Here is a 72,089-nt window from a genome sequence, read left to right as displayed (position 1 = left end):
AATAGTGCCTTAGAGTCCACCTTTTCTCCAGGGGAACTAATCTCTGGCCCCTTCCAACTCTATGATTATATGCAGGGCTTTTTTTTTTGTAGCAGGAACTCCTTTGCATATTAGGCCACACTCCCCTGATGCAGCCAATCCTCCTGGAGCTTACAAGGCTCTTAGTACAGGCCCTACTGGAAGCTCCAGGAAGATTGGCTACGTTAGGGGTGTGAGGCCTGATATGCAAAGGAGTTCCTACTGCAAAAAAAAAAGGAAAGCCCTGCATCCATCCATTTGAATGAATCCAACCTGGTCAGATCTGTTGCTGCTGCTATTTATTTATTTGCTGCCTTTACACTTTGCATTTCTCTTCGTTGGGGACTCAAAGCACCTTACAGCATTCTCCCTTTCCTTGTTTTAGTCTCACATATAGTTTAACAGTTTATTAAGGTTTTGAAATGACAGAAACTGAAAAAAAAGAGAAACAAAATGAAACAACATAAAGGCAAACAAAAAACAGAAACAAAAACGCACATATAAAAATTGTAACTGTAGTCTTACACATTTCTCCATATGTTGCCTAGATTCCCCTTTACATTTTTCCATCTCCCAACAAGGCCTGAGTCTTTACGCAGCTCATCTTATAACAACTACATTACATTATTGTTGTGTTTTTCAACCCATACATAAAAAGGTGACCATATTTCTTTTTAAGGTTTTTTTTGGGTGCTCTCTTCTGTCAATAGGTCTGTGAGTACATCCATCTCTGCAGTCTCCAAAAACTTCATAATTGGTTCTGATTTCATTGGCATATCTGGCTTCTTCCAAGTCTTTGCGTATTGAATTCTTGCTACAGTTGTTAGATGTGAAATGTTTTAGTCCCACGACAACCCTGTGATGCAGGACACCCGGAAAGCATGCCCTTGGCTCAAGGCCACTCAGCCTGCTTCCAAAAACAGAGTTACGAGTCAAACCTGGTTCTACCAGATCCAAGTCTGAGCACCAGGGGTGGAATTCTAGCAGGAGCTCCTTTGCATATTAAGCCACACCTCCTGTTGTAGCCAATCCTCCAAGAGCTTACCAAAAAGAGCCTCGTAAGCTCTCGGAGGATTGGCTCCATCCGGGGTGTGTGGCCTAATATGCGAAGGAGCTCCTGCTAGAATCCCACCCCTTCTGAGCAATAATCTCTGCCTCCACACTGGGTGCTCCCTCCACGATTAAAACCAGAGGGACTTCTTTCTCCAAGTCCAGCCCTCGCACAGAAGGCAATTCTGGATGATTGGATGTGAAGTGGAAATTGAATTCTCCAAGCCAGCCTGATGCATGAGGGTGGAGGGAGGAGAACACCCCCCCCGTTCCCTTCTGTCTTCCAGCTCTATAAATCTCCGGAGGAGTCACGTCCTCCAAGGGTCCTACTAAATCATTTCTGCTTGAAATGATTAATCCCCTTCAGGCTTACACTCCCACGGAGCCGACGGTTGCCTCCAGTCTCTTGACAGAGCGGCAGCGTCTTACACGAAAGGGCAGGCCTTTTTTGCTAAACGTTCCCCAAGGGGGAAGGAGACCCACCGGCCACACCTGCTATGCCTTTCCCTGCCCCTCGCCATGTGTGGGGGCTTCCCTCCACGGATGCTCCAGCTGGGGCAGAATTCGGCAGCCCTCCCGCGACTGAGGCTTGAGCACTGGGCGTCCATTCGATCGCATCTGTTGCGGTTTCCTCTGGTACACGGAGAACAATTCGACACGATGGCTTTACGCGCTAAATGCATCAGAATTTGACCCTGCGGAATATTGAGGCAGACCACGGGTCCCTCTTGGTCAATAGGATACTCCAACAAGCATTGGCTCGTGGCTAGCCAGGCAATGAAAACCCTTCCCCTACACTTGCAACTGAAATCCTTTGGTTGGAGAGAGCCAGTTTGGTGTAGTGGTGAAGTGTGAGGACTCTTATCTGGGAGATAAGAGGCAAAAAATATATATATCTGGAGAGCTACCGCTGGCCTCCCCTGCACTATAAGGCAGCTTCTTATACTCACATGAAATTTATACAGGAGAATAATATATATATAAAAAATCTCTGCCAGCCACTGTGCTGATACCCAGAAGTGACAATGGGTAGCTCTAGGAACTGCAGCAATTTTACCAAAGAGTTTCTGATGATTCCTAGAGCTACCTATTGTCATTTCTGGGTTGTACCCAGAAATGATGTCGTGACATCAGTGTTGTCATTGTCATGTGCCCTCACATTTCCAAACCCTTGTCCTTCCAGTAGCCCCACTCAGCCTGGCAACCCGGAGAGCCAGTTTGGTGTAGTGGTTAAGTGTGCGGACTCATATCTGGGAGAATCGGGTTTGATTCCCCACTCCTCCACTCCTCCACTCACACCTGCTGGAATGGCCTTGGGTCAGCAATAGCTCTGGCAGAGGTTGTCCTTAAAAGGGCAGCTGCTGTGAGAGCCCTCTCCAGCCCCACCCACCTCACAGGGTGTCTGTTGTGGGGGAGGAAGGTAAAGGAGATTGTGAGCCGCTCTGAGACTCTTTGGAGTGGAGGGTGGGATATAAATCCAATATCATCTTCTTCTTCTTCTTCTGGGGATCTATAGCTCTCTCTCTCTTCATTCTCCAGCACGGCTGTAGTCTAGGCATCATGTCTAGCTTAAATCAGCCATTTTGGTGTAGTGGTGAAGTGTTCATCTCTTGCCCTGACTTGGGTGGCCCAGGCTAGCCCACTATTGTCAGATCTTGGAAGCTAAGCAGGGTCGGCCCTGGTTAGTACTTGGATGAGAGACCACCAAGGAAGTACATGGTCACTGCAGAGAGGCAGCTGATGGACAACCACCTTGTGTTCATCTCTTGCCCTGACCGGGATGGCCCAGGCTAGCCCACTGTCAGTTTGGTGCAGTGGTTAAGTGTGCGGACTCTAATCTGGGAGAACCGGGTTTGATTCCCCACTCCTCCACTCACACCAGCTGGAATGGCCTTGGGTCAGCCATAGCTCTGGCAGAGGTTGTCCTTGAAAGGGCAGCTGCTGTGAGAGCCCTCTCAGCCCCACCTACCTCACAGGGTGTCTGTTGTGGGGGGAGAAGATGTAGGAGATAGTAAGCCGCTCTGAGTCTCTGATTCAGAGAGATGGGCAGGGTATAAATCTGCAATTTTTCTTCTTGTTCCTGGAAGACTGTTCAGATTTGTATTCCCCCTCCCCCCCATTTCTTTTAACTTTCCTGGAAAAAGTTATTTTCACCCCGCCTATTTTCTTTGGCAAATTTCCCGTTTCTACATCTTTTTTTTAGGAGTTTCTTTTCTTTTTCTAACACCGCTGATGCAGAATGGACGCAAACCCAGGTGTCGATTTTAACACAGGTGTTTCAATCAAAAGTCCGTTATTTATTTATTCCCATACTTCTCTCCTGCTTTTCCTGGTGGCTCAAGGCAGTTTACAGACCGGAATGTAAAATATCCCCATTGAAAACGACGCAAAACAGTAGACTCCCCTCCCCAAAAAAGAGATGTGTATGTTAAGTGCTGTCAAGCTACTTCCAAGTCAACGTGACCCGATGAATTAATGTCTCCTACCCGCAGCAGCCTTGCTCAGGTCTTGCGAATGGAGGGGCTGCGGTGGCTTCCTTGACTGACATATGAACATATAAAGCTGCTTTCTACTGAATCAGACCCTCGGTCCATCAAAGTCAGTATTGTCTACCCAGACTGGCAGTGGCTCTCCAGGCTGAGGTGTTTCACGCCTACTTCCCTGGACCCTTTTTTATTGGAGATGCCGGGGATTGAACCTGGGACCTTCTGCCTACCAAGCAGATGCTCTACCACTGAGCCACCATTTCTCCCCAACACTGATTCCTCGTTAGCAGTTGCTCTGCCTCTGGGCTTCTGCTCATGCGATCGATTCCCCACCAGCTGCTGTGTGGGCAGGGCCTGCCCTAGATTGTCTGGCACCCCACGCGAGGCTAACTTCTGGCACCACCCCCTCCCCACACTGATAACCCTGTTGGGGGGGGGCTCGCCGGTTTGGTGTAGTGGTGAAGTGCGTGGGCTCTTATCTGGGGGAACCGGGTTTGATTCCCTCTCCTCCACTTGCAGCTGCTGGAATGGCCTGAGGTCAGCCATAGCTCTCGTAAGAGTTGTCCTTGAAAGGGCAGCTCCTGCAAGAGCTCTCTCAGCCCCACCCACCTCACAGGGTGTCTGCTGTGGGGGAAGGAGACAAAGGAGATTGTGACCGCCCTGAGATTCAGAGTATAGGGTGGGATATAAATCCAGTATCATTATCAATATCATCAATTCAGTGCCCCCAGAAGACCAGCGTAATAGGCAATCACCTGTGTGTGGGTGCATTTTGACCCCCGGCTCCCTCCAGTTTCCCTCGCAGGTCTTGGAGCTAGTGAGGAATCGGTTTGAGTCAATTTATCTCCAGCTGGGGCTTCCTCTTTTCATCTCGCTTTCAACTTGGATCGGTGTGGTCTGAATTATCTTGGTCTTGGTTGCCAATGACACATCCTTACTCGTAAGAAACTTTGCTAGTTTTTTCTTGGCTGCTCTCCCTAGTTTTAATCTCTTTCTGATTTCTTTGGCTGCCGTCTCCCTTTTGATTGATGACGGAACCGGGGAATAGAAAATCTTGAGCAATTTCACTGTCTTCATTGTCAGCCTTAAAGTCGCTTAGTTCCTAAGTCGTCACGGCTTTTGTCCTCTTGATGTTCGGAAGAAGAAGAGGAGGAGTAGATTGGATTTATACCTTCCCTTCACTCGGGGTCAGGGCCGGCCCTGCCATTAGGCACACTAGGCTATTGCCTAGGGCGCTGGACTTCTGAGGGCACTGAATTGTGTGTCCCTATGTGACTTGGTGATGTTACCAGTGCAGAGGGGGGTGCCAGAAGTTCGCCTTGCCTAGGACGTCAGACAATCAAGGGCCAGCTTTGCTTGGAGTCTCAGGGTGGTTTACAATCACCTTCCCCTCCCCCTCCAACAGACACCCTGTGAGGTAGATCGGGCTAAGAGAGCTCTCCAAGAACTGCTCTTGAGAGGAACAGCTCTATGACAGTTAGGACTGACCTGAGGTCACTCCAGCAGGTGCATGTGGGAGAGTGGGGAATCAAACCTGGTTCTCCCAGATAAGAGTCCGCGCACTTAACCACTTAACCAAACTAGGTCTCACAACCTGCTCACGACCCCTCCCCTCTAATATGCTCGACGCTACCTGAATACCTTTTCCTCAGTCACACTGGCAGTTAGGGTGACCATAATGTCTGAAGGCCAGCCAGGGACACCTTGGGGGAAAAGGGGGGAGGCAGGGGTGCGCGCGCGAAGCGCGTCTGCCGCCGGAAACAGGAAGTGACGTCACTTCCGGTGACGGCACTTCCGGTGATCTCACGCCACCGCCGGAAACAGGAAGTGACACCACTTCCTGTGACATCATTTCCCCGCGTCACCTGTCGGAAACGGGAAGTGACATCACTTCCTGTGACATCACTTCCCCCAAATGACATCATTTCCCCCAAATGCCACTGCCGGAAACAGGAAGTGACTTCACAGCACTTCCTGTGACGTCCCCAAAAATCCCCCAAATATCACCGCCGAAAACAATTTTGTTCTCAGATCCTGTATATACTTCATCAGTATATGGGATAAGGCACTTTCTCAACTGTGCTGCATAATGCAGCCTATTTATTTTGTCCTGTTTGCTCTGTTGGCTCTATCTGCGCCACCTTCATCACTTTCGGGGTGTGGATCCCCCAGTAGGGTGGTCTCCCGACTCCCTCCGCTGGCTGTTTCTGATAGCCCTGCGCCCCCTCTTTCATTTGATATGTGTCCCGTGCGGGTGCCACCCTCCCGCCGGGAGATGCCGCAAAATGAGCCCCCTTGAGGCTTATGGCGGCAGGGCTCGGGGGAAGCGAGCTAGACTGCTGTTCTTTTGAGGGGTTATAGAGTGTTTCGAGCCCGTCCCTGTGGCATCAGTCCCATCGTTGTAGGGCCCAGGGGGCCGGCACAGCGGCCCGCTGAAGCAGCCTGTCGGTCACTTCCGGGTTCCTGTCCTGCATCTCAACCTGTGTTATTAGTGACAGGCTGCTTCGGCGGGCCGCTGCGCCGGCCCCCTGGGTCCCACAATGATGGGACCGATGCCACAGGGACGGGCTCGAAACACTCTATAACGCCTCAAAAGAACAGCAGTCTAGCTCGCTTCCCCCGAGCCCTGCCGCCATAAGCCTCAAGGGGGCTCATTTTGCGGCATCTCCCGGCGGGAGGGTGGCACCCGCACGGGACACATATCAAATGAAAGAGGGGGCGCAGGGCTATCAGAAACAGCCGGCGGAGGGAGTCGGGAGACCACCCCACTGGGGGATCCACACCCCGAAAGTGATGAAGGTGGCGCAGATAGAGCCAACAGAGCAAACAGGACAAAATAAATAGGCTGCATTATGCAGCACAGTTGAGAAAGTGCCTTATCCCATATACTGATGAAGTAAATACAGGATCTGAGAACAAAATTGCACCAGAAGACACAAACACAAAGCTCCCTTACACTGAATCAGTGCTTGGGTCCACCAAAGTCAGTATTGTCACATAAGAACATAAGAGAAGCCATGTTGGATCAGGCCAATGGCCCATCCAGTCCAACACTCTGCGTCACATAAGAACATAAGAGAAGCCCTGTTGGATCAGGCCAGTGGCCCATCCAGTCCAACACTCTGCGTCACATAAGAACATAAGAGAAGCCCTGTTGGATCAGGCCAGTGGCCCATCCAGTCCAACACTCTGCGTCACATAAGAACATAAGAGAAGCCCTGTTGGATCAGGCCAGTGGCCCATCCAGTCCAACACTCTGCGTCACATAAGAACATAAGAGAAGCCCTGTTGGATCAGGCCAGTGGCCCATCCAGTCCAACACTCTGTGTCACATAAGAACATAAGAGAAGCCCTGTTGCCAGTGGCCCATTCAGTCCAACACTCTGTGTCACATAAGAACATAAGGAGGGAGGGAGCGAGGGAAGGAAGGAAGGAAGGAAGGAAGGAAGGAAGGAAGGAAGGAAGGAAGGAAGGAAGGAAGGAAGGAAGGAAGGAAGGAAGGAGGGAGGGAAGGGAGGGAGGGAGGGAGGGAGGGAGGGAAGGAAGGAAGGAAGAAAGAAAGGAAGGAAGAAAGGAAGGAAGGAAGGGAGGAGGGAGGGAGGGAAGGAAGGAGGAAGGAGGGAAGGGAAGAAGGAAGGAAGGAAGGAAGGGAGGGAGGGAGGGAGGGAGGGAGGGAGGGAAGGAAGGGAGGAGGGAGAGAAGGAAGGGAGGGAAGGAAGGAAGGAAGAAAGGAAGGGAGGAGGGAGGGAAGGAAGGAAGGAAGGAAGGAAGGGAGGAGGGAGGGAAGGAAGGAAGGAAGGAAGGGAGGGAAGGAAGGAAGAAAGGAAGGAAGAAAGGAAGGGAGGGGGGAGGGAAGGAAGACCGCCCCCTCCCGCCAGCCCCCCCCCGCTTTCGGCCCCCACCCTCCCTGCTTACCTTCTTCCAGGGCGGGTGACGGCCTCTCCTCCCGGCGGCTGGTGCTGCTGGCGAGGCTGGCGGCGGCTGCGGAGGCCGGGGAGGGCCTCCGCTGGTCTCTGGAGGACCTCCAGCGACCAGCGCCGGCCTCTCCGCGGGTCGGCGCTGGTCGCTGGAGGCCCTCCAGAGTCTCTGGAGGGCCTCCAGCGACCAGCGGAGGCCGCGGAGAGGCCTTCGCTGGTCGGCGCTGGTCCCGGAAGGCCCTCCAGAGTCTCTGGAAGGCCTTCCGGGACCAGCGCCGGCTGCTCCGCGGCCTCTCCGCGGCCTCCGCTGGTCGCTGGAGGCCCTCCAGAGTCTCTGGAGGGCTTCCAGCGACCAGCGGAGGCCGCGGAGAGGCCTCCGCCACTGCCGCCGGGCCCCGCGCGCAGGCGGGGAAGGCGGCGAGTGAGGGAGGGAGCATCCCTGCGCGTGTGCAGGGGCCCTGCGCACGCGCAGGGACGCTCCCTCCCTCACTCGCCGCCTTCCCCGCCGGCGCCCGCAGCCCACCGCCTCCGGGGCTGGCTAAACCGGGACCTCTAAATGGTCCCGGTATAGCCAGCCCGGGAGGCGGGAATAGGGGGCCAGAACCGGGACATTCCCGGGCACCCGGGACGGTCTGGCCACCCTACTGGCAGTGTGTGCAGCTGCCCGCACACTTGTCTCCACCGGTGCTGTGGCCCAGGTACCAAGAGCATGGGGAGGCAGAGCTGCCTTGTAATGAATCAGTCCCTCAGTCCATTGAGGTCAGCATTTCCCATTCAGATCGGTCATGGCTCTCCAGCGTCTCAGGCGGAGGTCTTTCTCATTGCATACGACCAGGGGTCTGTTTGTAGAAAAACAGGTGGTGGAGTTCATTAGCATAACTCATTGGCATATGCTACTCCTCCCCCAGCCAAAAGTAACCCAATACAAAAAAGGAGAGCCCCAGGCAAGCGAGACCTGCTTGGGCTGGCTTGAAATCCAGCCAGCCCAAGCAGGCCTCACTTGCCTGGGGTTCTCCGGGGCCACCCCCCCCCCCTCAGTCAAGAGGCCAGCAAACCACCTGCCACCCGAAATCACATAAAAAGGAGAGAAAGGGTGGCATGGGCTTCTCCAGGAGTTAATGAGGGCTGCTGGAGGTGTGGCAAAGCCCTTGGTGGCTGGCTGGCTGCCCGGTCTCCTAATTCAGGGATTGTTATGCAGCTGCACCTACTATTCAATTGGCAAGGTAGGTGTGGAGGAAGAGGGGGAACCCTCAGAAAGATTCAGGAGCTGCGCTCCTGTGAGCTCCTGCTGAATCTGAGACCTGCATACGACCAGGTGTTTTCAACTGAAGATGCCAGAGATTGAACTTGGGACCTCCTGCATGCCAAGCAGATGCTCTACCACTGAGCCATGCCCACCCGAGAAGGGCTGCCAAACTAGGAGAACCTCAAGATTCTGTTGGAGAGATGAGCTGTGCCTAGAGGAGTGTGGAAATCTGTCAAGCTAGAAGTAGAAAAGGAAGGGGACTCCAAGCCAGTGGGAGCAGAGCAGGGGGAAGGGGGGTTCTGGTACAAGGAAGACAAGCTGTATGTACCAGAGAGCATGCGCCAGGAGGTGTTGCAAAAGTGTCATGATAACAAAACGGCTGGTTATTTTGGCTACATGAAGACCTTGCATCTAGTGAACAGACAGTTTTGGTGGCCGTTTATGAAGAGAGACATTTCTGAATACGTAGCCTCATGCCCAATCTGTTTAATGGCCTCCTGGTCTCCTCCAGCCTTTAGAATCAACCACTCAACCGTGGTCAATGGTCTCTATGGACTTTATTGTAGAACTACCCCCTTCCCAAGGGAAAACCGCAATCCTTGTAATAGTGGACACCTTTTCCAAACAAGCGCACTTCATCCCCGGTTCAAAGCTCCCCACCACCAAGAAATTGGCACATTTATTTTTCCAGCACGTGGTACGAATACATTCATTCCCTTCTAAGGTGATTAGCGACAGGGGGCTCAGTTCATTGCCAACTTCTGGTGGGGTTTTTGTAAACTGGCTCACATTGAGCAAGGTCTCAGTTCTGCCTGCCACCCTCAGACGTACGGGCAGACGGAACGAACCAACGTGGTGCTAGAACAATATTTATGGTGCTTCATTAACCATCAGCAGTCAGACTGGGTCGAACTACTCCCCTTTGCGGAATATGGATATAATAACAGTGTGCATAGTTCTATTAAGGCCACCCCCTTTATGGTGGTAAATGGATATGAGGGGAAACCCTTCCCCTCCTTGCCAGGGGGGAAGGGGGAGGTGCCAGAATCTTTCTCTTCATTTGAACAGTGATGGACTGGGTTGGGGAAAGCGTGGGGAAATATCCAGAAAAACCTAGAATCGGCAAAAGAAACCTACAAAAAATTACGATAAATCCCATTCACCCACTTGGGATTTTAAAGCAGGGGACACTGTTCCTGACAACTAAGAACTTGCCCATTGCCCAGCCTTCAAAGAAACTGGCATACAAGTCCCTTCCGTATCAAGAGGATTATAAAGAAAGTGACTGTAGAGTTGGACTTGCCTAAAATTTTTAGTAAGATTCACCCTGTTTTCCATTCCAGTTTACTCAGGAAAGATCCTGGAGCGACGCACTGGCACCCTAGGCCGCCGGCCCCAGCCCTGATCCCCGTGGGGAATCAGAACCATCACGAAGTGGAATAAATTTTAGATGCTAAAATAAAAAGGGGTGTGTGTGTGGTATTTTCTCATTCGATGGAAACATTTCCCACAATCCCATGATGAGTGGGCCGCTCAAGCTGATGCAGAAGCCCCAACCATGATCAAACAGTTCTATGCTATAATGCCCCTGTATAAATCGATGGTGCGGTCTCATTTGGAGTACTGTGTGCAGTTCTGGTCGCCGCACCTCAAAAAGGATATTATAGCTTTAGAGAAGGTGCAGAGAAGGGCAACTAGAATGATTAAAGGGCTGGAACACTTTCCCTATGAAGAAAGGTTGAAACGCTTGGGACTCTTTAGCTTGGAGAAACGTCGACTGCGGGGTGACATGATAGAGGTTTACAAGATAATGCATGGAATGGAGAAAGTAGAGAAAGAATTACTTTTCTCCCTTTCTCACAATACAAGAACTCGTGGGCATTCGATGAAATTGCTGAGCAGACAGGTTAAAACGGATAAAAGGAAGTACTTCTTCACCCAAAGGGTGATTAACATGTGGAATTCACTGCCACAGGAGGTGGTGGCGGCCACAAGTATAGCCACCTTCAAGAGGGGTTTAGATAAAAATATGGAGCACAGGTCCATCAGTGGCTATTAGCCACCGTGTATGTGTGTATATAACATTTTTTGCCACTGTGGGACACAGAGTGTTGGACTTGATGGGCCGTTGGCCTGATCCAGCATGGCTTCTCTTATGTTCTTATGCTAAGTTTCCCCAAAAACGCCGAGGGAGGGCCTAAGGAAGGGCAGTATGTCAAGCACGGTGTTTTGTTCCCTAAAATGGCTGAAGCATTGTCAAGTAAGAGGCCTGGTTATTCTCCATTACATACAACCCCTTTCTCACGTCCTGAAGCCATCTGGCAAAGGATGTTTATCTAATGGAATTGGCTTGCTATGTCTCAGTGCCCAAACTTCCTCGTTTCATCTCAGGCCCTTTCCAAACCTTATCTCGGTCACAGGTTGGTATCAGAAGGCTATTGCTAGGTAGAGGAAAATTACTGCTTTGCTCTTTGAACCCTAGATTCCACTGTTGTGTGTTTGTAACTTTATGATACCCTATATAGTATCCTATAACCCTTGATAATTCAGTCTTCTCAAAGACAATGTCTTGTATGCCACCTGGAGTTAAATAAAGAAGCTCACTTTGATTCAAAACAAAGAACTCTATTATTGAACTACTCGTGCTTGACAAAATTGGGTTCCGTTTTTCATCCACGTCACTGATGAAGACTTGTTTTGAAATGTCTTGTATACCGGGAACGACATATTGGCTGTCAAAATATCTCCAGGATGTCCTCTGCCTTCTGTTTGGACTTTATTTTATTCTTTATTCTAGTCAATTTGTGTTCCACCCTTTCCCCAATAATGGGCTCAGGGCAGATAACATCATTTTAAAATAACAATTTAAACAATACAATTAAAAAGAGGCAAAAGAGCAATACAACAAGCCGTATATAAATGATAACAAAATTGTAGATGGTGGCACAGTTAATACATTTGCAACATGCTAAGGTCTGTAACTATAACTGATAAACGATGGTAACGCAGCAGAGATGGTGTCATAGCATAGAGGCCCGTCGAAGGTAGGAGGTCCGAAGGAAGGCTGTTCAGACAGGGTTCAATGTCAGTGGCTCTGTGTGAATTCCTGGGTCCTAGGAGACACCCCACCTCAACATATGCTGTGGGAGATTCTTTCCAGGGGTCCTCGTTCCTTCTGGTGCAGAGGGAGAATCACAGAAATCCTTGGGTTTCCCCCTCACAACGTGCAATGTACGGTATATATTTATGGCCCAGGCCACACCCCTTCCCTGGAATCTTGAAATCAGCCAATCAGACTCCCCGTAGGTGTGGCCAGAGAAGGTGGTCCTATAAAAGGACTCTCGGTGTCTGCTGGGTCTGTTCCTGAGCCAGGCACCCCCGGTAGCCTGCAGAGGCAGAATTCCCATTAGGGTCTAGTGCGCTACTTGTTGACGTCTCTCCCTTTCCCAACCCGCTTCCTCCCCCCCCTTCGGCTGCTGTGCCCACCATGCCTGTCTCCCCCCCCCCTCATCTCTTTGACAGCGCAGGGGGCTCTTGGCTTGGGACGGTCCCCGCATCTGTTTCCAATCTAATAAAATGGAACAGTGTGGCTTTTGTGAGGTTCCCTTTTGCAAACTGCTGGGAAAGGCCAGTGGCTTTTAAACAATTCATTTCAGGCTGGCAGTCCCTGGAGACCTGGGCCCTGACACAGCTGACTGCTCGAGAGGCAAAGCGCGTGGAGAATTCACAGGGATCCACACCTCCCCCCCTCCCCCCATGGCTTGGGGGAAATGCAATTATTTTGAGCTCCGGTAGGCTGGGCACCAGCTGGAAAACCTCCTCCCCCTCTCCATTTCTGCATCTTCTGCCCAGTCTGTAGTGAATCCCGCTTACCAAGTAAGCATTCCTTCAGACTGCACATTCCTTCTCCTTCCTGTTGCTCCAAAATGCCATTATCTCTGGGTTTGAGGAAGTAGCCACCTGTTTATAGTCACCTGGTCAAATATGAGTAGGGTTGTAAGCTGTCAGTTGGGGTCTGGCTAGACTTGCCAGCTCCAGGTTTAGAAATACCTGGAGATTTGAGGGTGGAGCTTGAGAGACTGGGATTTAGGGAGGGAAAGGAACTTGGTCGAGTATGAATGTCATGCAGGCCACCTTCCAAAGCCGCCACTGCCTCCAGTTGTAATGCCAAGACATCTTCAGCCCCCACTTGGAGGCAAGAGTTTTGGAAAATTGTCACTTAACTGTGTGCAAAGAATTGAAATCTTGCTGGGCTCTGATAAAGCTGTCGAAAGCGGGTCAAAGTTTCTAGTGAAATGTGGGAATATAAAGCACTACCCCGTCGCTGTGCGAAGCTGTGTGCTTAATACATTTGGAATCGAAACCATTCAGATACACTACGGGGGCACCTTTAAGACCAACAAAGGTGTATTCAAGGTAGGAGCTTTTATGTGCACGCACCCTTCTTCAGATACATAGAAATAGAGCCCCTTTTTTTTAAGCAGGAACGCATAGGAACACAGTTCCGGCTGGCTTGACATCAGGGGGTGTGGTCTAATATGCAAATATGTTCCTGCTTGGCTTTTTCTACCAAAAAAGCCCTGTGTGAAACAATGGTGATATCAGGGGTATGGCTTAATATGCAAATAGGTTCCTGCTGGGGTTTTTTCTACAAAAAGCCCTTTGTGAAACAATAGTGATGTCAGGGGGAGTGCACTAATATGCAAATGAGTTACTGCTGGGCTTCTACAAAAAGCCCTGTGTGAAACAACGGTGGTGTCAGGGGTGTGGCCTAATATGCAAATGAGTTCCTGCTGGGGGGTTTTCTGCAAAAAGCCCTGTGTGAAACAATGGTGATGTCAGCGGGTGTGGACTAATATGCAAATGAGTTACTGCTGGGCTTCTACAAAAAGCCCTGTGTGAAACAACGGTGGTGTCGGGGTGTGGCCTAATATGCAAATGAGTTCCCGCTGGGCTTTCTCTACAAAAAAGACCTGCGTGAAACAATGGTGGTGTCAGGGGTGTGGCCTAAAACACAAATTAATTCCTGCTGGGTTTTTTTCTACAAAAAGCCCTGTGTGAAACAATGGGGATGTCAGGGGGTGTGGTCTAATATGCAAATATGTTCCTGCTGGGCTTTTTCTACAAAAAGTCCTTGTGAAACAATGGTAATACCAAGAGGTGTTGCCTAATATGCAAATGAGTTCCTGCTGGGCTTTTTCTTCAAAAAAGCGCTAACGTTTCAATGACTGGTCTATTTTACTGCCAACTGAATGGCATCTCTTCATCCTGAGAAGGCTTCTATCCTGGCGGAGGAGGTGGTGTAGACAAAGGGATGGAGAGGGGATGGCGAAGAGGCCCCGAGCAGCCATTCGGAGCAAGGTGGCTGTTTGACATGTCAGAAGCTGGCTGCTGGAGAAACCCTCCGAGAGGGCTGACATAGAGCTGCTGCTTATCAGCTCCATTCTGCCTCGTAAAACTCCACGAAGCGGAGTTTCCTGAAATTTACGGACTTGTTCTTCACACCCTCTGAATGCATCCCTGAAAGCCGCTGGAATGAGTGCTGATGTCAGCAGCCGAGACCTCCGGCCACTAATGAGACTCCGGAGGAAGGAGAAATCGGTGAGTGACATAGACAAGCGGGGCCTTGGGAGCTCCTGCATTACCAGGGCGGAGGATCAGTGGGGAAACATATCCGGAGCAAATGTGATGCATGGATGCACAGATGTGCCAGCGGCACTAATGCGCCCCGGCCAGAAGATCGGTTGTGGCACTGAAACAACTCCTGCTCAGTTTTTGCTTTCAAGACCTCCCCCTCTCCTCCTTGACCCAAACAACGATGGCTTTCAGGAGTTCCAGAAACCTGCTTTTCAAGAATAGCAAAACCACTCTCTCTAGCGGGCATTAAAGCACAAGTGGTTGGCAACTTTTAGGTGGGATAAAGCCTAGAGTTTCACAGGATAGAACAACTTATACAACAACCGCAAACAACTGTGAAAAATAACGAATAGATCCTGAAAATGACTTCAAAAATATAACTGATTATTCTTCAAACACTACAAAATTACATAGCATTCCATATTATCAATAATTCATGAATATAAGGTATAAAGTGCAGAGAATAAATTTTCAAAAGTGCTTTCAGTTCATTGTGTCAATTTCCGACTTGGGACGCTTGAAGACTATTCACCCGACTCCGCGGGATGAATAAAGTGCCAGTGCCGACCGTATTCCGAATGCAGACGATTTTGATTTTCAAGAATATTTCTTCTGTTTCCAAGATGTTACTTTAAACTTTCATCTTTTAAAGAAGCTTTATATATAGTGGGTAACCATCTAGGGTTGCCAAGTCCAATTTAAGAAATATCTGGGGACCTTGGGGGTGGAGCCAGGAGACTTTGGGGGTGGAGCCAGGATACATTGGGGGTGGAGCCAAGAGCAAGAGTGTGACAAGCATAATTGAACTTCAAGGGAGTTCTGGCCATCACATTTAAGGGGACTGAACAAATTTTTAAATGCCTTCCTTCCATAGGAAATAATGAAGGATAGGGGCACCTTCTTTTGGGGCTCATAGAATTGGACCCCCTGGTCCAATCTTTTTCAAACTTGAGAGGTGTTTTGGGGAGAGGCACTAGATGCTGTACGGAAAATTTGGTGCCTCTATCTCAAAAAACAGCCCCCCCAGAGCCCCCGATACCCATGGATCAATTCCCCATCATTCCCTATGGGAATCGTTCATGGAGGTGCATGATGGCTCTGGGGGCGGGGCTTCCCCCGCCAGCCAGCTGGCTGGGGGAGGGGGGAAGCCTGTAAAACTGGGGGATCCCCCTCTGGGACCTGGGGATTGGGAAGCCTATAACCATCAGCCTCTGACAGTAAAGCTGCCTGTAGTACTGTTTCAAGTTCCTTTGTCTAAGAGACGTATCCCACGTATCTGCAACCAAAAAAGTGCATCATTCTAACATTCATTTCCAAAAATCATATACTTATCTAAATCACACGGGGCATAACAACTCACCAGCACACACTGAAACACATTCCTGTAGCACTTGCTAGTGTGTTTTGGTGTGTGCTGGTGAGTTGTTATGCCCCGTGTGAGACAGGATGCTGGGCTAGATGGACCACTAGTCTGATCCAGAAGGGCTGTTCTGATGTTCTTATGAAGGCCTTGGCCTCTGTGCCGTGTTGTTGGCCCACCAGATGAACTGGTTGGCCACTGTGTGAGACAGGATGCTGGACTAGATGTACCACTGGTCTGATCCAGCAGGGCTTTTCTGGTATTCTTATGAAGGCCTTGGCCTCTCTGCCCTGTTGTTGACCATCCAGAGGAACTGGTTGACCACTGTGTGAGACAGGATGCTGGACTAGATGGACCACTGGTCTGATCCAGCAGGGCTCTTCTTATGTTCTTATGAATGCCTCGCCCTCTCTGCCCTGTTGTTGGCCCTCTAGAGGAACTGGTTGGCCCTGTGTGAGAAAGGATGCTGGACTAGATGGACCACTGGTCTGATCCAGCTAGGGTTGCCAATCCCCAGGTGGGGGCAGGGGATCCCCCAGTTTGGAGACCCTCCCCCCGCTTCAGGGTCGTCAGAAAGCGGGGGGAGGGGAGGGAAATGTCTGCTGGGAACTCTATTATTCCCTAGGGAGATTTATTCCCATAGAAAATCATGGAGAATTGAGCTGCGGGTATCTGGGGCTCTGGGGGGGGGGCTGTTTTTTGGGGTAGAGGCACCAAATTTTCAGTATAACATCTAGTGCCTCTCCTCCAAATGCCCCCCAAGATTCAAAAAGATTGGACCAGGGGGTCTAATTTTATGAGCCCCAAAAGAAGGTGCCCCTATCCATTATTTCCTATGAAAGGAAGGAATTGAAAAGGTGTGCCGTCTCTTTAAATGTGATGGCCAGAACTCCCTTTGGAGGTCAGTTATGCTTGTCACAGCCTTGATCTTGGCTCCACCCCAATGTCTCCTGACTCCACCCCCAAAGTCTCCTGGCTCCACCCCCAAAGTCCCCTGATATTTCTTGAATTGGACTTGGCAACCCTAGATCCAGCAGGGCTTTTCTGGTATTCTTATGAAGGCTTCCGTCTTTCTGCTCTGTTGTTGACCATCCAGATGAACTGGTTGGCCCTGTGTGAGACAGGATGCTGGACTAGATGGACCACTGGTCTGGACTAGCAGGGCTCTTCTGATGTTTTTACAGAGGCCTCGGCCTCTAGGCCCTGTTGTTGGCCCTCCAGAGGAACTGGTTGGCCACTGTGTGAGACAGGGTGCTGGATTAGAAGGACCACTCCTCTGATCCAGCAGGGCTCTTCTTGTGTTCTGAAGCCCTATGCTTCTCTTAGCAGAGCAAAGCACACCTCATTAACAAAAATACTGGCATCAACCAGGTAAAACAGCCAAGCTCCTAGGCTTGAAGCCCTCTCACTGCTAAAATACTGCACATTTCTCTTATATCTCTATGTGCTCTGGGATCCCAACCTGGTGATTTCCTACTATTAAGTGTAGATCTGGACAACTAAATACAGAGAACGCCAAGGGGAAGGAGACATCTTTTAAAAGGATGACATTAAAAACAACAACAACCACCCTGAAAGCTGACTGATCATGCCAGGCCCAGTCAAATACTCTGAGTATCACAGTCCTGACATTTTTGCTAATGCGAGTCGAAAACTCTCTGCAATTCTGCGATGCCAAGACTTGTAAAATCATGAGCAGTTGTGAATAGGGTTACAAGGTCTCCCCTGGCCACTCGTGGGAGGGATGGGCTGCCAGATCCAGGCTGGGAAACTGCTGGAGATTTGGGAATGGAGCTTGGGGAAGGCAGGAACCTTCGTGGGGTAGAGTCCACCCTCCAAAGCATCCATTGTCTCCAGAGGAACTGAACTCTGTAGTAGTCTGGAAGTGAAGTGTAATTTCACTGCCACGGGAGTTGGCGGTGGCTGCAAGCATAGACAGCTTCAAGAGGGGATTGGATAAACATCTGGAGCAGAGGTCCAGCAGTTGCTATTAGCCACAGGGTATTGTTGGAACTCTCTGTCAGGGGCAAGTGATGCTCTGTATTCTTGGTACTTGGGAGGGGTCACAGTGGGAGGGCTTCTAGTGTCTTGGCTCCACTGATGGACCTCTTGATGGCACCTGGTGTTTTGACCACTGTGTGACATGGAGTGTTGGACTGGAGGGGCCACTGGCCTGATCCAACATGGCTTCTCTTATGTTCTTATGTGACACAGAGTGTTGGAGTGGATGGGCCATTGGCCTGATCCAACAGGGCTTCTCTTATGTTCTTATGTGACACAGAGTGTTGGACTGGATGAGCCATTGGCCTGATCCAACAGGGCTTCTCTTATTTTCTTATGTGACACAGAGTGTTGGACTGGATGGGCCATTGGCCTGATCCAAGATGGCTTCTCTTATGTTCTTATGTGACATAGAGTGTTGGACTGGATGGGCCATTGGCCTGATCCAAGATGGCTTCTCTTATGTTCTTATGTGACATAGAGTGTTGGACTGGATGGGCCATTGGCCTGATCCAAGATGGCTACTCTTATGTTCAGAAGATCTTTACAGTCTGCAAGTGCTACCTGGCAGCATCACCCATCAGAGAAGAAAAGTTGGCAACCGGATTTTGTGCTGGATGTGTAAATCGTGGCGCGGTGACTGCAGGACATGCTAATTGCAAGTGCATGGGACTGTCACTTTAAGAACTTTGATAAGGGCTCGTGTTCTAAATGCAATGCTATGAATGACGTATGCAATATATCAGAAGCATTATATGCTCTTTTGATATTTTCTATGAATATAATAGAATTTGGTTTGCAAAGGATTTAAGTGGTCTTTAAGACTTTTTCACCAGCAATTTGTGTCGTTCAGTCCCCAGGTGGGAGCAGGGGCTACCCCAATTTTGTGGCCTCCTGTCTACTGTTGGTCAGCTGGCCCCACCCGCAACAGCCACGACCCCATGTGATGTTCCCGACACAATGACATCATGTGGAAGTGACATCATCCTGCCACAATGACATCACATGGAAGTGACATCATCCTGCCAAGGATGTTGCGCACCAATGCTCTGGTTCTGGGGGGAAGTCTATGGTAAAATTGGGCTCAGACTATAGAGTTCTGTCCCAAAACCTGAGCATCGCCATGCAGTGTCCCCAGCATGCTGACACTGCGTGGCGATGCTCAGGATTTGGGGCAGAACTCTATAGTCTGAGCCCAATTTTACCATAGACTTCCTCCCAGAACCAGAGCATTGGTGCGCAACATCCTTGGCAGGATGATGTCACTTCCATGTGATATCATCCTGTCAGGGATGTTGCACATGGCAACGCTGCCCTGCCCTCCACTCTCAGAACACTCCTTCCCACTTCTGCCAGCCCAAGGTAATGCTACCTGGAGGCTGGTGATGCTACCTGGAGGCTGGCATCTCTAGTTGTAAATTTGTTGATCTTCCCTTCAGAGAATCTCCTGCTATTCCAACTGATCCCAAGAAGTTCAATGGTTGCTTTGGAGGATGGACTCTCTGTGGCATTATACCTTGCTGAGGTTCCCACTCTCCCGAAAACCTACCCCACACCTACCCTCCCTAAACCCTACCTGCCAGAGAGCCAGTTTGGTGTAGTGGTTAAGTGTGCGGACTCTTATCTGAGAAAACCAGGTTTGATTCTCCACTCTTCCACTTACAGCTGCTGGGATGGCCTTGGGTCAGCCATAGCTATCGCAGGAGTTGTCCTTGAAAGGGCAGCTTCTGGGAGAGCTTTCTCAGCCCCATCCACCTCATAGGGTGTCTGTTGTGGAGGGAGAAGATATAAGAGATTGTAAGCCGCTCTGAGTCTCTGATTCAGAGAGAAGGGCGGGGTATAAATCTGCATCCTTCTCCTTCTTCTCCTCCTCCTCTTCCTCCTTCTTCTCCCTAAGCTCTATCTCCCAATCTCCGAGAATTTCCTTACCCAGACGTAGGTCTAATTCTTAGGTTATTTCTCCTGTTTCATGCCTCCTTCCTTCCCCTTTCACTTCTCCCTTTCTTCAGAGCCCCCAATCTCTGCCCCTTTTTGTCTCTTCCAGGGTTTAAACAGAATCCGAAGACGTCACTGTTCTCCGTGGAGTTTAACCTCTGATCTCTCTCTGTCTCCGTTTCTCCATCCCTTGTGTCCTTTTCCTAGTGGTCTTTTCTTTTTGAACCACAAGCCTGCAGGCAGGGTTTGTTCTTTGTAACTGAATAATTATATAGCGCCTGGTGTCAGAAGTGCTTTATAAATAATAAATCATTATTACATGGAAACTTTGGCGAGGAATTTTCGTCTGGCTTCTGTACTCTTTGTAAAAATGTCAAGTTTTAGAAATCCGGTTATGCATGCTTGGCCTCTCAGAATTTGGTTTTCATCTCTGAAGCCAGCTGAAGCCTTTGGGACGAGTGCGAGAGAGAAAAAAATCTGTATAAAATGAAGGAGAAGACGGATAATAAGTTGAAAGAAAAAGCCCAGCAGGTTTCCCAACCCACCGCATGGGTCTCCTTTCCTCTCCATTTCACAATAAGCCTGAGAGACACATAAGCAAACAGAACTTTGTTTCAGCAGCTGCAAGCAGCTCTGTGAAGATGGGGGTCATGTAGGGTCATGACATCATAGGCCCTAACCAATCAGTGCTTTCCAAAGGGTCTTCGGTATTCATGCTCCACTATGACTGATCTCAAATTGCCAGAGTTGTAGAAGGCCTTCCTCTCATCTCGTGTCAGTAAGAGTAGACAGCTCTAAAGAGTAGTACATATCTAACCTACCCAGGGCTTTTTTGAGCAGGAACTCACAGGAACGCAGTTCTGGCTATTTTAGCACCAGGGGTGTGGCCTAATATGCAAATTAGTTCCCGCTGGAATTTTTCTACCAAAAAGCCCTTTGTGAAACAATGGTGATGTTGGGGGTGTGGCCTAATATGCAAATGAGTTCCTGCTGGGATTTTTCATCAAAAGCCCTGTATGGGACAATGGTGACCTCAGGGGGTGTGGCCTAATATGCAAATGAGTTCCTGCTGGGCTTTTTCTGCAAAGAAAACCCCTGAACCTACCTCATAGGGTTGTTGTGAGGAAAAAATGGAGCAGAGGACAATAACGTGAGCAACTCTGGGTTCCCACTGGGGAAGAAGATGAGGTATAAATGAAATAAGAAAATAAAAAGTGGAGTCAGTAGATTTTGGGGGTGGAGCCAGGAGACATTGGGGTGGAGCCAGGAGCAAGGTTGTGACAAGCATAATGGAACTCCAAAGAGAGTTCTGGCCATCACACTTAAAGGGACACACCTTCTAAATGCCTTCCCTCCATTGGAAATAATGGATAGGGGCACCTTCTTTTGGGGCTCAAAAAATTGGACCCCCTAGTCCAATCTTTTTGAAACTTGGAGGGTATTTTGGGGAGAGGAAGTGGCTGTTATGTTGCAAATTGGGTGCCTGTTCCTCAACAAAAGCCCCCCCCAGAGCCCCAGATACATACAGTTCAATTCTTTATTATATCCTATGGGAATCGGTCTCCATAGGGAATAATGGAGTGTCCAGCAGACATTGCTCTCCTCCCCTCCTCTTTCTGATGGCCCTGAAGTGGGAGGAGGGCCTCCAAACAGGGGGATCCCCTACCTCCGCCTGGGGATTGGCAGCCCTCTTTCAGAATGGAGCCTGGTGAGGACAGTGGGGTACAATGTCACAGAGTCCACCCTCCAAAGCAGCCATTTCCTCCAGGGGACCTGACCTCTGTAGTCTGGAGATGAGCTGTAATTCCAGGAGATCCCCTGGTCCCACCTGGAGGCTGGCATCTCTAGCAGGCGAGGGACCTGAGGGTGGTGTATCCCCTGGAAATCATACATTCCTGGGTCTCCAAATCCCACGGCTGACCAGAGAAGATCACAGCAGCTCAGTATGATCCCAGGAAAATCAACCTGGCACGTACTTTTTAGGCAAGACATCTGAGCATTTGTTTGGGGGGGATGGGGTGGGGATTGCAGTACAAAAGATTGCAAAGACATCATGGCCTAGTTCTTCGTAAGCCCCAGAAAGCTTCACTGAAGTTCTCTGTGCCCAAGCTGCGCGGGGGAGATAGGACTGCACAAAGAGGCAGGAGCGGTTCCAAAGGATGCTCTGCTTTTGCTGTGAGGTGCCTATCTCCAAAATGACTTCTTGTCCAATTAGTCTCAAACGTCTTTTGAGCTCACTCTGAAATTGCAGCAGAAAGGAACAGATTTCTGCTCTGGACATTGCAAGCGGTGGAGGGGGGGGGGGCTGGACAAGAAACGTTCCCAGGAAATGGGCGTTTGCCGAAAACTCTTTATGTCGATTGAAGGTTTGAGGGCCAAACTCCTTTTTTAATAGATTCATCGGATGGATTTCCAGGGCAACCTTTTGGCGGTTCATTGTGCCATTGGCTCTGTTCACTTTTCATAAAAATTTCTGGGATGTGATGAGTCACAATAAGAGCTCACATCAAAACGTGAAGCAAAGCGGCTTTGTGCACCCAGGACACCAGTGGAAGCCCATTCATGCTGACTTCAGATACATTAGAAATGGGCAGGGCTTTTTTTGTAGCAGGAACTCCTTTGCATAGTGGACCACATACCCCAGATGTAGCCAGTCCTCCTGGAGCCTACAGGGCTCTTCTTACTGTAAGCTCCAGGAGGATTGGCTACATCAGGGGTGTGTGGCCTAATATGCAAAGGAGCTCCTGCTAGAATTCCACCCCTTACAAGACTCTTTTTTGTAAGCTCCAGGAGGATTGGCTACATCAGGGGTGTGTGGCCTAATATGCAAAGGCGTTCCTGCCACAGAAAAAGCCATGGATCAACAGTGGGGAAGCCAGCAGATGCAATATCTCTTTCAGACATATATCCTACAATTCCTCTTATGAAGAAAAATGGTTTCCCTTTTTTTGTATTTATATGGAACACAATATTTTACCCCTCAGTGTCTCTTATCATCAAATACTTTTGCTTTAATTTCGCTCTGTTGTTTTTATTTCTTCTTTATGTTTTTACAGACTTGAGATGTGGTAGGACTGTGGATGACAAAGTTCATTACCATAGAGCGGACGTGGCCTCTGAGCACTATGATGCTTTGATGTGCTGATTACGAATGACTAATGGTATGTGATCTAGATACCCAAACAAGAAGTCATACACCTGACGTCTGCAGGCTAAAACACTGTAATAACTATGTATAATATTAGATCTAAGTGGGCAGCCGTCTTGGTCTGAAGCAGGAGTAGCTAAACTTGCTTAATGTAAGAGCCGCATAGAATAAAGAGAGCCACATGACATGAACAGATATTACACACACATCTTTATTAAACCTCTTAACACTTCTTTGCACAGAAAGATAAAATACTTATGTATGCACTTTACAATACAACCCTGCTAGAAGGAGACTTTTTTTTAAAAAAAAAACAAAAGCTGGGAATAACAGTCCCTATAAAACCAGCATAGGAAAAGGTTAGGGGATTATTTTTGGTACCAGTGGGAGAAGGAAACACATACGTACCATATAAATCACTGACCACCATTTGCATCATTATTCATCTCTCTTTGCCTTGACACCAGAGTTAGTAGATACAGCTTCTACAAGAGCAATGAAACTATGGTGGAAACCTGCATTACCCTTTCTAATTCCATCCATCCTTCCAGTGCCTCCCTCAACTCTTGCACTCTCTTTCCCTCTCTAGTCTCCGGGTAACTTCTGTGGTGGAGGAGAAGAGCTTGCAAGCCTGCCTACTGCCCCCTCCTTTCCCACTTCACACATGATGGAAATAGTTGCCTAGTTATGGGTCAGCACTCAGTCCTGATGCTAAGCACGCTTACTCGAGAGTAAGGCTGCATTAAGTCTCTCCTTAGCCTGTGGGAGTCACACAATATGTGTGAAAGAGCCGCATGTGGCTCCTGAGCCGCAGTTTGGTCACCCCTGGTCTGAAGCAATAGAACAAAACAGTAGTCAAGTTGCACTTTTAAGCAGGGAGGTTTTTTGGTAGGAAAAAACCTTGCTGAAACTCATTTGCATATTAGGCCACACCCCCTGACACCAGGCCAGCTGGAACTGCGTTCCTGCTAAAAAAAAAGCCCTGCCTTTAAGACCAACGAAGTGTTATTCAGAATGTAAGTGTTCATGTGTTAGAAGCACACTTCATCAGACTATAAGATGGAATGGCAATATCTGATGAAGTGTACTTCTAGCACACGGACGCTTACATTCTGAATAACACTCTGTTGGTCTTAAAGGTGCATCTTGATTTCCACTTTGTTCTATGTATAATATTATCCATATCTGTACTACGGTTAGATCTTCACTTTATTCTTTGTATGCTGTTTATAAGATCAATAAAATACATTTTGATATATATATATTTTTTTAAAAATAGCTCATACTTGGGTATCTATGCAGTTCTTACGTCATTTAATGCGTCACGTTTGTATTTATGCTTTGCTTCACTGTTGTTTCTGATCTCTGGTTCGGTCCAGATTTCTACAAGTCAGATCTTATTGCATGGTTATATGAACATATGAAGTCGCCTTATACTGGATCAGACCCTCGGTCCATCAAAGTCAGTATTGTCTTCTCAGACTGGCAGCGGCTCTCCAGGGTCTCAAGCTGAGGTTTTTCACACCTATTTGCCTGGACCCTTTTTTAGTTGGAGATGCTGGGGATTGAACCTGGGATGTTCTGCTTACCAAGCAGATGCTCTGCCACTGAGCCACCATCCTTCCCTTTGACCATCGGAGTCAGTATTGTCTACTCAGACTGGCAGCGGCTCTCCAGGGTCTCAAGCTGAGGTTTTTCACACCTACTTGCCTGGACCCTTTTTAGTTGGGGATGCCGGGGATTGAACCTGGGATCTTCTGCTTACCAAGCAGATGCTCTACCACTGAGCCACCGTTCCTCCCCTCCATTGGACACCCCATCCCATCGATTGTACGGACCTATTCTGTGTAATCCACCTTGTGTTCCAGCAAGAATGCTGCACCGTAAATGTGTAAATAAATAAATAAATGTCAAAGAACAATAAACACGCGAAGCTGCCTTATACTGAATCAGACCCTTAGTCTATCCAAGTCAGTATTGGCTACTCAGACCCGTAGTGGTTCCTCAGGGTTCCAGACAGAAGTCTTTCCCATCACCTCCTGCCTGGTCCTTTTAACTGGAGATGCCAGGGATTGAACTTGGGACCTTCTTCACGCCAAACGGACACTCTTCCACTGAGCCACAACCCCTTCCAAAGGGCTTTCACCTTGTAAGATATAGTTCTGCTGACGCTCAAGTTAGCTGGAAATTCCCCAGCCAAGGCCAGGACCTGAGATCAAGATCTTCACCAAAGAGCCCAACCTCAGCAAATCCTGGGTCACCAGAATGAGGCCCAGAGACTGAAGCACATAGCATAGTGAATACTCAATCAGACCAGACCATCAATCCATCAAGGGCGGCGTTGTCTGCTCAGGCTGGCAGCAGCTCTCCAGGGTCTCAGGCAGAGGTCTTTCCCATCCCCTACCACCCAGTCCTTTTTAATGGGGATGCCAATATATATATGCAATACAATGTGTGGGACAATATATAGAACAGGCAGTGGGCTCACACACAGCAGTCCGCAATCCCTCTCCATGTGCATCTCACTCCATGCCCTGTAGGAACATGTGCTCCGCAGATGTGAGCAGGAACTCTGGTAAACCCATGTTCCCAGTTCTGTGGCTCAAGCTCACATATGTGTAAAACGCACCCATGCAGGCTCTGCGGCAATGTGGGACTGAATGGACGGGAGGGAGAGTAAGGATACTGGGTATTGTTCCATACCCATTCGCTGTTTGTAACGCAAATGTCACGTCTACAGGGCTATTGGCCTGGCCTGGATGACTCAAACGAGCTTGATCTTGTCAGATCTCAGCCAAACAAGGTCAGGCTTCAATTCGGGTGGACAGCCATGTTCAGGGCTTTTTTTTGTAGAAAGAGCGCAGCAGAAACTCATTTGCATATTAGGCCACACCCTCTGACATCACCATCGTTTCACACAGGGCTTTTTTCATAGGAAAAGCCCAGCGGGAACTCATTGGCATATTAGGCCACACCCCCTGACATCACCATTGTTTCACACAGGGCTTTTTTTGTAGAAAAAGCCCAGTGAGAACCTATTGGCATATTAGGCCACACCCCCTGACATCACCATCGTTTCACACAGGGCTTTCTTCGTAGGAAAAGCCCAGTGGGAACTCATTGGCATGTTAGGCCACAACTCCTGACATTACCATCGTTTCACACAGGGCTTTTTTTGTAGAAAAAGCCCAGCAGGAACTCATTTGCATATTAGGCCACACCCCCTGACATCACCATCATTTCACACAGGGCTTTTTTCGTAGGAAGAGCCCAGCGGGGACTCATTGGCATATTAGGCCTCACCCCCTGACATCACCATCGTTTCACACAGGGCTTTTTTCGTAGGAAAAGCCCAGCGGGGACTCATTTGCATATTAGGCCACACCCCCTGACATCACCATCGTTTCACACAGGGCTTTTTTTTTTTGTCAAAAAGGTCCAGCAGGAACTATTTGCATCCCCTGATGCCAAATCAGCATTCCTGTGAGCTACTGCTAAAAAAAGAAGCTCTGGCTATGTTGGTCTGAAGCAGAAGAACAAAGTTTGAGACCGATGGCACCCTGAAGACCAACATTCTGGGGATCAGCGTTCATGTGCACGCGCACCTCTTCAGATACATCGAAACAGAAGTTACCAGTCCATACATGTAGGTAGAGGCGGGTGAGAAGCAAATTAGCATGCGGCCAGGGCCGGCCCTGCTACTAGTCAAACGAGGCAACAGTGCTCACAAGAACTAGGGCGGCAACCAAATTGGGTGACTCGGCGACATTATCAGTGCAGAGGGACGCTGCTAGTCAGCCTTGCCTAGAGTGCCAGACAGCCTAGGGCCGGCCCTGCATGCGGCATAATAAAGGTGTTCAACAGATGCAAGGACCAAACTGGAATATCAAGCTTACTTTATATGGTCACCATTTGTTTGCGTTTAATGCCGGGGGGGGGGGGGGTGAGGGGAACATAGTGAGGGAAATAAATATATCAAAATCCGAGACTGATGAGCAGTCCTAGCTGATATTTGGATGAGAACCACCAAGGAAGTTTCATTCTCAGGGCTTTGAAGACGAACGCCTGCATTTTGAATACGATTGCCAGCTCTAGATTGGGAAATACCCAGGTTTTGAGGGTGGGGCCCCAGGAGGGACCGCGGCAGCAGGGTTTGGGGAGAGAGTGGACCTCAGAACACCTCAGCAAGTTTCAACGCCATAGAGCCCACAAAGCAGCCATTTTCTCCAGGGGCGCTGATCTCTGTTGAAGCAGCAGCAGAAGATATTGGATTTATATCCCGCCCTTCACTCTGACTCTCAGAGCGGCTCACAATCTCCTTGATCTTCCTCCCCCACAACAGACACCCTGTGAGGTGGGTGGGGCTGAGAGGGCTCTCACAGCAGCTGCCCTTTCAAGGACAACCTCTGCCAGAGCTATGGCTGACCCAAGGCCATTCCAGCAGCTGCAAGTGGAGGAGTGGGGAATCAAACCCAGTTCTCCCAGATAAGAGTCCGCACATTTAACCACTACACCAAACTGGCTGGTTGACCATCCTCCAGGTGGGGCCTGGAGATCTCCTGCTTTTACAACTGATCTCCAGATGGCAGAGATCGGCTCTCCAAGAGAGAATGGCTGTTTTGAAGGGTGGGCTCCAGAGCTTTATTTGTAGCAGGAACTCCTTTGCATATTAGGCCACACACCCCAATGTAGCCAATCCTCCTGGAGCTTACAGTAGGCCCTGTACGAAGAGCCCTGTAAGCTCTTGGAGGATTGGCTACATCAGGGCTGTGTGGCCTAATATGCAAAGGAGTTCCTGCTACAAAAAAAGCCCTGGGGGATCTATAACATTGCTGAGGTCCCTCCCCTCCCCCAAACTGCCCTCTCCCAGATCCATCCCCAAAGTTTCCAGATATTTTCCAACACAGACCTGGCAACCCTATCAATCACAAAAGCAGGAGATCTCTAGGCCTCACTTGGAGATTGTCAGCCCTAACTTTGAAGTAGGCCTGGAAACAAACTGGCAAGCCAGTCAGTTTCTGAAATGTTGTGCAAGACATTGAACATACAAAGCTGCCTTCTACTGAATCAGACCCTCGGTCCATCAAAGTCAGTATTGTCTACTCAGACTGGCAGCGGCTCTCCAGGGTCTCAAGCTGAGGTTTTTCACATCTATTTGCCTGGACCCTTTTTTAGTGGAGATGCCGGCGCCATGCTGGGAATTATTAGGAAGGGAACTGAAAACAAATCAGCCAGTATCATAATGCCCCTGTATAAATCGATGGTGCGGTCTCATTTGGAGTACTGTGTGCAGTTCTGGTCGCCGCACCTCAAAAAGGATATTATAGCATTGGCGAAAGTCCAGAAAAGTGCAACTAGAATGATTAAAGGGCTGGAACACTTTCCCTATGAAGAAAGGTTGAAACGCTTGGGACTCTTTAGCTTGGAGAAACGTCGACTGCGGGGTGACATGATAGAGGTTTACAAGATAATGCATGGGATGGAGAAAGTAGAGAAAGAGGTACTTTTCTACCTTTCTCACAATACAAGAACTCGTGGGCATTCGATGAAATTGCTGAGCAGCCAGGTTAAAACGGATAAAAGGAAGTACTTCTTCACCCAAAAGGTGATTGGCATGTGGAATTCACTGCCACAGGAGGTGGTGGCGGCCACAAGCATAGCCACCTTCAAGAGGGGTTTAGATAAAAATATGGAGCAGAGGTCCATCAGTGGCTATTAGCCACAGTGTATGTGTGTATATATAAATTTTTTTGCCACTGTGTGACACAGAGTGTTGGACTGGATGGGCCATTGGCCTGATCCAACATGGCTTCTCTTATGTTCTTATGTACCACTGAGCCACAGTCCCTCCCATAAGAACATATGAAGCTGCCTTCTACAGAATCAGACCCCCCTCAGTCCATCAAAGTCAGTATTGTCTACTCAGACTGGCAGCAGCTCTCCAGGGTCTCAAGCTGAGGTTTTTCACACCTATTTTCCTGGACCCTTTTTTAGTGGAGATGCCGGGGATTGAACCTGGGACCTTCTGCTTACCAAGCAGATGCTCTACCACTGAGCCACCGTCCCTCCCCAAATTGGGCTACCTCTGGCCAGCAACTTAGCTATTGTGCTCAGGGCAGGGCAGGGCAGGGGTTCCAGGTACTTTTCAGTGCTGTGGTCTAGAGAGAGAATAAGAAAGGGAGCGACGCATCAAGGCCATATGAAGCAAGAGAATCCCAGAGTTCAGATGAACGCTGTAGTCTCCCGGCCAGCCTCAGCCATCTGGGAGCAAGCTTCACCGAGCACTTTAATCAACTCAAAAGGCAATTTGTTCAGCCCCCTGTTTATAACCTTGACAAGCAGACAGGTTATTTCTAAGCGCATTGCTAAAAGCAGATGTCAAAGGCTCTCTCCTCCTCCGCAGACAATCCCCAGGCTTCCTCTAAAAGGCACATCCCTCGGTGTAAACACAAACTCTTATCGAACCAGGTATCCAGCCGCTTGGAAATCCCTTGGCCAGGTTGACATAATCTAAGATGGAAGAAAGTCATGGCTTTTTTTCATCATTGTGGGGGTGGAATCAGTTCCCTACACTAAAGCTTACCCCATTAACCTCCTGGACATCTGCCCAAGGGAGAAATTTGCATGACGCAACTACACCACAGCCTGTTGTTCTTGATTAGACACAGGGCTTTCTTTGTAGCAGGTACTCCTTTGCATAATAGGCCACACACCCCTGATGTAGCCAATCCTCCTGGAGCTTACAGTAGGCCCTGTATAAAGCGCCCCATAAGCTCCTGGAGGATTAGCTACACCAGGGGTGTGTGGCCTAATATGCAAAGGAGCTCCTGCTACAAAATAAACCCTGGTACTGGCATTAAAGTTGTGTGAGTGAGCAATTCGACTACTGCATGAATTAGTTTGCTCTGGGGCCGTTCTTCCTGTGTGACACCGATTCCCCACTGGCCTTGTCCCGGTTTCCCGCTTCTTTTCTCTGCGGGGCTTCCGTCCAGTTTTGCACAAGCTGCCGCAAGGCTGCGACTCACTTGCCTCTTTCCCACAACAAGCAGAAACCGTGAACCAGAGGCTAAAAAATTGTGAGCTAGCTCACACTAACTCAGCTTAGAGGGAGCACTGGTGCGGACCCTCTCCTTGACTTTCCGAGAGTCCTAGAATCGCTAAGATCACCACAGTTCTGGGTCCACAGTTGTAGCTTGAAGTCCAGGCTGTGCCCAAGTCCCATCCTTTGACTGCGCTGTGACATTCTTTACCCAACTAGGTCACAACTGGAAACTTCAAGGCTGTTGCTATCACACACTCTAGCGTGGGTTACCCTTAATGACAGTCAGTATAAACATGGGTGTCAAATGTGCGGCAGAGCCGGATCAGCCCCCCAGTGGGCTCCTATCAGGCCCACGAGGACCTCACTTGTCATCTGCTTCCTTCTCTCTATCTTTCTTCCTTCTGCATCACAGTTTGCTTTCCCAGGCTTGCTCACCTGCACAAGAGCTGCAGAGCAAAACTTCTATTTTCTCAATTGGCTGACGAGCACATGAAGCAATTTATGTACAAAAGCTCACAATGCCCAGCCATTTCATGTTTCCCCCTGGGTCTTAGGCTCAAAGCAGTGACAATGAGATTTCTGCAGTGAATGTCAGTAAATCAAAAGCAGATTTGCAACTTACAGACGCACACCTGAACAGCACCTGTAAAGCATACTCAAGATTGCTACAGCACAGACATTGTCTCCAGATGTTGATGGAATAATTCAGAGCAATTATCAGAGATGGTTAAATAAACGAAATATTGCAAGAGTTATAATGTTTTAAGCATATTTTAACTTTGTCTGTGTCCTTTATTAAGTTTATATCCCGGCTACCTAACATTACATTTTATGACACATTAGGCTCGGCCCGACAAGGACTCCTTCATGTCAGATCCAGCTCTCATAACAAATGAGTTCAACACCCCTGGTGCAAAACATAGCACCCTACATCTTCAGAGTTTTGAGGAATGCTGTGTGATTCCACAGGTGCTAGATAGACCTTCTCCACTCAAAGGCATCACATTTTAAGAAAGTTGTAGACAAATTGGAACAAGTTCAGAGTAGGGTCAAGTCTGGAAAAAAAGGAAAGGTAGAAGGAAATGGGTATGTTCAGTCTGGAGAAACAAAGACTGAGGGAAGACATGACATACTGTTCGAATGCCTGAAGGGCTGTCTCATGGAAGGGGGCCAAGACTTGTTCTCTAGTGCTCCAAAGGGAAGACCAGATCTCATCAGTTTTAATTCTAGGAGGGCAGATCTTGGTTTAATATTAGGAGAAACTTCCTAAAGGTAAGAGTAGTTCAAAGATGGAACCAGTTACCTGATGTTAGGCTGTTCCTCACCAGCAATCTTCAAGCAGAGGTTATATAAGGGGTGGAATTCTAGCAGGAGCTCTTTTGCATATTAGGCCACACACCCCTGATGTAGCCAGTCCTCCAAGAGCCTTGTAAGCACTTGGAGGATTGGCTACATCAGGAGTGTGTGGCCTAATATGCAAAGGAGCTCCTGCTAGAATTCCACCAACATATATAGTCATCTGTTGGAGATGTTCCACCCTCCAACCTTTGTTTTCCTGCACTGTGGAGGAAGTTGAGCCAGGTTTCCTGCAAGTCTCCTTGTCATTCTAGAACTTTATGACTCTATGGGTTCGCAACAGTGCTCACAAGAACAATTTTGGGAACCACAAAAGTCCTACTGATATAGAAATGGCATGTCTACTTTTGCACACATAAATGTCAGCCATAAGGAAGACAGAAATATCATCAAGGTAGTTGCGTAGTTATTGCATATCCCAATATCAAAGCCATGGGAGGGGAGGATGCATGGTGTAGTCCAATCTCATCATATTTTGGCAACTAAACAGAGTAAGTACCTGCATGGGAGACCACCAAGGAAGGCTCTGAGGAGGAGGAAGAGGAAGAAGAAGATGATGATATTGGATTTATATCCCGCCCTTCACTCTGAATCTCAGTGTCCCAGAGCAGCTTACAATCTTCTTTATCTTCCTCCCCCACAACAGACACCCTGTGAGGTGGTTGGGGCTGAGAGAGCTCTCACAGAAGCTGCCCTTTCACGGACAACTCCTACAAGAGCTATGGCTGACGCAAGGCCATTCCAGCAGGTACAAGTGGAGGAGAGGGGGATGAAACCCGGTTCTCCCGGATAAGACTCCACACACTAAACCACGGCGCCAAAGTGGCTCTCAACGGCCAATGGCCAGCCACCTCCACTGCTCATTTGCCTTGAAAGTCCCTTGATGAGGTCACCATAAGTCAATTGTAATTGGCAGGGCCAGCTCAGCCACTAGGCAAACTAGGTAACTGCCTAGAGTGCCAGCCTTCTGGGGCGCTGAATTGGGTACCCCCATGAGTCTTGGTGACATTATCAGTGCAGAAAGGGGTGCCAGAAGTTAGCCTTGCCTATGGTGCCAGACAGTCTAGGGCTAGCCCTCGTAACTGGGCAGTATGTACGTACATATACCAAAGGCCTGATGATGAATTTAGGTTGAGCATCTAGTTGGGAAAGAACCAGGCCTACCTCTAAAGTCAACCACAATGGCAAACAATTCTCTTGGTCCGTCAAGGTCGTTCTCATTGACCTCTTCAGAATGTCACCTTCATAGAGTTTGGGTATATGTGGAAGTCAGAAACACGGGTGGAGAGCCGGTGGAACCCCAAGGCCGCATCTAGTGTGATGCCACCCGTATTCCATCGGCAGTATCAAGGCCACGGGTGAAAGCGACAGCAACAACTGGACGAGGCTGAGAGGTTCCACTTTGGATGGGAATCTCCGGTGGTCGGTGTGCTTTTCCGCGCCGCGCCATGGATCTGATAAGATTTTCGCCAGTCGGGATCTCATTAACCAAGCGAAAGAGGGGGGGGGGGGTCAGACCCTGAGCAATATGGCTGGAAAAGAACAACCTGGAAACCGGAGACCAAGTCCAGCTGTCTTCGAAAGTGCTTCCCGTCTATTGGGTCCCAAGGCAATGTTTGCTTTGGCCCGCCACCGCTCGGGGCTGGAGAGAACAGCTGTTCAGATTTGCTGATGATATCACAATTAGCGGCAAATTGTTTAATACTTTCCCAGAGAGTACGGTTCATGCAGCCCTTCGCAAAGGGGGAAGGCCCTGCCCCCATCTCCCACACCCCACCCAGACCAATTAACGGAGCTCAAAGCAAAATGTCTCTGCCTCCGGGATCTTCCGCCCAGTCGTTTATCACCCCCTTTTTTATGGCGACCATCAGAAATGCGATTACAATAGAAGGGTTTGTGCTTCCCCCGAGATAGTTACATCTGCTAGACGATCCAGGAGTAATTCCGGGCATCCCGCGGAAGCCGGTTCAGCCACTTCATATAATTTTAGGAGTCAAATCGGTGACTTCATTCCTCTCGGGTAATAATCGTTGGCAAGAAATAGTCTTTTTCAAATGTGTCTGGATCAGGCTCTTCAGTTTGGGCTCTGATTGTCTAGTTGCCTTAGCCCTCGTGTGGTTTTGTTAACGGTGCATATCAAGACTGAGTGAATGCATGGGCACCCTTCTCTGGAACACCTTCCCTATGAAGAAAGGTTGAAACGCTTAGGGCTCTTTAGCTTGGAGAAACGTCGACTGAGGGGTGACATGATAGAAGTTTACAAGATAATGCATGGGATGGAGAAAGTAGAGAAAGAAGTACTTTTCTCCCTTTCTCACAATACAAGAACTCGTGGGCATTCGATGAAATTGCTGAGCAGGCAGGTTAAAATGGATAAAAGGAAGTACTTCTTCACCCAAAGGGTGATTAACATGTGGAATTCACTGCCACAGGAGGTGGTGGCGTCCACAAGCATAGCCACCTTCAAGAAGGGGTTAGATAAAAATATGGAGCAGAGGTCCATCAGTGGCTATTAGCCACAGTGTGTGTGTGTGTGTGTGTGTATATATATATATATATATATATATATATATATATATATATATATATATATATATATATATATATATATATATATATATATATATATATATATATATATATATATATATATATATATATATATATTGGCCGCTGTGTGAAACAGAATGTTGGACTGGATGGGCCATTGGCCTGATCCAACATGGCTTCTCTTATGTTCTTATGTGACACAGAGTGTTGGACTGGATGGGCCATTGGCCTGATCTAACATGGCTTCTCTTATGTTCTTATGTTCTTATGTAGGGGAGAGGCCCTGGCTCTGCAACGTAGTACAGGCTATGCTCGCAGAAGGTCAATCCCAGGGTTAAACCAAGGGCTTGTTGACACTGTAGGGGAACTAGGACTTTGGCGCTGCCGCCACCCTGTTCAGTATAGTGAAAGTGAAGCATTTTTTTTGTTGGCTACATCAGGGGTGTGTGGCCCAATACGCAAAGCGACCTGATGCAAGAAAGGAGAGCCCCGGGCGAGTGAGGCCTGCTTGGGCTGGCTAGAGATCCAGCCAGCCCAAGCAGGCCTTGCTTGCCTGGGGCTCACCTGGGTCGCCCCGCACCATTCCAAAGGCCAGCAAGACACCCGCTTTCCAAATCACATAAGAAGTGGAGAAAGGGTGGGGCAGGCTTCTCCAGGGGTTAATGAGGGCTGCTGGGGGCATGGCAAAGCTCCTGGTGGCTGGCTGGCTGCCCGCTTTCCTAATCCAGGGATTGTTATGCAACTGCGCCTCCTGTTCAATGGACAAGGTAGGTGGAGAGGAAGAGGGGGAGCTGTCAGAAAGATTCAGGAGCTGTGCTCCTGTGAGCTCCTGCTGAATCTGAGTCCTGCTTCAGACCAGCACGGCTACCCACCTGGAAGTCTCCACTGCAGTCATGTAAACCCCATAAAGCATTGGTAGTGAAGGCCATCCCTGTGTCCCAGTCTTGCCCAACCATATGCCTTCTGCTTTTGATGGACTTAACTTTAGCCAATCCTTTCCCAACCATTCTGCCATGTAGTCCTGCACCATGGGGTCATGACTGCAGCCTGAAAGCAGGGTGCTGAGTCCCCCGTTCACAGTGCTGCAACACTGACGAAAAGCTACTACAGCTCCTTCGTTCCAGCACAAAGCTTCGGCTACCAAAAAGTACAGCTGCCGAAACACCAGTAAAACACAACAGTAGGCCATGTGTTTGTACCGTATCCCCCAAGAGGAATTATGGCACCTTCTCTAATTCCTGTAAGGATTTCCAAGCGAACCATTTCGCTTCTGTTTTGTCTGCTGTCGATATTTTGTCTTGCTTCAGTTTCTCCTCATTTGCACCTTTTTTACACACGCACTAGGAATTGCTCTCCTGTCATGGCTTGTAGAAAAGCTAGAAGGAGTGATTGTTTAGCCAGGACATCAGCATTAGCAACCAGGATTCTGGCCCAAAATCAAGATTCGGTCCACATTACAAATGAGATTGACACCTCTGGATTAGACAGAAGTGAATTATTTTCTGTATTTGGGATTAAAGAAAAGATCATTGGAAAAAGTGCAGAAAAAGGGCAACTAGAATGATTAAAGGCTTGGAGCACTTTCCCTATGAAGAAAGGTTAAAACGCTTGGGGCTCTTTAGCATGGAGAAACGTCGACTGTGGGGTGACATGATAGAGGTTTACAAGATTATGCATGGGATGGAGAAGGTAGAGAAAGAAGTCCTTTTCTCCCTTTCTCACAATACGAGAACTCGTGGGCATTCGATGAAATTGCTGATCAGTCGGGTTAGAACGGATAAAAGGAAGTCCTTCTTCACCCAAAGGGAGATAAACACGTGGAATTCACTGCCACAAGAGGTGGCGGCGGCTACAAGCATAGACAGCATCAAGAGGGGATTGGATAAGCATATGGAGCAGAGGTCCATCAGTGGCTATTAGCCACAGCGTATCGTTGGAACTCTCTGTCTGGGGCAACTGATGCTCTGTATTCTTGTGCTTAGGGGGGTGGGGTACAGTGGAAGGGCTTCTAGCTCCACTTGTGGAACTCCTGATGGCACTTGTTTTTTTTCGGGGGCGGGGGTGGTTTGTGGCCACTGTGTGACATGGAGTGTTGGACTGGATGGGCCATTGGCCTGATCCAACATGGCTTCTCTTATGTTCTTATGTGACACAGAGTGTTGGACTGGATGGGCCATTGGCCTGATCCAACAGGGCTTCTCTTATGTTCTTCTGTGACACAGAGTGTTGGACTGGATGGGCCATTGGCCTGATCCAACATGGCTTCTCTTATGTTCTTATGTGACACAGAGTGTTGGACTGGATGGGCCATTGGCCTGATCCAACAGGGCTTCTCTTATGTTCTTCTGTGACACAGAGTGTTGGACTGGATGGGCCATTGGCCTGATCCAACATGGCTTCTCTTATGTTCTTATGTGACACAGAGTGTTGGACTGGATGGGCCATTGGCCTGATCCAACAGGGCTTCTCTTATGTTCTTCTGTGACACAGAGTGTTGGACTGGATGGGCCATTGGCCTGATCCAACACGGCTTTTCTTATGTTCTTATTTTTAAAAAAAAAATCAGTAAAAATATCTATTATGTTTTTTCATGGTTCATTTCAAATGCCAAGTAAATACAGGTAAAAGTTCTTTGTAGTGGAAAGTGCCATCAGGTACCAGCAAACGTATTGCAGCCCCGTAGGGTTTTCAAGGCGAGAGATGAACAGAGGTGGGTTGGATTTCCTCCGTGGTCTCCCATCCGAGATGTCCCACCACGCTTTTAGTTGAGGGCAGCATCAGGTACTATCCTATCTGGCACTCCCGTTCTACTTTTTTCTCCATCTATTCGCGATAGTAATGCAGTTGTGAATCGATTTTATGGCATCTGATTTATTTATTTATTTCTATTTTAATTCTTGGGACTTTAAATTGTGTCGATTTTCTGTTGTTTACTGCCCTGAGCTCTGTGAACTCAGAGAAGGGTGGTTTGTAAATTGAAATTATAAATAAATAAACCTGGCCCAACCTTGCTCAACTTCCAAGAACGAATAAAATCAGGCTAGCCTGACCAATCCAGGTTTGGGCAGAAGTTTAGAGCCCATTTGGTGTAGTGGTTAAGTGTGCAGATTCTTATCTGGGAGAGCCAGGTTTGATTCCCCACTCCCCCACTTGCAGCTGCAGGAATGGTCATAGTTCTCGCAGAACTGTCCTTGAAAGAGCAGCTTCTGTGAGAGCTCTCTCAGCCTCACCTACCTCACACTGTATCTGTTGTGGGGGAGGAAGGAAAGGAGATTGCGACCGCTCTGAGACTCTGGAATTCAGAGTGAAGGGCAGGGTATAAATCCAATATAGAGTGGAGAGCCAGTGGTTAAGTGTGTGGACTCTTATCTAGGAGAAATGGGTTTGATTCCCCACTCCTCCATTTACAGCTGCTGAAATGGCCTTGGGTTAGCCATAGTTTTCACAGGAGTTGTCCTTGAAAGGGCAGCTGCTGTGAGAGCCCCCTCAGCCCCACCCACCTCACAGGGTGTCTGTTGTGGGAGGAGAAGATATAAGTACAAAAACTAGGGTTGCCAAGTCCAATTCAAGAAATATCTGGGGACTTTGGGGGTGGAGCCAGGAACAAGGGTGTGACAAGCATAATTGAACTCCAAGAGAGTTCTGGCCATCACATTTAAAGAGACAGCACACCTTTTTAAATGTCTTCCTTCCATAGGAAATAATGGATAGGGGCACCTTCTTTTGGGGCTCATAGTATTGGACCCCCTGGTCCAATCGTTTTGAAACTTGGGGGGGTACTTTGGGGAGAGGCACTAGATACTATATTGAAAATTTGTTGCCTCTACCTCAAAAAACAGCTCCCCAGAGCCCCCGAAACCTCCAGATCAATTCCCCATTATACCCTATGAGAATCGATCTCCACATAGGGAATAATGAAGACGTTTCCCTCTCCTCCTCCCCCCCCCCCCTGTTTCTGGCAAATCTGATGTAGGGGATTGGCCTCTCTACTCACGAGTTGCTGCCAGCTTCTTCACAGCAACACAGACACACCATCCCAAATTGAAGCCTTTCAATCAAGCCTCCGGAGGTGCAAAGGCCCATGGTCCTTTGAGGGTGGGGCTACTCCCTCCCCCACCAGCAGCTGACTGGGGGTGGGAAGCAGCCTGGGAAAACGGAAGGACGGCTGCTGCGATCAGGGCTGGGTGGGGAGGGAAGGGCAAGGAGAAGCTGCTGCGATCCTGGGTAGGAAGGGAAGGGATGAGGAGAAGTATTGGGGATCGGTGGGAAGGGGCAAGGAGAAGCTGCTGGGATTGGGGCTGGGTGGGAAGGGCTGCCATTCCCTCCCCCCCCCCCCGCTTTCCGGATTTTTGGCGAGTGGGGGGAGGAGGCTCCAAATCGGGGGTCCCCCGCCCAGGCAGCAGATTTGGGAAGCCTAACAAAAACATACCTTTTAGGCAAGGGAATCTCTCCTGCTGCCTTCTCTCCTGCAGCCTTTTCCAGAGAAAACAAAGCAGCCAGGCCTATTTATGTTTTCCTCCCAGGTTGCACCCCTCTTGGGCTAGTTTTTCCCTCCGAAACTTCTTCACTCAGTCAGAGGGACAAAAGGGATCTTGGGAGATGTAGGCCGCTGTATCTACTCCTGGGCAGGTTTCTCCCTCTCCTCTAGGCCTCACAAGGCCTCAGATCATGACAGCCTCTCTGCCCCTCAGCTAGGGTTGCCAAGTCCAATTCAAGAAATATCTGGGGACTTTGGGGGTGGAGCCAGGAGACTTTTGGGGTGGGGCCAGGAGACATGGGGGCGGAGCCAGGAGCAAGGCTGTGACAAGCATAATTGAACTCCAGGGGAGTTCTGGCCATCATATTTAAAGGGACAGCACACCTTTTCAATTCCTTCCTTTCATAGGAAATAATGAAGGATAGGGGCACCTTCTTTTGGGGCTCATAGAATTGGACCCCCTGGTCCAATCCTTTTGAAACTTGGGGGGTATTTTGGGAAGAGGCACTAGATGCTATACTGAAAATTTGGCGCCTCTACCTCAAAAAACAGCCCCCCCATAGCCCCCAATACTCGCAGATCAATTCCCCATCATTCCTTATGGGAATCGTTCATGGAGGTGCATAATGGCTGTGGGGGTGGGGCTTCCCCCACTGGCCAGCTGGCTGGGGGAGGGGGGAAGCCTGTAAAACCGGGGGATCCCCCGCTGGGACCTGGGGATTGGGAAGCCTACCCTCAGCTGGCTATGACCCCGGGCCTGGCAAGAGTCCAGTAGCACCTTAAGAACTAACAACATCTGTGGCAGGATAGGAGCTTTCATGAGTCACAGAAAAAGTATCTGATGAAGTGACTCTCACAAAAGCTCATGCCCTGTGACAAATGTTGTTAGTCCTTAAGGTACTACTGGACTCTTGCTCTCGTGTACTTATTGCTTTATTGTAAGCCACTCTGAGATTGCACAGAAGAGGACGATGTATTTAAATGTAATATATACATTAAAGAGAATACATAAATGACAATTTATGGACACAGGACTGAGCTCAGCCCCAAGACTGAGCTGGAAACAGATAAACATTTCTTAGTTATTTCGTTGCAGGACGTTAGGCTTCCCAATCCCCAGGTCCCAGCGGGGGATCCCCCAGTTTTACAGGCTTCCCCCTGCCCCCAGCCAGCTGGCCGGCGGGGGAAGCCCCACCCCCACAATCACCAGTATCTCTAGATTTCCCGCAGGTTTAGAAACCTGCAAACAAGTCCCGTTTCAAAATGTGTGTGTGTGTGCGTGCACCTTTAAAGCTGAGCAGGAAGTACTTCATGGGAAGGGTCAGCAGCACAGCCTCTGGGAACACAGTCCCTCCATTTGTTTTGCTTTCGTTTCAGAGCAAGTAAGTGTGCGCGCATGTGTATGAATAAGAGAGAGAGAGAGAGCAGCGTAGCCTAGGGTTGCCAATTCCCAGGTGGGGGCAGGGGATCCCTTGGTTTGGAGGCCCTCCCCCCGTTTCAGGGTCATCAGAAAGCGGGGGGGGGGGAGGGGAGGGAAATGTCTGCTGGGAACTCTATTATTCCCTAGGAAGATTTATTCCCATAGAAAATAATGAAGAATTGATCCGCGGGTATCTGGGGCTCTGGGGGGGGGAGCTGTTTTTTGAGGTAGAGGCACCAAATTTTCAGTACAGCATCTAGTGCCTCTCCCCAAAGTAACCCCCAAGCTTCAAAAAGATTGGACTAGGGGGTCCAATTCTATGAGCCCCCAAAGAAGGTGCCCCTATCCTTCATTATTTCCTATGGAAGGAAGGCATTGAAAAAGTGTGCCGTCCCTTTAAATGTGATGGCTACAACTCCCTTTGGAGTTCAATTATGCTTGTCACAGCCTTGATCTTGGCTCCACCCCTAATGTCTCCTGGCTCCACCCCCAAAGTCTCCTGGCTCCACCCCCAAAGTCCCCAGATATTTCTTGTATTGGATTTGGCAAACCTAGCGTAGCCCCTGTGATTTTCAGATGTTGTTGTGGAGGAACCAGACCCAGTGAGAGAGAGGGAGAGAAACTGTGTGCTTTTCAGAAGCATCATAATGTGTGTCTGTCTCTGTGCTTGTTTTGCATTGTTTCAGAGTCTTTGTATAGAAGCCTGTTTATGGGATGGAGGAAAACTCCACCTCTCTCTCTTTTTATTTGCCTGTGTTCTCCTGAAGAACAGCAGTTCCTGTGAGTAAAGCCCCAGGGAAATCACAGAAATGTGAGCTTGCAAACTGTGCATTTTGGCTGCTTTTTGTGCGTTTACGCTTTCATTTACTAGAATTGCAGCTATTGGGGGATGAGGAAACGATGGCTATTCAGGTGAACTGCACTGCTGTATTTTTATGCATTTATTTTGGAAATGAGAAAGTCTGGCTCCGTCCCCAAAGTCTCCTGGCTCCACCCCCAAAATCCCCAGCTATTTTCTGAATTAGACTCGGCAACCCTACAGCACGTCCTAAGTTTGGTCTTGGAACTTCCAGATAGTTTTATCAAACTGTTCGTGGCTGAGCACCGAAGGGTCTGCTTTGTTCTCTGCGCACAGCACCCGACTCCCCCCCCCCCCAAAAGGCCCTCCTGGAAACTCATCAAGCTTGCTAGGCTTGGCCTACACTGAGTCCTGCTATCTCTCCTCGCATCGTTTTCCACGTTCCAATTCACTGCCCAGAAGCCTTTAATGCATTTCAACGGCTGGAAATACTGGGAAGTCAGAGCAAAGCCTTGTAGATTCAGCGACATGATTCAGGCTGAAAATGGTCATTTCTGCATTCCTCAGCCCTGCTCCAAGGTTTCTGGCTGCCGTACCCAAAATCAGCCATGCTTTTCACTAATCCGCTGCTCATTCATCCTCAACCAGGAAGTTTTGCCTATTGTTCTACTTGCATCATTGAGCATTATACTATTTTTCCATACCTTCATTTTAAGAACATTTCAACTCTCTCAGGCCAGCAAGTTACATTCTCAAGGTAATTTAATACTGCTGTGCTGGACCATCTCCTGTAGATTTATCCAGGGCTTTTTTTTTTGTAGAAAAAGCCCAGCGGGAACTCATTTGCATATTAGGTCATGCCCCCTGTAATCACAGGAAGTGACATCACCCGTTCAGTAGGTTACTTTCCACATATTGACACAGAACAGCGCAGTGCCATCAGTTGCATTTCATGGATGTGTGTTCTCACACAGCCCAATGAGAGACGTCGTTTCCTCTCCCCACCCCCAAATATAGCCGGAGAGACAGTCACGTGTGGTGAAGTGGGCAGTGGCAGGCCCAGCTTCTCATGGGAGGGGTGCTCGTTGGAGGCTCTGAGTCTCTCACTTTCTTTGCAAGCCCATTGGAAGATGGAGGCAGCAGAGAGGACGGAGCATGCAGTCTGGGAGCGTGTGGCTGTCTAGTGCCTTCCCTCTGCCGGAGACCTTTTTTTTTAGCTTGGGCTCTGGCCAAGCCAGCCGGAACTGCGTTCCTGTGTGTTCCTGCTCAAAAAAAGCCCTGGATTTATCAATACCTACTATATCAGTTTAGGACTGGCATGACTCACATGCAGCAAGTAACATCTAGAAATCTTCAAAAACATCTTCAGTAAAACAGAAAAATCTTCCGTTTCTGGGGATTCCTGAAGTTACCCTATGGTGATTATGGGTTTTCTCTGGAAGTTACATAGCAGCACCAAAGTCATTTTAGGCTACCCATTGTCCCTGCCCCCAAGCCTCCTCCCAGTTGCTAGGCACAGCCTGAAAAGAAAAATCCAGTCATGGATTTTCCAGTGATTCCTAGAGTTACCCTTTTTTACTTTCAGGGTAGCTCTAGGAATCACCGGAACTTCTATGATTTTACAGTAGCATTTCTGTGATTCCTAGAACTATCCTCTATCATTTCCAGTAAGAACCTCTGGTAGGTACATGAGTTTGAATTAAAATACAAACTAAAATACAAATTAAAATCCCATAATGCTGTGTCCCCAGCCCTCCCCTTGGTTGCTAGGCACTTCCTGGTAACCTTACATAGCAGTCATTGAGACCAAGAGCTTGACATGTAAACCCACTTCTGCTTTGGTTTTGGCAGTGGTGGGCTAAGTTGTTTAACTCAGGTGTGTGAAACATGCAGTCTGGGGGCCGAATCAGGCCCCTGGAGGGCTCCTATCAGCCCCCTGAGCAACTGGCTGTCATCTGCTTCCTTCTCCCTCTCTCTTGCTTCCTTCTGCATAACAATTTGCTTTGCAAGGCTAACTCAATTGCACAGGAGCTACAGAGCAAAACTTCTATTTGCTCCATTGGCTGAGGCGGGGGGGGGGGGGGAATGAGCTTGTTTTTCCAGGCTCTCTCAATAACAGAGCAAGTCTACTGAGCGAAGGCTCTCTTCCTTCTATTGGCTGAGGTTCCTTCCCCCCCAGGCCCCTGGGGAAGAAGGAAAGAACCAGAGTTTCCTTTGCCTAGTTCCCTGGATTCCATGGGAGAAATACAAAGCAAGCCCCTTTAAGACCAATGTGTGCTAACATCTTAAGCATGCTTAACTTTAAAAAACAAACAAACACATTCTTTGTGTTTGTCTGTGTCCTTTATAAAGCTTATATCTCTGCTACCTAATCTTAAATAGGTGCCTCATGGCCCGGCCTGACATGGCTCAGCCTAACCCAACATGGCCCGGCCCAACTAGGTCTCATTTATGTCAGATCCATCCCTCATAAGAAACAAGTTTGACACCCCTGATTTAACTTCTTAACACTCAGTCACAGGTTCTCACAGAGCAGCTTCTGTCAGAGCTCTCTCAGCCCTCCCTACCTCACAGGGTGTCTGTTGCGGGGAGGGGAAGGGAAAGGAGATGGTAAACTGCTCTGAAATTCCGTTGGGTAGTGAAGAGTGGGGTATAAATCCAACCTCCAATCTCAGTCTGAGTGCCCGCCTTGCTGCCCACGGGCCCCATTGCAGCCTGCAGGCAACCTTCTCAAAAGCCCCTTGGACAAAGCTGCAGGGGAGAGGCAGAGAGAGGCAAATTTGGCAAAAATGCCAGCAGCAGTTGCACTAGGCAAGTTGGGCAAAGATCAGCTCAGTTGCTGGCTGTGCATGATGGGAGAAGAAGAAGAAGATGATGATATTGGATTTATATCCTGCCCTCCTCTCCGAATCTCAGAGTCTCAGAGCAGCTCACAATCTCCTTTATCTCCCTCCCCCACAACAGACACCCTGTGAGGTGGGTGGGGCTGAGAGAGCTCTGACAGAAGCTGCCCTTTCAAGGACAACTCCTGTGATAGCTATGGCTGACCCAAGGCCATGCCAGCAGCTGCAAGTGGAGGAGTGGGGAATCAAACCCGGTTCTCCCAGATAAGAGTCCGCACACTTAACCACTACATCAAACTGGCTGCAAGCAGGGGGAAGCTAGCCCGGGGCCCCTAAAAACGTGGTGCCCATAGGCCAGTGCCTTCTTGACCTAATTGTTAATCCAGCTCTGATTGCGGGTCAATGGCACATTGTCTCTAGAGACCCGAGTCTTGCATCACTTGGAAGCAAAGCACGGTATCGCTGATATGGTTGAAAGCAGAGATGACTTTCCAGAAACCAAGGCAGACCAAAGACTTTGCCTTTTGCTTCCTTCTCGAAGCGCTTGCGGTCACAAAAAAACCCCTAAAAAGAAGGCAACTCGATCCCACTTTACAAAAACAGAGCTTTTGTTATAAAATCGACAAGATCTCCTGGCAACTCTGACGAGATCCACTTTGCAAGGGCCGAGGTCCCTCAAGGATTGGACCCTCTCTGGCTTCCACGGTTTTTCTGGATGTCAAGGTTTCGAATGTGCAGAAAGAAAACAGGGTGTGCTTGCGTGTGTGTGTGTTTAAAGAAATCTAATGAGGTGCAGCAAGAGGAGGAAGTGCTAAAATATGAGTGCGAGAGAACAGTGGTGAGTATCGGGAACCGCAGACGGCAGGACAGGACGGGTGGGAAATGGAAAGCAATCCGTGTGGGTTTTTGCAAATGATGGGTTCCAACAAAATGAGGGGGGGGGATGAAAGAGGGAAAGTGGGACACAAAGTTCAGAGCCGCTGAGCAAAACGTGCCGCGGGAACACAGATGCGAGATGTTCTCTCGGCCCGCCCCCACGGTGGCTTCTTAGCTGTGCGTTTGAAGTGGATTCTTCCACAACGACAGTGGAGGGTGTGACCCACATCCTAAGCTGAGGCTAACATCGCTTTATGTTCCTGAAGTATGAGTACACAAATCCAGCGATACCCAAATGGGTAGTTATCAACAGGGCTTTTTTTTGTAGCAGGAACTCCTTTGCATATTAGGCCATACCCTAGGCTTGCCAATCCCCAGGTCCCAGCAGGGGTTCTCCCGCTTTCCCAGGCTCCTTCCCGCCCTCGGTCAGCTGGCCGGCGGGGGAAAGCCCCGCCCCCACAGCCACCATGTGACAGTCTCCGATTGGAAAGGCTTCCTCTTGGGATGGGGTGTCTGTGTTACTTTGAAGAAGCTGGCAGCAACTCGTGAGCTGAGAGGCCAATCCCTCGCTTCAGAGGCGCCAGAAACCGGAGGGGTGGGGTGGGGGGAGGGAAATGTCTGCTGGGCACTTCTGCTGGGCACAGGTTATTATTCCCTATGTAGAGATCGATTCTCATAGGGTATAATGTGGAATTGATCTGGAGGTATCGGGGGCTCTGGGAGGGCTGTTTTTTGAAGTAGAGGCACCAAGTTTTCAGTATAGCATCTAGTGCCTCTCCCCAAAATACCCCCCAAGTTTCAAAACAATTGGACCAGGGGGTCCAATTCCATGAGCCCCAAAAGAAGGTGCCCCTATCCATTATTTCCTATGGAAGGAAGGCATTAAAAAAGGTGTGATGTCCCTTTAAATGCGATGGCCAGAACTCCCCTGGAGTTCAAGTATGCTTGTCACACCCTTACTCCTGGCTACGCCCCCACTGTCTCCTGGCTGCCCCCCCAAAGTCTCCTGGCTCCACCCCCAAAGTCCCCAGATATTTCTTGAATTGGACTTGGCAACCCTACCCCCTCCTGTGGGTCTCTCAGCGAAAGATTGCATCCTTAAGAATGCATCTATATGGATGTTTAAATTGAGTGTGAACACGGATAAGTAAGCTACTTATTCTACTGTGGATTTCACACCATTAGAAACCTGTTGTTTGCCTTGCCTTTTGAGCTATTGTCCTTTTGTGAGTGTGCACCAGTATTTTTTTCAGTTTTGATACAATCATTGTTACGTGTTTATAAACATTTGTATTTTGTATTGTGGTTTTCTACTGTGTACAGAGCCCTGTGGCGCAGAGTGGTAAAGCTGCAGTATTGCAGTCAGAGCCCTCTGCTCACGATCTAAGTTCGATTCCAGCAGAAGCTGGTTCAGGTAGCCGGCTAGAGGTTGACTCAGCCTTCCATCCTTCCGAGGTCGGTCAAACAAGTCCCCAGCTTGCTGGGGGAAAATGTAATGACCGGGGAAGGCAATGGCAAACCACCCCGTAAAAAGGTCTTCCATGAAAACGTTGTGAAAGCAGCGTCAGCCCAGAGTTGAAAATGACTGGTGCTTGCACAGGGGACCTTTCCTTTCCTTTCTACTGTGTATTGCTTGTTTTTTCTATTTACAAAAAAAAAAGAGCCCTGCAAATAATAAACTATCTTTTGGCCGCTTCAACGGAGCTGTTCCGCCAGGTTTTTGGATGAGGCAGCGGGCATCTATTTTAGACCGGTTGGCCTTCCCCCTACTGCCTTATGGCACTACTGTATGTGGTGCTGTATAGTGGTACCATTTTTTGTGCTGTATCACCTTGCCGTCATATCTTCTTGCTGAATCTTGTTGCACTTTACTGAATGTTGTAATTGGTTTTATTGTGATTTTATTTCTATTTGATGGGAATGGGTGGAATATAAATAATAATAATATTAATAATAATAATAATAAGTAGTAGTAGGCTGATCAGCTGTAATTCTGGGGGAATTCTTGACAAACCAGCTTTCATCTTGAGGCTAGAAAGCAGAATATGAACTGACCTTTCGGGGTGGCAACCCTACAAATAGGGCGCTCAATGAAATTGCTGAGCAGTTAGGTTAGAACGGATAAAAGGAAGTACTTCTTCACCCAAAGGGTGATTAACACGTGGAAGTCACTGCCACAGGAGGTGGTGGCGGCTACAAGCATAGACAGTTTCAAGAGGGGATTGGATAAGCATATGGAGCAGAGGTCCATCAGTGGTTATTAGCCACAGCATACTGATGGAACTCTCTGTCTGGGGCAGTGATGCTCTGTATTTTTGGTGCTTGGGGGAGGGCAACTGTGGGAGGGCTTCTAGTGTCCTGGCACAACTAACAGACCTCCTGATGGCATCTGGTTTTTTGGCCACTTTGTGACACAGAGTGTTGGACTGGATGGGCCATTGGCCTGATCCAACATGGCTTCTCTTATGTTGTTATGTCCAGGGTTGCTACAACGGCAAATGTCTAAATGTCTCTTGCCTTGAAAGTCCTAAGACTCAGAAAACACATGTGGCTCTTTCACACATATTGTGTGACTCTTGAAGCCCCCCCTGCCCCATCAGCCAGCTTGGAGAAGGCATCTCTCTCTTTAAATCACTTCTCCAAGCCAAACCAGCAGGCAGCTTGGAGAATGCATTTATAATTAAAGTTGCTTTCTTTCTACCTCCCCCTCTTCCATCTATTTGCCTTCCTTCCTTCCTGTCTTGAGGCTCTCAAACATCTGATGTTCATGTCTTGAGGCTCTAAAAAAACCGACGTTTATGTCTTGTGGCTCTCAAACATCTGACATTCATGCCTTGCAGCTCTCGAACATCTGGTGTTTATTCTCTGTGGCTCTTACATTAAGCAAGTCTGGCCACCCCTGCTCTAGGGGAACTGATCTCTGTCAGCTGGAGACCATTTGTAATCTTGGAAGATCTCCATCCAACATCTGGAGGTTGGCAACTCTAACTGTAACTTAGAGCAGGGCTGCTGCCTCGACCTAACCTATCTCACAGTGAGACATTTATTGTGAGGACAAAAGGTATTTTCCTTAGAGAAAGAATGGGCTAAAGACAGCTAGACGGCAATGATGATAGCTAGCTAGCTAGATGATAGACGATGGCAGGGATAGAATACTAGCAGGAGCTCCTTTGCATATTAGGCCACACACCCTGATGTAGCCAATCCTCCAAGAGCTTACAGAAAAGAGCCTTGTAAGCTCTTGGAGGATTGGCTACATCAGGAGTGTGTGGCCTAATATGCAAAGAAGCTCTTGCTAGATTTCACCCTTGGATGGATGGATGGATGGATGGATGGATGGATGGATGGATGGATGGATGATAGATAGATGATTGATAGACAGACAGACAGACGGATAGATAAGAACATAAGTGAAGCCATGTTGGATCAGGCCAATGGCCCATCCAGTCCAACACTCTGTGTCACACAGTGGCCAAAAAATTTATATCTCTATACACACACACACACACACACACACACACACACACACACACTGTGGCTAATAGCCACTGATGGACCTCTGCTCCATATTTTTATCTAAATCCCTCTTGAAGGTGGCCATGCTTGTGGCCGCCACCACCTCCTGTGGCAGTGAATTCTACATGTTAATCACCCTTTGGGTGAAGAAGTACTTCCTTTTATCCGTTTTAACCTGTCTGCTCAGCAATTTCAGACATCCAGAAAAGGAAGTAGCACTATTCTTTGCGGATGCAGAAAAAGCATTTGATAATTTAAATTGGGACTTCATGTTTGCAGTGATGGAAAAAATGGAGCTTGGAGGGAGTTTTATAAGAATGATAAAGGCAATATATTCTGAACAAAGGGCAAGGTTGTGCATCAACGCAGATCTTACGGACGAAATGAAAATCAGTAAAGGTACCAGGCAAGGCTGCCCGCTTTCGCCATTGTTATTTATAATGACTCTTGAAATTTTACTGATGCAGATTCAAGAAGAAAAAGATTTAGAAGGATTACAAATAAAAGGATATACCTATAAATATAGGGCATTTGCGGACGATATAATGTTTATAAATGAAAATCCCTTACAAGTTACACCTTTGTTGTTAACAAGAATACAAGAGTTTGGGGAGTTGGCGGGACTTTACATAAACAAAGAAAAATCAAAAATCCTATGTAAGAATATGCAGAAAAATAGACAACAAGAACTACAAAGACTAACGGGTTGTGAAGTTACCTCTAAGGTAAAATACCTAGGGGTAGAGATAACAATGAAAAATATTGACCTGTTCAAGAACAATTATGAAAAGCTATGGCGTAAAATAGAAGAAGATATGTTAAAGTGGAATAAGCTCAACCTGTCATTGTTGGGCAGAATAGCTGCAGTAAAAATGAATATCTTACCAAGGATTATGTATTTGTTTCAAACTATCCCCATTGTGAAAGATGCTAAGCAATTTGATAAATGGCGAAGAAAAATTTCGGAATTTGTGTGGGCCGGGAGGAAACCTAGAATTAAAATGAAAGTCCTGATAGATGCAAAAGAGAAAGGTGGATTCCAATTACCAGATTTGAAACTGTATCATGAAGCAATTTGTTTAGTATGGTTGAAAGAATGGATAACGCTATTAAACAAAAAACTTTTAGTGTTGGAAGGCCATGGGAAAAAATTCGGCTGGCATGCATATTTGTACTATGGGAAAAAGAAGATGGACGGTCTTTTCTCTCACCATTATATAAGGAGAAGTTTATTAAATGTGTGGATAAAGTACAAGAAATATGGTGATGAGAGGAGACCTTTGTGGATAGTGCCGGCTGAAGTGATAAAGTTAACGGCCAAAACAGTTAAGGAAAAACAACTATCATACAATCAATTACTAAAAATACAAAGTGGGAAAATAGAACTGAAAACTGCAGAAGAACTGAGTTATAAATATGATTGGTTTCAAATGCAACAAATTAAAAGTTTGATGGAGAAGGATATTAAAGCTGAAGGAATAAGGAAGGAACAAACAGAAATGGAAAGAGTTCTGCTTGGAGATAATGAGAAATTAATTTCAAAAGTGTACAAATTACTTTTACAATGGTCTACAGAAGATGAAGTAGTGAAATCTCAAATGATAAAATGGGCAATTAATGTAAATAAAGAAATAAAGATGGAATCTTGGGAATATCTGTGGAAAAACTCTATGAAACTTGCAACATGTCATAGTATTAAAGAGAACTGTTTTAAGATGATGTATAGATGGTATATGACTCCAAAAAAACTAGCAAAGATGAACAATAAGATGCCAGATAGGTGCTGGAAATGTAAAAAGCATGAAGCTTCTTTCTACCATATGTGGTGGACTTGTGAAAGAGTGAAAATGTTTTGGCAGATGATTCAACAAGAGATATCTAAGATCCTGGGATATGAATTCAACAAAGAAGCAGAGATTTTTCTGCTGGGATTACAAATGGAAAAATTTCCTAAAGAAGATAGAACTTTAATATGGTACTTGCTTTCAGCTGCTAGGACATTGTATGCGCAGTTGTGGAAGCAAGAAAAAATACCAGATAAATGGGATTGGATTATAAAAGTTATGTCATGGAGTGAAATGGATAAATTAACAAGAAAACTAAGAAACTGTGATTTAGAACTTTTTAATCGGGAGTGGAAGAAATTTAGAAGATATGTAGAGAAAGAGTGGAAGATAAAAGGACATTGGACAATTTTTGATGATTAAGATTTTTAAGATTTTTAAGATAAGAATATATCTTTTGAAGGGGGAATATTTCTCTTTATTATTCTTTATTTTTTTTCTTGATAGTTAAAGGTACCTTTAATATCTGTTTTTTCAAAAAAAATAACACTGGCGGGGGTCAAGTAATGGGGGGAGGGGTGGGAGGAAAGTAAGATGTGGGGTAGAATGATGATTTTTTTTTTTTTATCCTAAACTTTTTATAAGTTGTAGATTTAGTTCTACTACCATATGTTACTAATAAAATTGTTTATACACAAAGCAATTTCATCAAATGCCCACGAGTTCTTGTATTGTGAGAAAGGGAGAAAAGTACCTCTTTCTCTACTTTCTCCATCCCGTGCATTATCTTGTAAAACTCTATCATGTCACCCCGCAGTCGACATTTCTCCAAGCTAAAGAGTCCCAAGCGTTTCAACCTTTCTTCATAGGGAAAGTGTTCCAACCCTTTAATCATTCTAGTTGCCCTTTTCTGGACTTTCTCCAATGCTATAATATCCTTTTTGAGGTGCGGCGACCAGAACTGCACACAGTACTCTAAATGAGACCGCACCATCGATTTATACAAGGGTATTATGATACTGGCTGATTTGTTTTCAATTCCCTTCCTAATAATTCCCAGCATGGTGTTGGCCTTTTTTATTGCAAACGCACACTGTCTTGACATTTTCAGTGAGTTTTCAGTGATAGATAGATAGATAGATGATAGATAGATAGATAGATAGATAGATAGATAGATAGATAGATAGATAGATAGATAGATAGACAGATAGATAGATGATAGATAGATAGATAGATAGATAGATAGATAGATAGATAGATAGATAGATAGATAGATAGATAGATGGATGGATGATAGAAGAGTTTTATTTTTACACCCTGGTTTCCTCTCCCTTAAAGAGTCCCAGTGTGACTTACAACCACCTTTCCTTCCTCTTCCCAGAACAATCACCTTGTGAGGTAGGTGGGGCTGAGACAGCTCTGTGCATTGGGCTATTCGGTTAATACAGCAGAGTTTTGCCCATCATAGAAGCGTGATACTAGATGCAATAAATAAATCTCCAAAAAGTATATTGCAAAGAAGGAAAACTTATAGACTTGAGTCTGCTGCTCTTAACCTCTACACCAGGGGTGTCGAACTCATTTATTATGAGGGCCAGATCTGACATAAATGAGACCTTGTCGGGCCGGGCCGTGTGTGTCATAAAATGTAATTGAAGGAAGCAGAGAGATAAACTTTATAAAGGACACAGGCAAACACATTTTTTTTTAAAAAAAGCTTAAAACATTAGCATTCTTGTAACATTTTGTTTATTTAACGGTCTCTGGTTACTGACGCCTCTTGCTCTGAATGATTGCATCAAAATCTGGAGACAATGTCTGTGCTGTAGCAATCTTGAGTATGCTGTTCAGGCGTGTATCTGTAAATGGCAAACCTACTTTTGATTTATTGACATTCATTACAGAAATCGCACAGTCAATGCTTAAGGCCCAGCCTAAGACCCAGAGGAAAACATGAAATGGCAGGGCATTGAGAGCTTTTGTACATAAGTTGTTTCATGTGCTGGTCAGCCAATGGAGAAAACAGAGGCTTTGCTCTGTAGCTCCTGTGCGATTGAGCAAGCCTGGCAAAGCAAGAAGGAAGCAAGAGAGGGAAAAGGAACCAGATGACAGTGAGTTGCTTGCAGGCTGGATAGGACCCATCCAAGAGCATTATCCGGCCCACAAACCTCACACTTGACACCCCTGCCATGCTGGCTTCCCTGTCCAAACCCTGCCTATCCCAGGCTCCACCCCCCCGAATCTCCATGTATTTCTCAACCCAGAGCTAACACTACATGTTGTGCCTTTTGTGGAGGGTGTGGTGGGGGTGTAGGGCTGCAGTCAAGGGCTGACGCTATTCCCCAGGGTCAAATGCTGAGACTGCAGCTGCACCTTGTCCCCTCCCCCCCTCAAAAAACCTCCACACTTTCCCCATTAGTAATGATTAAAAAGAATGAAACATAGTTTTAAAATATAGGTTATTATGTTTTGCTGGAGATATTAGTTTTGGATAAGTTCGGAGCTGAAAAGAGGAAATTAAAATATCTTCCTACTGCGGAAAAAGAGCTGAGCTCTTCCAACTAATAATGCAACACTTCAAACCACTTGGCTGCATCATCAGAGGTGTGTGGGGGGGGAAGGTTTTTAGTGAACCTGGTATTTCCCGACCTGTGTGTCACATGGAGTGTGCCGTGAGAAATGAAATGAAGGCCCCTGCAAGGCAAAAAATGCCTGCTCGTGGGAGAGGCGGCCTGCTGTGTCTCTGTCTGATTTACTGCTCTGGCCAAGCCACCTTCCAGTCAGCTCCTTATGAAGGGAAATGACTCCGATGTGTGTCTGAAGCTCAGGGGGTCCTTCAAGGACCCCCAGTGGGAGTATGGAACCAGATGACTTGTCCTCAGAAGAGGCTGCCTGTTGCATCTCTGCATGAGTCTTTGCTTTGGGCTTGTCTCCTTTCAAGCAGGAGGCAATCTCAGCACAGTGAGATCTCAGAGAGATATCCTTGCACACCCGACATCACCATCGTTTCCCACAGAGCGTTTTTTGTAGAGAAAGCCTAGCAGATACTCATTTGCATTTTAGGCCACACCCCTCCATGCCAAGCTAGCCAGAACTGTGTTCCTGTGCGTTCCTGCTTAAAAAAAAGAAAAAGCTCTGGGTCCTAGCAGGTTTTCGTCTTGCATTTAGGATGTTTTAAAACCTCCAAGGAGCCCTTGCAGTGCACACTGTTCGATGCTTGTCTATTTTGTCCTCACAACAACCCTAAGAGGTAGATCAGTCTGAGAGAGAGAGAGAGAGAGAATGATTGCAAGCTTCATGGCAGAGCATTTGAACCCGGTTCCCCCAGCTCCTCAACTGACAGGCTAACCGTTACGCCATATTGTGCTGGAGATTGCGTCAAAATCTCCCCCAGCCTAAGACCCAGAGGAAAACATGAAACATGAAACAGGCTAACTGTTACGTCATATTGTGCCGGAGACGCTCAGCTTATATTCAAAGAACTGAAAAATGGCATAAGACTGAAGAAGTGAACACCTGACGCTCCCTTATACTGAATGGGACCCTCGGTCCCTCAAGACCAACACTATCTGTTCAGTCTGGGAGCAGCACTCTAGGGTCTCAATGGGGGCCCGAAAGTGCCACCAAGTTGCACCCAACTTATGGTGACCCCGGACGGTTTTCAAGGCAAGAGGCGGTCAGAGGTGGTTGGCCCTTGCCTGCCTCTGCGTAGCAAACCTAGACTTCCTCAGAGGTCTCCCATTCAAAAACTAGCTAGGGCTGACCTATTTAGCTTCTGAAATCTGTAGGGTTTTCAAGGCAAGAGATGCTCAGAGGTGGTTGGCCATTGCCTGCCTCTGCGTAGCAACCCTGAACCTCCTTGGAGGTCTCCCATCCAAATACTAGTCAAGGCTAACCTATTTAGCTTCCGAGATCTGTAGGGTTTTCAAGGCAAGAGATGAGCAGAGGTGGCTGGCCATTGCCTGCCTCTGCGTAGCAACCCTGAACCTCCTTGGAGGTCTCCCATCCAAATACTAGTCAAGGCTAACCTATTTAGCTTCCGAGATCTGTAGGGTTTTCAAGGCAAGAGATGAGCAGAGGTGGCTGGCCATTGACTGCCTCTGCGGAGCAACCCTGAACCTCCTTGGGGGCCTCCCATCCAAATACTAGTCAAGGCTAACCTATTTAGCTTCTGAGATCTGTAGGGTTTTCAAGGCAAGAGATGAGCAGAGGTGGCTGGCCATTGACTGCCTCTGCGGAGCAACCCTGAACCTCCTTGGAGGCCTCCCATCCAAATACTAGTCAAGGCTAACCTATTTAGCTTCCGAGATCTGTAGGGTTTTCAAGGCAAGAGATGAGCAGAGGTGGCTGGCCATTGACTGCCTCTGCGGAGCAACCCTGAACCTCCTTGGAGGTCTCCCATCCAAATACTAGTCAAGGCTAACCTATTTAGCTTCCGAGATCTGTAGGGTTTTCAAGGCAAGAGATGAGCAGAGGTGGCTGGCCATTGACTGCCTCTGCGGAGCAACCCTGAACCTCCTTGGAGTCTCCCATCCAAATACTAGTCAAGGCTAACCTATTTAGCTTCTGAGATCTGTAGGGTTTTCAAGGCAAGAGATGAGCAGAGGTGGCTGGCCATTGACTGCCTCTGCGGAGCAACCCTGAACCTCCTTGGAGGTCTCCCATCCAAATACTTGTCAAGGCTAACCTATTTAGCTTCTGAGATCTGTAGGGTTTTCAAGGCAAGAGATGAGCAGAGGTGGCTGGCCATTGACTGCCTCTGCGGAGCAACCCTGAACCTCCTTGGAGGTCTCCCATCCAAATACTTGTCAAGGCTAACCTATTTAGCTTCTGAGATCTGTAGGGTTTTCAAGGCAAGAGATGAGCAGAGGTGGCTGGCCATTGACTGCCTCTGCGGAGCAACCCTGAACCTCCTTGGGGGCCTCCCATCCAAATACTAGTCAAGGCTAACCTATTTAGCTTCTGAGATCTGTAGGGTTTTCAAGGCAAGAGATGAGCAGAGGTGGCTGGCCATTGACTGCCTCTGCGGAGCAACCCTGAACCTCCTTGGAGGCCTCCCATCCAAATACTAGTCAAGGCTAACCTATTTAGCTTCCGAGATCTGTAGGGTTTTCAAGGCAAGAGATGAGCAGAGGTGGCTGGCCATTGACTGCCTCTGCGGAGCAACCCTGAACCTCCTTGGAGGTCTCCCATCCAAATACTAGTCAAGGCTAACCTATTTAGCTTCTGAGATCTGTAGGGTTTTCAAGGCAAGAGATGTTCAGAGGTGGTTTGCCATTACCTGCCTCTGCATAGTAACCCTGGGTTTCCTTGGGGGTCTCCCATCCAAAAACTAGCCAGGGCTGACCCTGCTGGCCTTCTGAGGTCTCACGAGAGCAGGCTAGTTCACCTAGCAGATCAGCTAGCAGATCACCTCCTACCTGATCCTTTCACCTGGCAATACTGGGGATTGAACTTGTGTAGTGGTTAATTGCGCAGACTCTTATCTGCAGGGGTCATGTTGTGGGAAAATAGGTGGTGGAGCTCACTCAGGGATTGTTATGCAGCTGCACCTACTATTCAATGGGCAAGGTGGAGAGGAGGAGGGGGAACCCTCAGAAAGGTTCAGCAGCTGCGCTCCTGGGAGCTCCTGCTGAATTCACGGCCTGCTTACCTGGGAGAACCGGGTTTGATTCCCCACTCCTCCACTTGCAGCTGGTGGAATGGCCTCGGGTTGTCCTTGAAAGGGCAGCTTCTGGGAGAGCTCTCTCAGCCCCACCCACCTCACAGGGTGTCTGTGGTGGGGGGAGAAGAGATAGGAGATTGTAAGACGCTCCGAGTCTCCGATTCAGAGAGAAGGGCGGAGTATAAATCTGCAGTCTTCTTCTGCTTGTCAAGCAGATGCTCAGCCACAGAGCCACGCCCCCTCCTCTTGTTCACTCTTTTCTGTTCTGACTGACAGCTGCTGAAGATGAATTGAGGCAATGCAGGTTTTTGAAGCCCTGTGCAGAGCGTACAAAACTGATCGACACAGGCACTAGCTGTTCGCCTGAGACGTGGGGCTGGCCTGGGGTTGCCAAGTTCAATTCAAGAAATATCTGGGGACTTTGGGGGCGGAGGGTGTGACAAGCCTAAATGAACTCCAAAGGGAGTTCTGGCCATCACATTTAAAGGGACCGCACACTTTTAAAATGCCTTCCTTCCATAGGAAATAATGAAGGATAGGAGCACCTTCTTTTGGGGCTCATAGAATTGGACCCCCTGGTCCAATCTTTTTGAAACTTAGAAGGTATTTTGGAGAGAGGCACTGGATGCTATGCTGAACGTTGGTGCCTCTACCTCAAAAAACATCCCCCCCCCAGAGCCCCAGATACCCACGGATCAATTCTCCATGAATTCCTATGGGAATAAGTCTCCATAGGGTGCCCACAGACACTTCCCTCCCCTCCCCCCGCTTTCTGATGACCCTGAAGCGGGGGGAGGGCCTCCAAACCAGGGGATCTCCTGCCCCCACCTGGGGATTGGCAACCCTAGGCCGTAGCAACCCAGTGGCAGTAGCTTTTCAAAATGACAAAGACCCATTCAATGGCAAATAAGTCTCTCCGAATCTATTGGCTAAAGTGGCTTTGAAGGGGAGCAGCCGTGGAAAGAGGCAGTATATCTCCGAGCATCGGATGCCAAGGAACAAGTGCCAGGAGAGAACTATCTCTTTTGTGTGAAGCCCCAGAGACAATCTGGCCGGCCTTCGCTGGAAGCAGAATGTTGGACCGTGATCTATTCTAACACGTCAGTTCCTATGAACGGAGCTGACAGTGAAATGAGCGGGAACACGCCGCAGGCCACCTCTCTGTCTATCCTCTCAGGCTCCACGAATTATCTACCATTAGCTTCCAGCCTCAATTTGCCTGCTCCTCATCTTTTCTCCTTAAGAACTCCAAAATGGGGGGAAAGAGAACTTTCAGAAGGCGATCCCGCCTTACGCTGCTTGAGCGGAAGATGGAGTCAAGCGAGGGGTTGCCTTGCAAAGAGCTCTCACGCCTTTCCATCAGGTGTGGGATGCTAGCAGGAGCTCTTTTTTGTTAGCTCTTGGAGGGTTGGCTACATGGGGGTTGTGTGGCCTAATATGCAAAGGAGCTCCTGCTAGAATTGCACCCCTGCTTACCATCCGGGCGGGGGAGTGTAACACCTCTGCAGCGAGAGGTCTGAACTTCAAAAGCCCACGTGGGCACTCATCCAGCAACACAGCCTGCGCTGGCTATCTTGGTTTCTATCAGGAACACCACCACCCCTGGAAACCACCACCCCCCACCCCCGGTTTGAGACTCTCTCTGCTGTTTTTATGAATCACCCACTCTGGAGCCAATTCTTCCATCTCGCCTGGGCCGGACTCTGGCCTGCGAGTCGCCCTCTGGTTCCTGGCCAAGGACGAGGCTCCCGAGGGGGGTTGGCGGGAGACAGATCAAAACCTGCCCAGCTCTCGGAGTCGTTCCAGGCTGGAAGACGTCCAAAAGTCTCATTTCGTTGCTTCTTCTCCAGCCCCCACCCCTCCCTCCGCACACCTCCTGCCAGCCCACTCCCCCGACTCCGAGCAATTTGACTTTTATAGTAATAACTTCTGAACCCTGGGCCTGGGATCTTGCCAAAGCAAACAGGGAGAACAATGTGGCTGCTATTGGGGGCTGGAGAAATTGGGGCGTGGGGGGGGGAGGTTGGAGAGGGAAGGGGACTCTGAGGGTGCAGGCCGGGCCTAAAAATAACTTTCATTCTTGTTATTATTTACATGGCGAGAAAGTTCATGGGGAAGCCGGGAGACAAAATAAATCATGGCATGATGTACCTGGGATCCACGAGTAAATATACCTACCCCCTGTGTGTGCTGTATATATTTGGGGTGGGGAAGGTCTAACAGCCCAGACGTCCTTGGATGGCAAACGGCAAGTGCATTCGCTAGGGTTGCCAATCCCCAGGTGGGGGCAGGGGATCCCCCAGTTTGGAGGCCCTCCCCCCACTTCAGGGTCATCAGAAAGCGAGGGGAGGGAGGGAAATGTCTGCTGGGCACCCCATTATTCCCAATGGAGACCAGTTCCCATAGGATATAATAGAGAATTGATCTGCAGTTATCTGGGGCTCTGGGAGGGGGGCTGTTTTATGAAGAAAAGGCACCATATTTGCAGCATAGCATCCAGTGCCTCTCCCCCAAACCCTCCAAGTTTCAAAATGATTGGGCCAGGGGGTCCAATTCTATAAGCCCCCAAAGAAGGTGCCCCTATCCATTATTTCCAATGAAGGGAAGACATTTAAAAGGTGTGCAGTCCCTTTAAATATGATGGTCAGAACTCCCTTTGGCGTTCAATTTTGCTTGTCACAACCTTGCTCCTGGTTCCACCTCCAAAGTCTCCCGGCTCCACCCTGAAAGTCCCCAGATATTTCTTGAATTGGACTTGGCAACCCTAGCATTCGCCCCATCCAACCCCACTGTTTGTATTGCCAACTCCTGGTTGGGAAGTTCCTGGAGATTCAAGGAGTGCAGCCCACTGTGGGTGGGTTTGGGGAAGGAGGGGGATCTCCGTGGGCATCTGATGCCATTCCACCTGCCCTTCTAAAGCAGTCATTTTGTCCAAGGGCATTGATTTTTGTCTTCTGGATGCAATGTCCCCTCTAAGCTGCAGAGTCTTGTGAGCAAAAATTCTACTTTGTGAGCTGCTGCATCAATTAGTTTGCTCCGGGGCCATTTTTCCTGAGCTAAGCCAAAAATGTGTGAGCTGGAGGCTGAAAATCTGTGAGCTAGCTCACACTAACCCAGCTTGGAGGGAACACTGTATCTGGAGATCTGTTGTAATTCTGGGAGATCTCCAGTCCCCATCTGGAAGTTGGCAACCCTACTCACTTAGCATGTTCTCTCTCTCTCTCTCTCTCTTTCCCCCCTCCCCTTCTGATGCCAAGAGCCATCTGTCCCAGTCAGTGGGCAGAGCAAATTTCCATGGCACATCTGGGGAATGGATATGATCAGCGCTTTTTGGGTAGGAAAAAGCCCAGCAGGAACTCATTTGCATATTAGGACACACCCCCTGATGCCAAGTCAGCTGGAACTGCTTTCCTGCTCAAAAAAGGCCAGGATAGAATTCTGGTGAATCTTGCTGATCTGGAGATACCTTGACAGGTACGGCCACACGAGTCCCAGGTTTAAATCGTGTTTCATTACCACTTCTACTTGGTCGTTTATCCTTCAATCCGGAAACTGTGCTTAGGTCACAGCTCACAACAGCTTCCTGGAAATCTTTCTTTTTTTGCACAAATGGTTCTTTGGTGCACAAAAATTATGAAGAAATTTATAAGCTAAATGTTTAAAGCATTTATTTGCAGCATATAATCACACAGTGTTTGTTGTGTGTTTTAACCACCTGGAGATGGGCAACCCGGTTTCCAAGCCAACTGGTGGCTTGGAGAATGGATTTTTTAAATTAAAGTTGCTTTCTTTCCACCTCTCCCTCCCCCCCCCCCCGATTTGTTTTCCATCCCTTTCCCAATGATCCCCAGCGTAGCATTTGCCTTTTTTCAATTCAGTCTCCTGCAGGAAAAAAAAGGGGGGGTCTGTTCCTGGAATCTTTCAGCAGGAGCTGCCGGGGAGTGAATTGGGGACTTCTCCTGTGATCTGACCACTGAGCCCAAGCTCCCTCCCCAGAGCCAAACGCCACCATTTCCAGCCTAACCTCTGTCGCAAAAACCAGCGCAGCTAGAAGGTCTTATTTACGAAGCATGCATTTAAAGGAATAAGCCGCTTCTCAAAGCAGCAATTACCGCAGCACGGGGCACCGATAATAAAAAATGACAATGTCAAAAGATCATTAGAGGGCAGGCTGAGCAGAAGATTATACAGCAGCCAGTTTTAAAAAAAAACCAACAACCCCGTTTTTAAAAAGACACATCCATTCTAGGGTGGCCAAGTCCAATTCAAGAAATATCTGGGAACTCTGGGGTGGAGCCAGGAGACTTTGGGGGTGGAGCCGGGAGACATTGGGGGTGGTGCCTGGAACAAGGCAAGCATGACTGAACTCCAAAGGCAGTTCTGGCCGTCACATTGAAAGGGACTGGCGTTCCTTTTAAATCCTTTCCCTTCATTGGAAATAATGGAGCATAGAGGCATCATCTTTGGGAGCTCATAGAATTGGACCCCCTGGTCCAATCTTTTTGAAACTTTGGGGGTGTTTTGAGGAGAGGTGCTGGATGGGATGCTGAAAGTTTGGTGCCTCTACCTCAGAAAACAACCCCCCCCCCCCGAGCCCCAGATACCTGCAGATCAATTCTCCATTATACCCTCTGGGAATCGGTCTTCTTAGGGAATAAGAAGTGCCCAGCAGACATTCCCCCCACACTTTCTGATGACCCTGAAGTGGGGGGAAGGCCTCCAAACTGGGGGATCCCCTGCCCCCACCTGGGGGCTGGCAATCCTAGCTGTTATCCAGTGTTGCTCAGATGATCAGTGGGTGAAAATAGGGCCAAAGGAGGGAGCATGATTGTCCTGGGAAGAAAAATGAAAAAGAAAGATGAGGCCTCATCTACTTACTGGAAGTTCTGACCATAGAGTTCCTGATGATTCCTAGACCTATCCTGAAGTGACAAGGGAAGCTCTAGAAATTGTTAGAAACTCTACGGCACTGGTTGGGAACGTCCGTCCCGAGGGCTGTTTACGGCCCTTGAGACCACTTGATCTGGGCCTCAGGGATTGCTTGGCCAAGCCGAGCCTTATGGTGACCTCCCTGGAGCCCGGCTGGCTGGTGAGGATTGTGAGGTGCAGCCACACTGTGCAGCAGCCTCCCTGGGGCCTGGCTTGCTGCCCAGTATTGCTGCAAGGCCTGGAAAAGTCACTGTTACAATGCAGGTAAGTTTTCTCCTCATTTCTTTATTTCTCTTTCTTTCTATTTCTTACCCCCATTTCTTTATTTCCCTTTATTCCCCCTTCTTTATTTTTCTTTATTATCCTTTCTTTCCCCCATGTCTTTATTTTCATTTCTTTCCATTTCTTCCCCACCTTTCTTTATTTCCCTTTCTTTGTCTTTCTTCCCCCATTTCTTTATTTCCCTTTATTCCCCCAGTTCAATTTGCATTTGGGGGTGTCTATTTCCATTTCTTCCCCACCTCTCTTTATTTCCCTTTATTCCCATTTTATTTTCCCCCATTTCTTTATTTCCCTTTCTTTCTCTTTCTTCCCCACATTTCTTTATTTCCCTTTCTTCTCCCCTTTATTTCCTTTCCTTTCCATTTCTTCCCCACATTTCTTTATTTCCCTTTATTCCCCCAGTTCAATTTGCCTTTGATTACCCAAGATGCTGTGGCCTAATATGCTACTGAGTGTGACCTAATATGCTAATATTAGGGGATGTGGTCTAATATGCTAATGAGTTCCTCCTGGGCTTTTTCTACCAAAAAGCCTGGACCTAGGCATTTCCCTAGGGTGGTGGGTCGGGGGTGGGGGTGGTGCACCAAATTAGGCTCTTCCCACATGACTTCAAATAGAAAAACAATTATTTGCATTAATTTTGCCGGCCTGAATCGTTCTCCCTCAATGGAGCACTGTTTTTTTTAAGTTGATAATTTTGTATGGACCGTGAATGATGTTATAAATACCCAAATGGCCCTTGGCGGAAATAAGGTTCCCCACCCCTGCTCTACAGTAATCATATCTTTAAATTTTTCTGCTGAGACACTGCCTCCCATAACCCTCCCCAGTTTAGGCCCTGGGGTCTGGTTCTAGCCCCCATCTCTACCATACAGGATGAAGAGGATGAAGCTTAGCTGAATCTACCAGGAGGAAAAGGCCAAAGCTGATGAATCAAGGAGCGGCTGCTTCTCTTTCCGTGACAGGCTGCAAGTGAAAGTTTGCTCCGTGCCACATGCAAACAATATGTGCCAACATGCTGGTCGTCAGGGAATGTAATAAGCTGTCACTCCAATGCTGTTATTAAACACAAGTGCTAAATAAATCCAGGCGGCTCGAGGGGAGATGAGAATAAGGCGGGGGATTGCGGAGAGGAAGAAAAGTGCACACACGCAGAGAGAAAGCCAGTGGCGAGAGAACAAAATATTCTATTAGAAAAAGAAAAAGACCGCAGATTTATACCCCGCCCTTCTCTCTGAATCAGAGGCTCAGAGTGGTTTACAATCTCCTTTATCTCCTTCCCCCACAACAGACACCCTGTCAAGTGGGTGGGGCAGAGAGAGCTCTCAGAGAAGCTGCCCTTTCAAGGACAACCTCTGTGAGAGCTATAGCTGACCCAAGGCCATTCCAGCAGCTGCAAGTGAAGGAGTGGGGAATCAAACCCAGTTCTCCCAGATAAGAGTCCCTGCACTTAACTACTACACCAAACTGTAGTGCAAGTTAAAATAACATTGTGTGAATTGCTGCCACCACAATGCTGGTTTTATTCTCTGTCATTCATCTTTCCCAGTGCCTTTTTTGGGCACCCTCCACACGCACGGCTCTACCTGCTGCCAATTGGTCACTGTGCCCACCACGTTGTGTGAGAATTCGGAAGGTGCCCACAGGCTCAAAAAAGATGGGGAGCCATAGAGGGGGTCAATAAAGAAGCTACATTATGGACTAGAAACATGTGACTCTCTGGAAGAATCTGGCCTGTGAAAAGAAGAAGAAGAAGGCAGGTTTATGCCCCACCCTTCTCTCTGAATCAGAGACTCAGAGCGGCTTACAATCTCCTATATCTTCTCCCCCCACAACAGACACCCTGTGAGGTGCGTGGGGCTGAGAGGGCTCTCCCAGCAGCTGCCCTTTCAAGGACAACTCCTGAGAGAGCTAACCGCTACACCAAACTGGCTCTCATGTTGCCAATGGGCTTTAAAGGTGAGGTTAACACTAAGTGTTTTTAGAAAGTGGGTGGGGGCAGATGGAACTCTTGCCCAGCAGGACTTCTGATTGGTCATTGGAGATCCAATTGGCTCGGCAGATTAAAATCATTTTCCAGTGGCAGTGCTCCTTTGATTAACGTCCCTTTTCCAATGGTATTTTTAAAATTCTCTCTTTTCCCCAGCATTTGGGCTTCTTCTATGTGTGTGGCTCTGCTTCCCATGGCACCCATTTCTGAAGGTCCATGAAGGCCCACGTGTCCCATAGGTCTTCTGTGGAATCCAAAGATGATATTCCAAATTCAACACAGCTCCACAGGACAGCGACGAGGTCGTACGTGATATTCCCTCGTTAATAGCTTTGACAAGCTTCAATAGTTCGTTCAGAGCATGGCAAAATCTCCACTTCAAGGCACATTCAAGCGACTGCTTTACAAGTCTCCAGGTATTTTCCAGCACATATTTTCAGGGGTCGATGGTGGCTCGGTGGCTCAGTGGTAGAGCATCTGCTTGGCAAGCAGAAGGTCCCAGGTTCAATCCCCGGCATCTCCAACTAAAAAAGGTCCAGGCAAGCAGGCGTGAAAAACCTCAGCTGGAGACCCTGGAGAGCTACTGCCAGTCTGAGTAGACAATACTGACTTTGATGGACCGAGGGGGGTCTGATTCAGTCGAAGGCAGCTTCATATGTTCTTATGGGAGGGACGGTGGCTCAGTGGTAGAGCATCTGCTTGGTAAGCAGAAGGTCCCAGGTTCAATCCCCGGCATCTCGCAACTAAAGAGGTTCCAGGCAAATAGGTGTGAAAAACCTCAGCTTGAGTCCCTGGAGAGCCGCTGCCAGTCTGAGTAGACAATACTGACTTTGATGGACCCAGGGTCTGAGTCAGTAGAAGGCAGCTTCATGTGTTCATATGTTCTCACCGACCTGGCAACATGACCTATACCATTTCTGATACTACTTTGCCAAGAAATAAGAGCCAGGAGAGAGGAAGGGGAAGGAGGAGAGGAAGGAATGACTGGGGTACAAAGCTAAATACAGCATCTATTTTGTAATAATGCATTGGCTTTGTATGGCGGTGCATGCATGGGGGGGAGGGGGAGGGAGCCTAGGCCCCCGTAATGAGCTTTGTCCTGTAGCAGGAAAAGTCCTGTGTTGTCCAATTAATAGTAAATCATACTCACAAACGAGGTCTGAGGCAAGGTCAGGAATACAGCTTCTTTATTTAACGTGCATAAGCGCTCTATACACGGGCTCCAGACCCGAGGGTCTGAGCAATGATCACAGTTACCTGCCATCCCTTATAGGGGGCCTCCACCCACGCACTACCTTAAAACACTAGTAAATCCTAGTTCCTCTTTCTCTAGAAACATTCCACCCATACCCCCACGATTTCTGGCTCCATCTCCGGCACCTGTTTTGCTTCTTCTTAGGCTCTGTTCTATGTTTTTCAGCCTGCGGTTTTGAAAGGTCAATGACCTGGCATAGTTCCCTTTTCGCAAGCTAACACGCCTTTGTTTCAAGCTGCTATAGAAGATTATTTCTCAAAAGCACTCTTACATATTTCTAACATTGCTATATTGATTAGGTATTGGTATTGTTTTTGGATCGATGCTACAGTCCCAAGGCCTAAAAATCCTAGCTCTGCTGTCACTGATCAGAATAGGGGTGCCAATCCCCAGGTGGGGGCAGGGGATCCCCTGGTTTGGAGGCCCTCCCCCCGCTACAGGGTCACTAGAAAGCAGGAGGAGGAGAGGGAAATGTCTGCTGGGAACTCTATTATTCCCTATGGAGACTTATTCCCATAGGAAATAATGGAGAATTGATCCACGGGTATCTGGGGCTCTGGGGGGTGGGGCTGTGTTTTGAGGTCGAGGCACCGAATTTCCAGTACAGTAGCCAGTGCCTCTCCCCAAAATACCACCAAGTTTCAAAAAGATTGGACCAGGGGATCCAATTCTATGAGCCACAAAAGAAGGTGCCCCTATCCATTATTTCCTATGGAAGGAAGGCATTTGGAAATGTGTGTGGTCCCTTTAAATGTGATGGTTAGAACTCCCTTTGGAGTTCAGTGATGCTGGTCACACCCTTGCTCCTGGCTCCACCCCCAAAGTCCCCAGATATTTCTTGAATTGGACTTGGCAACCCTAGATCAGAACAACCAAGTTGTGGCAAAGAATAATGCTGGAAGGCACTTAAAGCATGCAGCGTTCATTCAGACTCAAGTCTCTCAGCTCCTGGGACTTGTGTTCTGGTTGTTTGAGTGACCTATTAGGTTCCGGGGCCTCTTGAGAATCGATGCTCCATTGGAGAGTCCGGGACAGGTTTTTCAGCCTTCTGTTTGAGGGAGATGGTTGAGCAGGAGCCAAATCCGCGGCAGAAATTTCACTCAGCGGCAACCTCAAGGCTGAGAGATGCCCTGTACTTATGGTTCCAAATTCAATTCAAGAAATATCTGGGGACTTTGTGGGTGGAGCCAGGAGACTTTGGGGGTGGAGCCAGGAGCAAGGTTGTGCAAGCATAATTGAACTCCAAAATGAGTTTTGACCATCACATTTATGGGGACTGCACACCTTTTAAATGCCTTCCCTCCGTTGAAAATGATGAAAGATAGGGGCATCTTGTTTGGGGGCTCACAGAATTGGACCCCCTGGTCCAATCCTTTTGAAACTTAGAGGGTATTTTGAAGAGAGGCACTGGATACTATGCTGAAAATCTGGTTCTTCTACCTAAAAAAACAGACACCCCCCAGCCCAAGATACCCACAGATCAATTATCCATTATACCCTATGGGAATTGGTTTCCATAGGGAATAATGGAGTCCCAGCAGACATTTCCTTCCCTCCCCCTCATTTTCTGATGACCCTGTAGTGGCGGGAGGGCCTCCAAACCGGGGATCCCCTGCCCCCACCTAGGGATTGGCAACCCTATCTGCACTCCTTTCCACTTGGAATGAATATATATAAAAAAATATTCGAGCCAGGATCACGAGATCGTAGGGTTTCTGCGCGGCCGGAACAACTCCTTCCGTAAGGTAATTAGCAAAGGAAACAAACAAGGCTTTTATGGGAATATTTGTGCAAAACATGAGTGCGAAAAGTTTAAAAGGAGGTGGGCCAGGAAGGGGGTGGATGGGCGGAGGTGGCCCACTGGGGCTTGGGAACTTCCTGGAGATTTGGAGCAGTGTCCAGGGAGGTATTTTTCTCCCTTTCTCACAATACAAGAACTCATGGATACTCAATGAAATTGCTGAGCAGTCTGGTTAGAACAGATAAAAGGAAGTACTTCTTCACCGAAAGGGTGATTAACATGTGGAATTCACTGCCACAGGAGGTAGTGGCAGCTACAAGCATCGCCAGCTTCAAGAGGGGATTGGATAAGCATATGGAGCAGAGCTCCATCAGTGGCTATCAACCATAGTGTATCATTGGAACTCTGTCTGGGGCTAGTGACGCTCTGTATTCTTGGTGCTTGGGGAGGGCACAGTGGGAGGGCTTCTAGTATCCTGGCCCCACAGATGAACCTCCTGATGGCACCTGGGTTTTTTGGCCACTGTGTGACACAGAGTGTTGGACTGGATAGGCCATTGGCCTGATCCAACATGGCTTCTCTTCTGTTCTTATGAGGAGCTTCAGTTTTCTCAAGACTATGTGGTTTACCATAAAATCCACCCTCCAAAGCTGTCATTTTCTTAAGGGGAACTGTCCCCGAAATCATAGAATCACCATGTTGGAAGGGGCCACACAGGCCATCTTGTCCAACTTCCTAATCTGGAGATCAGCCATAATTTTAGAACTCTAGGCCCCTCCTGGAGATTGGCAGCCCTAGATCAGGCTTAAGCATCAGCAGGTGTAGTTCGGTGTAGTGGTTAGACTCTTATCTGAGAGAACCGGGTTTGATTCCTCACTCCTCCACCTGCAGCTGCTGGAATGGCCTTGGGTCAGCCATAGCTATCGCAGGAATTGTCCTTGAAAGGGCAGCTGTTGGGAGAGCCCTCTCATCCCCACCCACCTTGCAGGGTGTCTGTTGTGGCGGGGGGAGAAGATATAGGAGATTGTAAGCTGCTCTGAGTCTCTGATTCAGAGAGAAGGGCGGGGTATAAATCTGCAGTCTTCTTCAGGTATATGGGGACTGGGAAGGAGCAGGGCAGGCCTACCAGCTGGCCAACAACCACTCAACTAGGCTTGCCAATCCCCAGGTCCCAGCGGGGGTTCTTCCGCTTTCCCAGGCTCCTTCCTGCCCCTAGTCAGCTGACCGGCAGGGGGGAGGGGGGAAGCCCCACCCCTCAAGCAACCATGTGACTCTCCACCTCCAGAGGCTCCAGTCTCTGATTGGAAAGGCTTCCTCTTGGGATGGGGTGTCTGTGTTACTTTGAAGAAGTTGGCTGCAACTCATGAATAGAGAGGCCAATCTCTCACTGTGGGAGGGCTTCTAGTGGGAGGAGGGGGAGGGAAACGTCTGCTGAGCACTTCATTATTCCCTATGCGGAAATCGATTCTCATAGGGTATAACGGAGAATTGATCTGGAGGTATCGAGGGCTCTGGGGGAGCTGTTTTTTGAGGTAGAGGCACCAAATTTTCAGTATAGCATCTAGTCCCTCCCCCCAAAGTACCCCCCAAGTTTCAAAGCGATTGGACCAGGGGGTCCAATTCTATGAGCCCCAAAAGAAGGTGCCCCTATCCTTCATTATTTCCTATGGAAGGAAGACATTTTAAAAAGTGTGCTATCCCTTTAAATGTGATGGCCAGAACTCCCTTGGAGTTCAATTATGCTTGTCACACCCTTGTTCCTGGCTCCACCCCCAATGTCTCCTGGCTCCACCCCCCCCAACGCCTCCTGGCTCCACCCCTAAAGTCCCCAGATATTTCTTGAATTGGACTCGGCAACCCTACGCACAAGTGAGAGACCAGCCAGCCAGGTAAGGTTGCTAGGCACAGTTAGAACTACCCGCAGGGGAAGAGCTGGCAGGTTCAGATGGAGGCAGCCATCAGTGATTGCGTGATGTCACTGGAACAGGAACCTCAGTGGAGAGCAATGCTGTAGAGTTCCTCCCCCAAAGCATCCGTTTTCTTCAGGGGAACTGATAGTTTTGAGATGAGCTATAATTCTGGGGGGTTGTCAGGCCCCACCTGAAGGCTGGCATCTCTAAGGCAGGGAGGGCACAGAGAGAAGGAGGAGGAGGAGCAGAAGAAGAAGAAGCAGGGATTGATTTAAAGAGAGAAATGCCTTTTCCAAGTTAGCCAATGGGGTGGTGGGACAAGAGCCATACAGTAGGTGTTAAAGAGCCACATGTGGCTCCCGAGCCACAGTTTGGCCACCCCTGCCGTAGAGTCAAGCCTCCATAGCAGCCGTTTTCTCCAGTCGAATTGATTTCTGTTGTAATTCCTGGAGATCTGCTGATTTCTGTTTGTAATTGATTTCTGTTGTAATTCCTGGAGATCTCCAGCACTCGCCTGGAGGATGGCAACCTTAGCTGGGAGTGGATTCTCGGTGTGACCGCTGGCACTGGCTCAGCTGAACAGAAGAGGCTCGGTCTGTGTTTTGAGCTCGCTGGTTGGTCTCTAGAGAGCAGCTCGTTTGACGTGCCATGTGGTCGCCCTCAGTGCACCCTGGGAAACGGCAGCCGCCACCTTCACATGCTTCTAATCAAGGGGCAGGTTTCTCCATGGGCTGTTCCTATTCACCGACAGGATGCCATTAATGCATTCTCCTTGTTCTCCCGGCCTGCTACCAATTTATACATTGGAACTAATTACATGGGAGCAGCCCTGATAGGACCGCAGCCGTTCAGAATGGAGGCTGAAAGACTCTAAATTTAGATGTTGACAGTGCTTTCTAAAACTCCCTGTGTTACGGTTGCTAACTCCGAGTTGGGAAATTCCTGGAGATACAGGGATGGAGCCTGGGGAAGGCGGAGCTTAGGGAGAAGAAGAAGATTACATTGGACTTATATCCCACCCTCCACTACGAATCTCAGTCTCAGAGCGGCTCACAATCTCCTTTATCTTCCTCCCCCACAACAGACACCCTGTGAGGTGGGTGGGGATGAGAGGACTCTCACAGCAGCTGTCTTTCAAGGACAACCTCTGCCAGAGCTATGGCTGACCCAAGGCCATTCCAGCAGGTGCAAGTGAAGGAGTGGGGAATCAAACCCGGTTCTCCCAGATAAGAGTCCACGCACTTAACCACTACACCAAACTTGCTCTCATGCTACAGTGGGAGGACTTGTAGTGTCCTGGCCTCACTGATGGACCTCCTGATGGCACCTGGGTTTTTGGCCACTGTGTGTCACAGAGTGTTGGACTGGATGGGCCATTGGCCTGATCCAACATGGCTTCTCTTATGTTCTTATGAAAGAGCCTCTGCTTGGTATGTGGATGGAGAGCCGCTGCCAGTCTGAGTAGAGAAGACTGACCCTGACGGATCAGTGATTGATTCAGTATAAGGCAGCAGCACATGTGTTCATGCTAGGGTTCCCAGCTCCTACCTGGCTCCAGTTTTTACCCAAATTGCTAGAGCATTCCCCATGACATCACTTCCAGGTCATGGAATCATAGAATCCTAGAGTTGGAAGGGACCTCCAGGGTCATCTAGTCCAACCCCATGCACAATGCAGGAAACTCACAAATACCTCCCCCCTAAATTCACAGGATCTTCGTTGCTGTCAGATGGCCATCTAGTCTCTGTTTAAAAACCTCCAAGGAAGGAGAGCCCACCACCTCCCGAGAAAGCCTGTTCCACTGAGGAATCGCTCTAACGGTCAGGAAGTTCTTTCTAATGTTGAGCCAGAAACTCTTTTGATTTAATTTCAACCCATTGGTTCTAGTCCTACCTTCTGGGGCCATAGAAAACAATTCCACACCCTCCTCTAGATGACAACCCTTCAAGTACTTGAAGATGGTGATCCTATCACCTCTCAGCCGCCTCCTCTCCAGGCTAAACATGCCCAGTTCCTTCAGCGTTTCTTCATAGGACTTGGTCTCCAGACCCCTCACCATCTTCGTCGGCCTCCTCTGGACCCGTTCCAGCTTGTCTATATCCTTCTTAAAATGTGGTGCCCAAAACTGAACACAATACTCCAGGAGAGGTCTTACCAGAGCAGAGTAAAGCGATACCATCACTTCATGGGATCTGGATACTAGACTTCTGTCAATACAGCCCAAAATTGCATTTGCCTTTTTAACCACCGCATCACACTGTTGACTCATGTTCCGCGTATGGTCCGCTAAGACCCCTAGATCCTTTTCGCACAAGTGATGTCATCATGCCAGGCATGTCACATGTGATGGAGCTCTTTGGGGTAGGCAGCCCCCAGGGGAGTCAGCTCCATGCTGGCGGGCTGGGGGCCCCCAAACTGGAGGAAGCCCCACCTCCAGGGGGCTTCTGGGAACCCTAGTTCATGCACATTTCGCCTTTCAGTTCTGGTAACTGGCCAAAAGGGCAAATTCCAGGCCTGAAATCCCCTTCCATTTGGCCCCCCCACACAGATTTCCCCTCAGATATGGTGACTTATGGTCAATTCCATGGCGCCTTTCTGCATAGCCCAAGAGTTTGCATTGAGATACCTCCGCCTCACTTCCCTGTCAAACCTAACAACCGGGAGGATAACAACAAGGGAAATAAAGTTTTATCTTGATGCTGAAAACATAGGAGCAAAAAGAGAGAGAGAGCGTAAAGCAGAGAAACAAACCCATTACGAGGCGATTATAGCATAATATGCAACTCCAAACATATGCTGAACAAATATGTATCTCTATAAAAACCTCTCATCCAGATGCCCGGTAGGTTTCAAGAGGCAATCTGCTCCGTCCGCAAGTTTACAAGGCAAAAAATGAGTGTTTTATGCTTCCTTCCAGCACGGATAAACAAAGATGGGGACGGAACGAGGGTTTCGCTCACCCCGCGGAGCATCCTCGCTCAGAAGCCCAGCTGGCACACCCCAAGACTCATCCCCTTTTGTAGCAAGAAGTCTGATTCCCCATGGTTTCGAGCCACATGATCAGGACCAGAGCAGAGGGCAAGGTTTCAAGTGCAACGGTCGACCGGTTGGAGAGGAAGCATTTCCCATACAAATCGGAGAAGCTGTCAGGAACCCGGCCAGTGGGTACTTCTCCAGCGCGAGCTTGGAGACTGGCTGCCCGGTGACAGCCGCGTCTGATCTGTTCCCAAGTCTTCTTGGGAACAAGAGGAGATGGGACCTTTTATTTACTGAGAGAGTTCTTGGATGGTCGCTGCAGCCAGGAGCAAGCCATGCAGAGCCCTGGCAATGGAGGCAGCGCCTGGAGGCTTGCTCGGATCATACCGGCCAGCGGGGGGGTGAGACAGGGTGTGCCAGGTCGCCGCTTTGCCTGGGCCCAGTTTGCAAGGGCAAAGTCTCATGGGAAAATGCTTTTTCCTGAGCAAGCAATCTTCTTCAATCAAATCCTCAGGCTGCCAATTCTAGCATAGGAAATTCCTGAAGTATGGTTTCCAGATACCCCCTGGCAACTGGTTTGTGTGTGTGTGTGTGTGGGGGGGGTGTTCCTACTGGCAGAGGGGAGAGGCCTCGGCTGTTGTTGCCAGTAATGTGGTGACATTATATCCGGCATGCACTGGAAGTCACAGCACTGCATTGCTGGCAACGTGGAATGCTCCGGTATTTTGTCAAAAACTCTATGGTAGAAGCTATTTTTTGCCATAGAGTTGTGCCCAACTGCCAGAGTGTCCCTGCACCTCTGGCAATTTGATGATGACACTGCTGGTGCAAACCAGAAGTGTCATTGCTGCATTGCCGGTGACTGATTCTCTCTGCTGCTGCTAAATCCCTCTGTGGGCTAGCTTATCAGTGGCAGGGGGCAGTGCCCTGGGGGTCTGGCAACCCTATCCTGGAGAATTGGAGGAGGAACCCAGAGAAGGAAGGGGTTTGAGGAGGGGAAGGATCTCAGCAAGGGTGTAATGCAATTGAATCCGCCAGGGCTTTTTTAATAATAATAATAATAATAATAATATTTTATTTTTATATCCCGCCCTCCCCGCTAGGCGGGCTCAGGGCGGCTAACAGACACGGGAGTCTCATGATTCACATTAAACAATAATAGACATGGGAGTCCCGTGATTCATAAAACATAACAACTTAAACATTAATTACAATAAATTATTTAAAATACATAAAAACATATAAACATATAAGATATAAAAATAGGTGCTAAAATGATGTATTTAAGATGGCTAAATGTCTATTCATTCATTAATCAGGTTCTGTCTTAGTTGCCACATGGTGACTCAAATGCTAACTGAAAAAGAAATGTTTTGCAAGCCCTGCGGAATTGGTTCAGGTCCCGCAGGGCTCGCACCATCTCTGGGAGGTCGTTCCACCAGCGAGGGGCTATCACCGAGAAGGCCTGCTCCCTAGTGGCCTTCAACCTAACTTCTCTTGGCCCAGGGATTGTTAATAAGTTCTGAGAACCAGACCTCAGTGCTCTCCGGGGTACATATGGGGAGAGGCGGTCCTTTAGGTAGGCAGGTCCTCGGCCATATAGGGCTTTAAAGGTAATAACCAGCACCTTATAGCGAACACGGTAGACAACCGGCAGCCAGTGCAGATTGCGCAGCCCAGGCCGTGCAGGCTCCCACCGTGGTAGTCCCTCCAGCAGCCTGGCCGCCGCGTTCTGGACTACCTGGAGTCTCCGTGTTCGGTACAAGGGCAGCCCCATGTAGAGGGCATTGCAGTAGTCTAACCTCGAAGTGACCGTTGCGTGGATCACAGTTGCCAGGTCGGTGCGTTCCAGGAAGGGGGCCAACTGCCTCGCCCTCTTG

This window comes from Heteronotia binoei, chromosome 6, assembly GCF_032191835.1.
Source record: "Heteronotia binoei isolate CCM8104 ecotype False Entrance Well chromosome 6, APGP_CSIRO_Hbin_v1, whole genome shotgun sequence".
Taxonomy (NCBI): Eukaryota; Metazoa; Chordata; class Lepidosauria; order Squamata; family Gekkonidae; genus Heteronotia; species Heteronotia binoei.
The sequence above is the reverse complement of the archived record's forward strand: the minus strand, read 5'-3'. Positions refer to the sequence as shown.